Source organism: Malus sylvestris, chromosome 1 (assembly GCF_916048215.2).
Source record: "Malus sylvestris chromosome 1, drMalSylv7.2, whole genome shotgun sequence".
In the NCBI taxonomy this organism is placed as follows: domain Eukaryota; kingdom Viridiplantae; phylum Streptophyta; class Magnoliopsida; order Rosales; family Rosaceae; genus Malus; species Malus sylvestris.
Window position 1 is genome coordinate 2986426 of NC_062260.1, and position 72089 is coordinate 3058514.

Here is a 72089-nt window from a genome sequence, read left to right on the forward strand (position 1 = left end):
GACTGTAGTACTAACTGACATTTCACATTAAAATTTTAGGGTTAAACTCTGTTTACTACCCTTATGTTTCGTGGTTTTCAACATTTAGTACATCAAGTTTTTTTCGTCCCAGAGTCATACCTAAAGTGTTAATTTTGGGACAATCTTATACATCCGTTAGTCAAACTGTTAAGTCTGCAGTTAACTGATGATGTGGCGCCTATGTGAACAATGACTGGGCACCACATGTCATTATGGGGTCAACGTGGAAATTAAAAATTCAAAAAAAAAAAAAATCAAAAAAATCAAAAAACAAAACAAAACCCAGAACCGCTTCGTCTTCCCCACCCCCACCCAACGTCCATCCATCCCTCCATCCCTTCCACCCCTTGCCCACCCAAGCCACCCCTTCTCCCATCACCAACCCCATCCCCTAATCCCCAATTTTTCCCCCAGACCATCACCTCATCTTCTCGCTGCAACATCTCATTCGTCGGCATATAAACATCAAAATTCAAAATTTCACTTCCAATAACATCTCAATCGTCGACATACACAAAAATAACAAAATCGAATCTTTTTTTTTCACATTTGTCTCGTTTCCTGTAATTTATCATCCACCAAACTGAATTTTTTAAAAAGGTTAGAAATTTCAAATCCAAAAATCGAATAATTCATCTGAGCTAAAAGTAGGTTGCAGAAAACGAAGAGAGAAAGACTGACATGATGAGAGGCGAGATGATAGAGAAAGGAGGGAGGGGTCGATGGAGAGGGAAGAAGAATGGATCTAAGGGGTGGAGCAATCAGAAGCTTGCTCAGCTACTTTCGTGGCGTTCCACATGTTCTTCACGGCTCTAATTTATCTCTGTTTTTTTTTTTGCTGAAATTTTTGCTCTAATTTTGTGATTGGCATGTTGATGTTTGCAGCTAAGATCTCACATTCCCTTCCCGCTTGAACTAAGCCACGCTGAGCTGAGCTAGCCAAGCTCCTAAGGAGCCAAGCTGTTCCTGCCCCAATATCCAGAGAGCTCGCAGGTTCAAGACGACGCCGTTTGTAGCATCCATCTCACCTTTGTGCTGCTACCCCTCCCCCCCTCGTGTGTCACACCATGCATCTGCAATGCCTACATCCACCATGTTTTCCGGAGGGCAGTTACAAGAAAATCTTTTTGAAGATTTCCCGAACAAATCTCGACGATTCTTTAAGATTCCCCCGTGAATCTCATCGGGTTTTGGGCCCCCTCACCACCTCTTTTCGATTTCAAAGTTAAACAACCCCATGCATCTGGGAGCCACCATCAGCAAGGCGATATGAGCCTGGGATTGGATTTTTTGGGGTTTGGGGTTCTGCCGACGGAAGAGATGTTGCATCAGGAAGAGAGGATGAGGTGATGGTATGGGGGCAAAATTGGGGATTGGGGGATGGGGTTGGTGACGGGAGAAGGGGTGACTCAGGTGGGCAAGGGGTGGAGGGATGTCGGGTAGGGGTGGGGAAGACGAAAGGGTTCTGGGTTTTGTTTTTTTTAATTTTTTTATTAATTTTTTTAATTTTTTAATTTTTTTTATTTTTAATTTCCACGTGGACCCTTAATGACACGTGATGCCCAATCATTGTCCACATAGGCGCCACGTCAGCAGTTAACTGCAGACTTAACAGTTTGACTAACGAATGTATGAGACTGTTCCAAAATTAACACTTTAGGTATGACTCTGAGACGAAAAAAACTTTATGTACTAAATGTTGAAAACCACGAAACATGAGGGTAGTAAACAGAGTTTAACCCAAAATTTTAAGTTGAGTATAGAGATACAAAACATGATTTCAAATAAAATTTTCTTAACAAGAAGTATAATGTAATGAACAAAAAAGTAAAGCTGGAAGGTAATGACTCATTTGGAAGTACATTTAAAATAACTGAAAGCACTTGTGATAAAAATATTTTTGAAACCAATCTTTAGTAAAAATTCAAGCGAATCTTGGAAAAACATTTTAAGTGCTTCCGATAATAATCAAATATCTGGTATTTTTTCTAAAAAAATACTGAAAATAACTTTTGGAACAAAAAATCAATTTCGCCAAATGAATTTTTAATTATTTTAAAAATACTTTTAAACGAGCCCATTTGCCTGGCCGGGATCATCTTTCATGGATTTTTCTTTCACTTGCTATTACCTTGGGCCCCAATCCAATAACCCTGACAATTTCGGAGCCCCTAAAGCCATGTGCACCGCACGTGTCTTGAGGTTTTGCATCAACCTTCCCCTCTTGCCCTAAAACCCTCACTGCTCACTCTCCCACTCAGAGACTCAGAAAACCACCGACCTTGAAATTTCTTCTTCCACCTCCAAAATCCAACCATGAAATTATCTAACCCATTTCCCATTTTCTCCCCAAAACCCTAAACCCTAAATCCTAATTCTCATCCTACCAACCATGAGACCCATTTCTCCAAAAACCCTCTACCGCCTCTCTGCCTCTTTGCCATCCGATCCTCCTTTCCTCCTTCAGATTTCCCACCTCTCAACCTCTTCGCCATCCCACCATTCACACGCTCACTCTTCCTTCAGACGCCACGATGAGGAGGTTCGGAATGTCAGGGTTTCGGTTTGGTGGGATTTTGAGAACTGCAATTTGCCGGCCGGTGTAAATGTGTTCAAGGTAGCGAATGCAATCACTGCGGCGATCAGGGCCAATGGGATCAAAGGTCCTATCCAGATTACGGCTTTCGGGGATATGTTGCAGCTGTCAAGGTTCAACCAGGAGGCATTGTCGTCCACCGGGGTCAATCTCACCCACGTTCCTCACGGTTCGCTTCGTTCTTACATTTAACTGCTTATTATTTTATATGTTCAGTTGCATAGATATAATTGTATGTATGGTCAGGTATTTCTCTGAAAGATAAATTTTCATATATTGAGGAAGATAAATTGTGAACTGCTCTAAATCTGTAACTGTATCACGTGAGTGGAATAGGTTCGTTATGGAATGGTGATTGACTTGGTTAAGTTGATTAAGTGGGAATATGTGCGTGAAGATTTTTGAGTCTGGTGGCTGGCTAGCAAAACTGAGATAATCAAGTTTGTTGGTTATGGTTACCATTACCCTGGATTAAGTGAAAATTAACAAGGGGTAAAGTAGAGGAAGCTATAGTCATGAAACAAAATTCAATCATTTTAATGTTGTGGATTTTCATCTGATATCATACGTTAATTCAATCCCTTGAAATAAGTAAACAGTTATATATGGATTCAGTAAAACAAGATATATGTAACAGTTGCCTGAAGTGGCTTATGATGGGAACTTCTTTCAATATGTGGTAGAGTTCAAGAAGCTAGGACAGAAGGGTAGAGTTCAAGAGAAAATCGGTTACGGTGGTTTGGACATATGCAAAGAAGGCCTGCTGACGCTCCGGTTAGAAGATGTGATTACGGGACAGAGGTTCAGGGCCGAAGGGGTATAGGAAGACCTAGGAAAATTTTGGAAGAGACTCTAAGAAAAGACTTAGAGCACTTGGATCTAACGGAGGACATGACACAGGATCCAGCACAATGGCGTTCTAAGATTCATATAGCCGACCCCACTCAGTGACTTGGATTTTTCAAGTCTCCAACTGAGAAGTTTTCCTCACTCGGGAAATTAAGGGAATACTACCTCAACCTACATGCTCCACTCACAAAGTTTCAACATACAAGCTTCAACAAAAGAAAAATTCAAAGAACTTAGTGAAGAAGGTTTTGGTGTATTTAACACAATACGTTGAAATGAAGCAAAGCTTATTTATTGATATCTCCGATAAGTTACAAATATGTACATATACATGAGTCAAAATAAACAAACAAGAGGGAGTCTTCACAAAGGTTGCTTAGGAGAAGTCTCAGCAGTCGGTAGAGCTCCAGAAAGAGAAGGCACCGGAGGGGGATCGTTCGGAGCCTCAGTACTGGATAGAACCCTAGAAGGAGGAGGCATCGGAGATTGATCATTTGGAGCTTCATTACGTGGTACAGCCCCAGAAGACGAAGGCAATAAATACCTTTGGAACAAACCCACAAACCTCTGATGATCAAGTAAAATTTAACCATCAAATTCCTTCATCTGGTGAAGCTTCATCTTCATGTTTGTAGCATGGTCATGTGCGAGCTGGTGCAACTGTTTATTCTCATGTTTGAGCCCTCTAATCTCCTGTTTGAGACTCATCACTTCTGCCGCCAATGATTCAACTTGGCGGGTTCGAGCAAATAGACGTTGGGCCATATTAGACACAGAACCTGCACACTGAACACTGAGAGCCAGAGAATCCTTAACAGCCAACTCATCAAACCGTTTGGAAAATAGTCTGTTATCTTTGGGAGTGAGAAGGTTCCTGGTCACCACCGCAGCAATCATATCATTCTTCATCACGGAATCCCTAACGGTAAGAGGACCAGTAGGGGATAAGAAGGATGGGCGCCATATGTTGTCTGGAGAAGGCGTGGCTGCCTCTTCAACAAGGTTCAAGTCAAAACGATGGTCGGAAGGGCCAGACATTTTCAAAGGTGTTGAAGAGAGAAGAGGTCGGACAAATCAAGATCTTAGAAGTGCAAGAAGGGAGATTCTACTGGTGGAGATTCAAGTGTGCTTTGGAACTTAATGCCAGCCTCTATAAAAATCTGCACTCGACGGAGCTTCGGAAATCGAAGAGGCGTTTGCTTTCTCAAAAGTTGGGCTGCTCAGAGACCACGAGGGCTGATCTCAGAAATCGAAGACGCATTTGCTTTCTCAAAAGCTGGGCTGCTCAAAGACCATGAAGGCCGATCTCAGAAATCGAAGAGGCGCTTGCTTTCTCAAAAGCTGGGCTGCTCAGAAACCACGAGGGCCGATCTCAAAAATCAAAGAGGCACCCGCTTTTTCAACCTTGTCAGCACCTGTCACATGCACACTTAGCTTTGCGGAAATTAAGGGCATTCTGTCGAAGATTTCTGGTGAAGTAGAAAGCACGTGAATCTTACTGTTCAATCATCCACTTTCCACACGCAACATCAGCTCATGGGTACCACAGATAACTTTGCCAAAGATCTCTGACAAAGTTTAGACACGTGAAGCTTGCAGCTTCCACTACATCGCTATGACCAAGAAGGGTAAAAGAATAGCAAAGAAACAGCACTAACAAAGTTTAGACACATAAATTTTGAAGGTCTAGCTACCATATTATTACCCACAAGGGTAAAGGAACAGCACCACTGCTGGATAATTAGAAAGTCCCTGTGTGTCAATCTTTGTGTTTCGTGGCAAAGTAGACTAGCAAACATGCCCAACCTTTACTCACATTCGAGAAAACACTCCCAACAAGATTGCTTGCTCCAAAATCGAAGAGGCATCGTCCTCCGAATCTCGAGAGCCAGACTCCCAACATGATTACTTTCTTAAAAATCGAAGAGACACCGCTCTTCGAATCTCGAGAGCCAGACTCCCAGCTGGATTGCTTTCTCAAAAATCGAAGAAGCACCGTTCTTCGAATCTCGAGAGCCAGATCCTCGACAGGATTGCTTGTTAAAAAACCGAAGAGGCACCGCTTTCTCAACTTCGAGAGCCAGATCTCCTTGGATAAAGCTTGTCTGTAATCTTCACACACAACATCAGCTTTCCAGATACCACAGACCATTTTTTCAAAGTGCTCTGACAGAGTTAAAACACGTGAAGCTGGCAGCTCCCACTACTGTGCTATGACCAAGCAGGGTAAAGGAATAGCATTACTACTTGTTGTTAGGGAGACTCCTATATATGTCGACCTCCATCCTCAACGGACAGGCAGACTTGCAAAAATGCTCAACCCTTCCTCATATCTGAGAGGGCACTCCCAACGAAGCCTCTCGAAATACTCAGCTTTCTTTCCCCCCAATAATACCTCTGCAAACAAGCTACACCAGAACAAGAATATCTCATATCATCAGGGTTAAAAGCAAGAGTATCCCATATCATGCTTTTTCCCTATCTTTTCCTTTGGCCTTGTTCTTACCTGCAAGACAAAGAGAAAGAGAGCAATCAGTCAGCACTTGGAATCAAGCTTCCAGTCAGGAACTGACTGCCTGGAACCCCTTACCTGATTACTTACCTAGCATTGCTCTCGAGCACTCATCTTCAACATCTTATGCTTCCAGAAAAGATACCACATCTACCTGAGGAACAGATAGGGCAAATGAGAAGGATACAAGGAAGCATGTGGAGACAAGCGTAACAGAACACGTGCCGATACATCCACTACTTTGTCAACAACAAAAGTATCCCATATCAGCAGGGTCGAACGTACTTTAGATTTGATGGACTTGTTTTGACCCTCACATTCTTCAGTTGACCTTATACTCTGGAGGAAATCAGAAAACCATCCAGCCCAGTTCAAGAATAAGCCTGTGGAAAGTTACTTCTTCTAAAGCAAAAGTATCTCATATCATCTCTTCTCCTTTTTCTTCTCTTTATCCTTCATGCTGCCTGCAAGATAGGGAGAATGAGAACAATCAGCCGGAACTCGAAATCAAACTGCTGATTTGGGACTGATTGCTTGGAGCTCTGATTGCTTACCTTGTCTGTCACCTCTTTCAGCAGATCCCCTAGCTCGACGACTTGGGGGACTCCTACTACATGGTTTGTATCGGGCTTGACCAAGCCTGAAACTACAAGTAAGCTTCAAGTGAAATTGATACATTACCTTGTGCATCTCCACCAGTTAAAGATACCACTCCTGGATGGAGGAAGAGTACTTCCAGAGAAGATGCCACATTTACCTATGAGATAGATAAGGCAAGTGAAGAGGATACCACACTTTGGTACTTAGAAGTTTCGTGATTACGAGATCATTCTCCCACAATATTTTCTAATGTCATTTGTACTAAATCATTCACTTGTACTCACTAAAGGAGAGCTTGAACCTATGTACTTGTGTAAACCCTTCACATTTAATGAGAACTCCTCTACTCCGTTGACGTAGCCAATCTGGGTGAACCACGTACATCTTGTGTTTGCTTTCCTGTCTCTATCCATTTACATACTTATCCACACTAATGACCGGAGCAATCTAGCGAAGATCACAAACTTAATTTTTTCTGTTGTACCAAAGTCCTCACTGATTTTGTGCATCAACAATCCTTAAGTCCTTACCTTTTTACGTTGGTAATGGATGAGTTAACAGGACATATTCAAGATGATATTCCTTGGTGTATGCTTTTCGCAAACGATATAGTGTTGATAGATGAAACTCAGGAAGGGGTAAATGGGAAGCTTAACCTCTGGAGAGAAGTGTTAGAATCTAAAGGTCTTCGCCTAAGCCGATCAAAGACAGAATATATGAAGTGCAAGTTCAGTGCAAATGGAGGCCAAAATGGGTTAGGGGTGAGGATTGGAGATCAAGAAATACCAAAGAGCGACCGTTTTTGCTACCTAGGATCTATCTTGCAAAAGAACGAAGAATTAGATGGAGATCTCAACCATAGAATACAAGCTGGATGGATGAAGTGGAAGAGTGCATCCGGCGTGTTGTGTGACCGTCGTAAGCCACTGAAGCTCAAGGGAAAATTTTATAGGACGGCAATAAGGCCGGGGATGCCATATGGCACAGAATGTTGGGCGGTGAAGCATCAACACGTACACAAAATGGGTGTAGCGGAGATGAAGATGTTTCGTTGGATGTGTGGGCACACGAGAAAGGATAAGATTAGGAATGAGGATATCCGAGGTAAAGTAGGAGTAGTCGAAATTGAAGGAAAGATGAGAGAAAATCGGTTACGATGGTTTGGACATGTGCAAAGAAGGCCTACTGATGCTCCTGTTCGAAGATGTGACTACGGGACAGAGGTTCAAGGCCGAAGAGGTAGAGGAAGACCTAGGAAAACTTTGGAAGAGACCCTAAGAAAAGACTTAGAGTACTTGGATCTAACGGAGGACATGACACAAAACCGAGCGCAATGGCGTTCTAGGATTCATATAGCCGACCCCACTTAGTGAGAAAAGGCGTTGTTGCTGTTGTTGTTGTTGTAGAGGCCTTTGTTGTTGGAGCATTCTTTTAATTCTTCAATTGCACTATCTTGCACTTCATTCCATATCTATAGACTTCTTCCTTGAAGCTAAATACAACAGCATCCTTGGTCTTATATACTTCTTGCACTTCATAAATTTCCATTATATGCTATCCTAGTCCTGGCACCTACCATCTAAAATTGTTTTATTGAATAAATTATTTCCTGAAAGAGATATGTTCCTCATTTTGATTTTTTTGACATTTGTTTTGTGTTTTTTGTCTTATGTATGTATTGAAAATGTTTCCTATGATTTAGTATTCTTCTCTGAGTTGTAAATTGCTAGTGAAATTTCATGTCTTCTAAATATGATTCAGTCTTCAACTGATTGCAAAATTTTCCTAGTCATCTATGAAATCGGGTTTTGAATGTGTAATTTTTCGAAATTTGGTTTTCACTTTGAATCAATTCCATCAGTCTTGTCGGGAATGTTTATACTAGCCATTTGGTCCATAAGTTAAGCTGTGATGAGCCCCCGCCAACTCAAGCTATTAGTCGCACCCACTGATGCACCCATGCTGACGGTTCTTAAAAGCCACCAACCTATCCATGTACTCGTATGAAATTAGTTTCCCTGAAGTCATCTGGTTTGCACTCAGTATCTTTCTGTCTGATTAAGTGTCTTTATATGAGATGATTTTTCACAAAGTCCTCTCTCCACGTATTATGACGGTTCTGGAAAGTGGAAACTGTTCAGTGGTCATTAAATGAAGGACAGGAGCACATGCACAAAGAGTAAAGTAATTGTGAAATTATAAACAATGGAATTTGGATTTATGACTTACACTTAAGATTTTCAGTTATTGATGGTTGCAACATCCAAGTTCAATGATTAAAAATATCCCCAATTTCATTATTGGATGGAAGAAGTATATGGTGATTTGGACCCTAAATTAAATTTGAAGAGCCATTTTTTTCCTAGTGGATGTGTGACCTGGAAAAAAAACTACCAAAATGTGAAAATTTCTTTCAGCTATACCACATTTTCAATATGTTATTAACTAAAATAAAAATCTCATATGTAATTGACTAGGTGGCATGGAGTCTTTTGTATGGCTATCATATAGTTAGGTAAAATAAATTGAGGAAGTATTAAGTCCTGTGATAAAGATTCTGCATTGCATCTAATGCAGTAATATTAGCCTTTCGTAAAGGAATCCTGTTTAATGAAGTAAGATTCTGCATCTGTAGTTGCTTAAAAACTTTGTTCAGGGTCTGAGGTTGCTCTATATGATGTCTTTCAAGCGTTTCTGTTTGAATTCTAAACTTTTGCCTTTCATTCGTATGCAACTCTTTTGGACAGTTGGCTGACGTTATTACGACGAATGTACATCTAGGTTCCTTATACAGATCAGATTATGTAATCTTGCTGTCTTTTAGATCCATTTGATGATTGATCATTGTTGAATGGTTGAATGGGTTTGTGGAGTTTTGGAATTAGAATAACTAAGAACATGAACTTCTGAATCAGAAGCAGCCAATTTTGATAATGACATAATACTCTGTGAATATGCTGCCTGTAAGCGATTTATACTTGGGATTTGGAATGTAAATATGATTTGTAAATATATTGGATTATTGGAGAACATTTTGGATTTATGACTTCGACAAAAGTTTAAGGACTAAAGAAGGAAATCTTATTGAAATCAAAATCTGAAATAGATACAATTCATGCTGCTATTCTTATTAGTAAAGAAGGGATGTTATTTATTTATTTATTTATTTATTCATATTCAAACAAATTCCAGATGCTTTGGTACAGGTTACCAGTACTTTTCCATTCATATCCGATGACAAAAAATCTTATGCAAAACACATAAGTTTTTCACTCATAGTTTTCTGTGTTATGTATTTTCATCATTCTACTTTTATTTGTTGGGTTGGAACTAAGAGTATACAAGTTGGCATGAGTTATTTCCTATTGTTTGTTAGTGCTGTATTGGCTGATACTCAAATGCAGTGGCAACTGATCCATTTTGATTATGCCGTATTGGTTGCAATGGCTTATTGTAATGTGTATCTTAATCTAGCTTCTGTAGTACTACTACAGTTCATAATTACTGATTTTTCTGTGATAAATTTTCAATCTCAATTGGGTTCAACATGTGGTCTCCCATGCATGTGTCACACACACATTCAAATATACAACTTTATTGTATCCTAATAAGATTATATTGCAAATGGTTTTGTATGTGCAGGTGGAAAGAACAGTGCTGATAGGTCTCTTCTTGTAGATCTTATGTATTGGGTTTCGCAAAACCCCCCACCAGCACACCTTTTTTTAATTTCTGGTGACAGGGATTTTGCTAGCATTTTACACCGGTTAAGAATGAATAACTACAATATATTGCTAGCAAGTCCAGAAAATTCTCCTGGTGTCCTATGCAGTGCTGCAAGTATTATGTGGCCGTGGCATGCTTTGCTTACAGGTGAAACCCTTACTGGGAAGTATTTTAACCAACCACCTGATGGTCCCTATGGTTCTTGGTATGGCCATTACAAGGTTCCTCTTGAAGACCCATACTCGGTTATTGAGCAGCCGTTATTGTCACAGACTGAAAAGTTGTCTGAGCCTGGTTCAGATTCTAAGCCTCGTCCAATTCCTTTTGCAGTCAGGAAGCAAATTCATAAGATACTGAAGTCACACCCTAATGGAATTTCCATTACAGAACTTCGCATGGAGCTTGCACAATGTAATTTGCATATAGATAGAGACTTCTATGGATATAAAAAGTTTTCCCGCTTTCTTTTAGCAATTCCACATATTTTAAAGCTCAAGTCATTAGGTGATGGAAAATTTCTGGTACATGGTAGCCCAAAATCATCTGAACCATGTGAGTACAATATAGGTACATCTACAGAACCTGTTAGTGATATTGGAGACCGGGATCTCAATTCAGCTTCACAGTTAGATTGTGAGGACAGATCTATTAATGTAAGTGCCAACAGGAAGCTGTCTGGATTTACATCCCATGAACCAAATGCAGAAAAGCCTTGTGAAGAATCAGAACATCCTTCTAATAATTCTTTGAGAGATTCAGGTGTGAAGTCACAGTTGGCGCTTTCCCCTGAGAATGTGAAGTCTTTGACCAAGCCACAACAGTTTTCTCCCCATGCTGAGAAGTCAATATCCCCTCCTTCCTCAGAGAATATAAAGCCTTCTACCAAACCACAACAAATTTCTCCCCTTGATGAGAAGTCGCTCTCCCCTCCTTCCTCAAAGAATGTGAAGACTTCGGCACCCATTGACGAAGAGGTGGTTGAAGTGGCTACAGATCAAGATACTGAGCTTCATTTTTCTCTGGAAGTTGCACAAGATTCCTCATATGAGGTGGGTTATTTTAAGAGGATTTGGAGAAATTGGTTTGGCGGTAGAGTTATTGTTTCAGGGACTACAAGTCACAATGGTCCAGAAGAATTTTGCACTTCTGGTGATGACACTAAGAAGGAAGACCAAGACTCTCTGGTGAAACAGCATACTTCTGTTGATAATGCTGTGAAGGGAAATGATGAGAAAAAGCATGATGCTTCAAGTGAGGTTGTTGATCAAGCACTTCCAGCTTCATTTTCTTTATCCCACAATGAATCAGCTAAGGACAACAAAACTGCAACAACCTATCCAGTGTCTGGTAGCAAGTCTAAAACAAATCCAGGGATATTTGGTCTGATAGTAAATTGGTGTAAATTCGGGAGAAGTAGCCCATGCTCTGATAAACTGAGTGATCAATCCCGTGACAGACTGAACCTGATGGACAATCGCTCTCAAGTGAACAAGCTCTTTTCAACAGATTCTTTTTGGGCTGAAATGGAATCTTTTATGGACACACCTAAAGGATCAGTTGCTGTCTTCAAATCAAGGACCAGGTTGCATTTACTCCCATGTTTATTTTATTTTATTTGTTTGTATTGTTCTCTGCATATAGACAAAGATACTCATACAGATATACCTGCAGTTTCTCTTCATGTTTGCGTTTCTCTGTATCATAAAAATGCTTATGATTAGATTACAACTATCTCAAACTTCCTTTTGTTTTTCTTCCCTTCGCAGCAACAATTCCTTTATTTGCTAGATTGTTGCTTGAATATTTTTACTAACGTTTTAGGTCCTTAGGTTTTGTACACAAATACATTTATGTTTATGTATGTATACATATAGTGTTTTTTGCTAAACTTTGTGGCATGCTGTGCTGTCACCCAGTAAACCTAGACCACACTTTGACAAGAGTGCACCTAATCAATGGTCCAGATTTAGAGTCTGGCAAGAGCGAGTTTATATATATATATATATACACAGATTGCTTAAGGGGAGGGATCCCCATTTTTCTAAACAAATGGGGACACGCTCCCCACCGTTGGATTTAACTTTAATGAAATTGTGTGGTTGAGATTGTATGGCCTGTGTTTTAATCTCAACCACACAATTTCATTAAAACCAATCTAACGGTGGGGAGCGTGTCCCCATTTTTTTGAAAAAATGGGGATCCCTTTCCCTTAAGCAATCTGTATATATATATATATATATATACACATATAGGTATGTATATACATATAGGTATGTATATACATATAGGTATGTATATATATATGTATGTATATATATATATATATGTATATTTATGTATCTATATATATGTATATATTTGTGTATGTATCAAAATCCAAGCTTACGAAGTTTTGGATTTATACTTTTATATATATATATATGTATATGTATATGTATGTATGTATCTATATATATGTATATATTTGTGTATGTATCAAAATCCAAGCCTACGAAGTTTTGGATTTATACTTTTCTTTTGGCATGACAGTAACTAAACACTTTGTTTATATTAAAATAATTAAAGAAGAACACAAAGGATCCATATTCTTCATTTGAAATTTATGAACATTTCCTTGAGGTAGCAAATTTGAAGTTAGAGTTGAATGACTGCATCAGGTGGAATGGAAATTCTATGGGTGTACAAATCTTCCATGCGGACATACGATTTGATTAGTCCATTTCAAGTTTGCAAGAACTATGTGAAACTGAAGATAGGGTCTTTCTACCCCGAGATTGTTTTCAATGCATTTTTTTTTTTTTTGCACTGAATTAATATATACAGTTCTTGATGTTCTGTGCTTACACTTCCCTAATGGTGTCCTTGTGTATTCACTTGTCTCAGGGAACAAATGGCACTCAACCTTCAAAAGGAAGGACCTTTGTCTCTTAGATCTCTCTGCAAAGATGATCTTCTTCGCTTGGTCGACTTGTTAATGTCAGAAAAGAAGTGGGTTGAAGAATGCCCTTCCCAGATGTCACCTTTCAAACTTACTGATCATGGTGGAAAGAGTTCTTTGGATCAGTCTAATGGTTCAAATAGGTTGAGATCCATCTTTCTGGATCAACCATCACAACATGACATGCAGAGATCACGAGAGCATGACGGAGAGGAAAAATGTCGAAATATTCCGCTTAGTGGAGTTTCACTACCTACCATTAGGAAGACACCTCCTGACAGGTCTAAAAGTGAGATACTAGCCGACTGTCGAAAGCTTGTAAATGAGCTATTGAAAGAGCACCCAGCGGGATATAACATGGGCTTATTCAGAAAAGTGTTCTTTGATAGGTATGGCTACCACCTTGATTTGCATATGCTTGGGTATCAAAAGTTAGCAACCCTATTACAAGCCTTGCCTGGGGTGAAAGTAGAGTCGTCTCACATCCTTCCTTCTTTCACATACTCGGAACAAAAGCCTCAGAAAATGTTTGATATGAAAACTTCTGGTCTGAGTATCCAAAAACATACTGCCAGTCGTACAGCGGTTGATTCAGATGGTAATTTAACTGATGCGTCATGCAAGGATGATGGTAGCGACTCACCATGGGAAGAGCTGGGCCCTGTTGCCAACGGATCCAACAAAAATGAAGTGCAATTAGAGTCAAGGAGGAAGGCAATAGTATCAACGGGTTTTGATTATGAACCATCCCTTTCTGATGATTTTTCAGATTCAGAAGAAGAGACATCGCCTATAACTGAATCAGAAGGACAACGTGCTGCCAGAGTGAACAAAGAAGATAGCTCCTTATTGCAGATCCTTGACTCATGGTACAGCAATAAGGATGGCGAAAGTAGCAAGCACAAGTCAGAGAATGTTGATAGGACGGCTGATTCCACGAATGTCTCTAAGCTATCTGGATTCGGCATCACGAGTGGGACTTCTTTGGCAGACCATGCATGGAAGCAAAGACCTCAGAAGAGCTACTCTTTTGTTACAGACTCGTGTGGCGATAACAAGGACAAGTTAATTGATGGCATACTAGGTAGCTTGAAGAAACCAAGTGAGCCAAGGATGGAGAGCTAGATGGTTTAAATGATTGAGAGCGAGAGCAAGTCAATAAAACATATATAAGAGATCTACTAGGGCAGTGTCATTGGAACATTTGAGTACTCGAATTTTGGAGATTGGAGTTCAACGGATTTGATTTTTGAAGCGGCCGAGCCAATTTCAGGCTGCTCCGCGCTGGCGGTCAGAAGAGTTTGATTTATATTCCTAACCCAATTAGTTTGAACTACTCTTGCTTTTATCAAGTAAGAAATGGCTTTAGAAAGTTACAAGCATGAATGTCCACGCTTTGCTTTGCGGTGGGTTTTAAGAATACCGTTTAAGACAACAATATTAATATATAAATAAGTTTTATAAATCAATATTCACATGTCTGGTGTATGAGAAGGTAACTGAGCTACACATTACAGTGATCAAAAGATAAAATGCTCATTATTCGAAATATTTAGATAGACTATGAACATGTTACAAAATCTAGATTTTCCTACTTCACTGTTTTCGGCTCATCTTCACCTTCATTATGTTGAGGTTTACGGTTTCAGCTAGTTCCTACAAATTTTAGTCGTTAGTGTGGACATATAAGTAAAACTGAGATAGAGTTCATTTGTGATCCTAAAGGTGCCAATGAAATTTTTGTTTCCCTCTATTTTCATCTGTTCTATCATGCAATAAGACTAAAATGAGTGCATTCAAACCAACACATTTTTCAAACTTCAATCATATATCAAATATATCTCAGTGATACTAATTAGACAAAGTCGGGAAGTTCAAATAAATCACTTAAGGCAACAAAAAAAGTAAAAAACAAATGTGTATGTAGAAATTAAAATAGTAAAGAAGGTTACGACGATGATGTAATAATCTGCTGTGATTAATTTGACGAAGAAACAATAGAACATATAAGTAAACAAATGGGGAACACACAACCAAAGATAAGATGGGAGTTTTTATTTTTTTATTTATTTTTTATTTTTTATTTTTATAATAATGAAGGAGCATATATAGTCCATTTTTCATTTGCTCTATCAGATACAATGTGCGACAAAAGGAGTGCATTTAAATTAGAAAGAGTTGGGTTATGCATAATTGGACAAAGAAAAGGTCTTCATAGCAACAAAAAATGATGAACTGCTTTATAATTGGACAAAGAAAGAGGAAGACAAGAAGAAACAAAGAAAATGCCTGAAAATTTTGGCAAAGACATTTTCAGCAAGTGAAAGAAAATCAAAGGCATTTTCAAACAGAAAGTCAATATCAATATGCAGTGAAAAGAAAATAGTGCCTGAGCAAGGGAAAAAAAAAAAAATCATAAGACTGAGTAGCGACATAGAATTCATACAATGTAATATTTTCCTTTCAAATGAAAACCTATAGGAAAATAAAAAACCAAATGAAAGGGCATGTCAGAAAAATTGAGGGGGAAAATAGATTTAAAAAAGTAATTAAAAAAAACAAAGAGGACAAATGATGTTGTCCAATGTAGTTAATTTCTCTTAAGTATAAAGACAGTTGTATATACTTCTTGACCATATGAGAGAACATCAAATTCGAATGAACTAATAGAGGCATTAATCATGACTTGGGCATTCATAGCTATCGTTCTAAACTTGATGGCATACTGTAAAGTAACAGTTTATTTCCATTGGATAATTTGATTTCCCAAATTCAAAAGAAAATTAAAGAATACTAAACAATATTACACATCATCACAACATCCCGTCAGTCAAGAATCAAATCCAAAAGTAGAATTGGGTAAACAAATGAGAGATTAGAAAAATACCTCAAAAATGATGGCCTCGATAGCTAAAGAGGCGACAATAATCCACAAATAAACAACCAAAAGAAAATAGTTAGCCCAACTAAGAGGAAAATTATCGAACAAAACAAACAAAAAAAGAGAATCCAAAAGAAATTGCAAAAAAAAATTCTTAGGATAAAGAAACCCACTTGGCTATCCAGTAGAAAAGTATGAAGCATTGATTCAAAGATGCATCCATTAGGGTCGTACGATGTCCTATGTGTTAGGATTTTGGCTCATCAAATATGTCCTAGTTGGTTTAGGATTGATTTAGGAAACCTAGAGGTATACCGATTCTTGTCCTAGAGGGATTAGGAAAGAATTTCAGTTTCCTTATTCAATTTAGGTTTGGATTCCTATTTCTAGAAGTCTATTTGGAATTGGATAAGTGTAATTTCCTAATCCACTTAGAAATAGGAATTCAATCAGCCTTAGGACATGTAAGCCAACCCTATGTCTATAAATAGGGTGCGGCAAAGCTGATTTTTTAAAGAGAGAAAGAAAACAATCAGATAGCCAAGAGTTTTGAGATTAGTGAAGGAAATTTTGTGAAAAACATGTTCATTTGAGCAACATCTATGGCATGCAATTAACAATTAAAGGCGGAATCATGCTTGTATGCACTCAAAAACAAAACATTACCCATGAAATTCAAAGCCTAGTAGAAGGGTGAACCAAGACTCAACTCAAAACAAAGTGAGTTGAGAAACTTTATACCTTTGTTGATTCCTCTTTGCATAAGCAAATGCTAATCACCCAAGGAGAGGGCCTTTATTCTTGCTTCTTAGCTCCATGGATTTCTTGGATGAGGATGGTTGAAAGGATTCTCCAAGTTCCCAAAGTTGAGAACCTCTAAGTCTCCACACCAAGGTAGGACTTGAAGAAGAGATGAGTGACCTAGAGGAAATAAGATTGCTAGCTAAAATCCTCTAGGGTGGCCGGCCTCTTAGAGAGAAAAATGGAGCTTGTGTTCTCATCTTTTCTCTAAAAGAAACCCTAAGGATGAAATTGCTATAAAGTTGCCTTTATACCACCTCACAATGGAGTGGCAAACTTACAATTAAGCCAAGTTCACTACCCCTCTCTTTATGGCCGGTTTTCCCAAGCCTTTGGGCTGTTTTGGGCTTCTTGAATTTTGTTTGTTAAGTTGTCATACAACTTAAGCTAATGGGCTTGACGATTTGAAGCCCAATTTGGGCTTTAAGGCCCAAAACTAACTCAAGGTTTAAAACGAACTTATTCATTTGATTAATTAACATATTAATTAATTCTTGCCATAAACAATTAAACCATTTAATTGTCCTTACTCATCTCCGTTGTTTCTTCAATTTATACCTTACACGGTGTACAATGCATTAGGTTCCTTTTAGCGAAGCAGTGGGCGATTAGAACTCTTTCAAATCGATTATGAATTGAAACTTACTTTCAATTCTCCCTTTAGTGACTATACACGTTTAGGGATCCACAAACCATGAGTGACACCTAGCAGTATGTCATGGTTACCCAAGCTAATCAGAAGAGGTGAAGAACCTATTCAGTTTAGGATTACAATGCAATACGGTCTTTCTCTAATACAATACTTTTGACCACATTGTTTGGTTTGATAGTTTATTCATGTCTACTATCCAATGTGATTCTCTTACTTATATGATTACCTTGAATGTGATTTGGAATGACTTCCTAAATCTTATTCATACTCTGGCCAGAGATTCTTAATCATATCATAGAGTATTCTCCCTCAAATAGTTTGAAGGTTAGAGATCCCTTGTTGCGCATTCACTTGCCTCCATGGCTAAGTGGCTTAACCCCAACTATGCCGTGGACACCCTCTGACGGAGTGACTTTGACATAGTCAAAGATCAAGGACCTAACCACAAGACAACTATGATGCCTCAGGTCAAAGGACTACTTTGCATTATCCCAACCATGAGTTCTCATGTGACATGAGTATGAGAACTCCTTGTTGATCGTGTTCAATGGACTCATTCTCTATTGAGCACCTACATGCTTGTCTTGGTGTCAGTCACACCAATGACTCGAGACCAGTCACTCTCCCTAAGAGAAGACATAACACGTACTGATCTTAATGGACTGTCAATGCCCAATTGGAAATCCTATGATCAGGAACGTTTAGGATATGTATATGGAAGAGAATGGTCTCATGAATCTAACTTCTTTAGATCACATTCTCCCAATTATATATTCCTTGGACTTATCGTTTAAGCGTATAACATTTATATAAGATGGCTTCAAACAATAATCTTTGCCCTTTAAATTAAACTATATTAGTTTAACATGTGAAATGTCCGTAAAGTATCATCATATGATTGGTTTTAGGGCACATTTCCAACAATCTCCCACTTGCACTAGAGCCAATCAGCTTGGTCATCAATGATGATACCTCTTCTGTAGTCATTTCAAAAGTGGCTGAGTAGTAGGCCTAGACAATGGATATCTATATGTTATCCATAGAAGCAACCTTGAGAATAACGACGTCACCATTATACATGATTCTTAATCATGTATTTTAGTCTCTCATTTGAGTTCAGATCATGATGAGACCTTGATTCTCTGGCTTAAGCTATCGCCCCATTAGTGTCATAGTGTCAGTACACTAGAGACACTTTCTGGTTGGAACCGAATAGAGAGTTCATGAATGAACTTTCTCATCCAAACAACATTGTTGTAAGCTTCTATATGGCAATATTTTTGCATTCACAATGGAACACACTAAAGTCATTACTTTTAATGTTTCCATCCAAATATCTCTTAAGTCACAATAAAGAGATATCTGATTATCACTTCATTCATAATGAAGAAACATCCAATGATGGATTAGATTCATAATCTAATACATTTACGCTTCCATTATGTTACTCTAATTCTTCCTCATTCTTAAGGAATCCATCCTTTATTATTTCTCAAATACTTAAGGATTCACTTGGCAGTTGCCATGGTTCTGATCCTGGGCTTGCATTGATATCATCTTGTACGGATCTTGGTACAACTCATATGAACGTTTTTCATACAATATGAAATACGTAAGTCACCTTTCTGCGTATGCATAAAGGATTCTATTTATGCATTATGTTTCTTTAGGAGTCAAAAGGGTACGTTCCCTTTGAGAAGAGAAACTTCCTAGTCTCACTAAAGTTGTCCTTCTGATTGAAGTTTATCATCATATGAGAAACTTCCTAGCATATTTTGTCTATCATTAGGGCTTGATATAATTCAATTATATCCTGAAATCTATCATTATAGATTTCCATCCCATGTTTATAGACTATGTCTCCCATATACATTCTATCGTTAAAGAATGTTTAAAGTCATAACTTTAACGAAGAAGTATTCTTTTCATTTCCAAAATTAATATATCATATATGTACATATATATATATATATATATATATATATATATTCAAATTTAGGAACATGATTAACTCCCACTAATATTTTGTAAACCTAGTAAACAAACGATTTATTTACATCTTTATGAGAAATCAAATGATTTGATCTTTCTCTCATAAGACGCTTATAGCTCCCACTAGCTTGCTAAGATTCATGATGGATGGATCTCCACAACTTACATGTCTTGTGATTCATAGTTTTAGACATATATTATCAAGACTATCTTAATAATGGTTTCGGAAACCCATATTATGTCCAAACATTGAATCACCATTTAGTTGTAGCTAGCAATCTTTGAATTAATTGAAACCAAGACTATGTCAAAGATGGTTTCTTCCAAGTCAACCATTCTCTTTGATTGTAGTCACCTTAAGCTACCAATTAGCTATGAAGGTTTCATTATTTTGGGTCAAATGGTACTTTACCATTTCCTTGAGTATATGTCGTATATACACTTAATGTAGTCATAAGGATTTTCATTCTTATTTCTTTCGAATTAAGAGGTGTAACTCTATGACATAGTCATAAAGTTCAATTCATTCAACTGAGACAATTTATAAATCCATCTCGACTACCTTGGAGCTTGTGGTGTAGGAACTAGGTTGTTATATTTGTTGATTATCATCTTGTCTCTCAAAGAACCCATTCTTTTAGTTCTATCTCTCGTTCATTTGCACTTAGGCAAATCATATTGTAGGATTACAATGAACTACCCAACAAAACAACATTTGTTAGTTGGTTTATAGAAGAGATATCCAAAGGTTAATTTAAGGATATCCACAAGATAATTCTCAAACAAATATTGCTTATTAGCACACAACCCCAAATCTTAACACGATTAAGACTTATCTTTCTTTCCAACTACATCCTATGGAGTCATGAAAATTTTGGAAGATCTTATAATTGACAATCATATTGTCTTAGAAGTATATATCCTATATATGGATAATTGATAACATCCAACAAACTAAATCTTATTCAAGTTCATTCTTCTCCTAATGGAGAAATCCATTATCTTATGATGCTTCTTTCCTTGATATCTTTCAAGGAAACTGTTCCAAAGTGTTACCTTTCCTTGGATCAAATCTAAGGAGGTAAATACTTTAGACGTCTTACTCATCAACTTACATTCTTGAATTTTTTGAAACCTTTTGCAAAGTATTCGGACTTGTGTTTATTCAAAATAAATGATAGTCCAACTGAGAGCGATCTTCGGTGAATGTCATACAACATGAGTAGTATTATGTTGTGGACAAGTGCCACTAACATCTAAGTGAATTAACCTCAACAACTTTGTGATTCTTTCTTTCTTTCCAAAAGAATAAAGATTCAAACATTTTGCCTCTATACAATTTTAACAAGAAGGCATTGGATCCGGATCTAACGATCCAAAGCATCCATCTATGACCAACTCGTAATTTATGTTTTAGATGTATCACAACTCAGTTGGGATTAGTCACTACCTTGCAACCTTTTGGGTTATAAGCATCGTTATATTCTAAACAGTTAACACTACCATATCATCTCTACTATAGAGATAATCAATTAGATTACAATAATCTAATCATTCATTAATAAAGAACAATGTTTTGTCAAACAAAACATTTATCCATTTCTCATACGGAATTAAGTTCCTTTATTCAATTGGAATGTAAAGACAATCTTTGTTTTTCATTTTCTTTGGTAGTTCATATGAGGAAGCAAGTACTACCTGCTTTCACAGAGATCTACATTTGATTCATGTTCCGAATGTGAAGTACTTTTTCTTCTCTCATTAATCTTCTACTTCTTATTAGCCACACTTTTACAACGATTGTAAAACATAGTTACTAATTCGGAATCAAGCATTCAAGTAGAAGAACCAACTGTTTTGAACTACTCAAGAACAATTTACAACACCTTTGAAAGGTGTGTTCTTGACACTTGCAAGACATTTCTTGCAAATACCCCTTCCAATGTCCATCCTTTCATAAAGAAAGTTTGTTCCCTTGGAGTTATTTCGCCTTCTTCATTTGACTTCTCCTTTGACTACAATAGTCATGGTCCCTAAACTCCCACTATCTCTCTTGAAACTTATTTCAATTGTGTTATACACATCAAACGATTTGGAGAGTGTGTGGTTATTGTTCACTATATAGTTTACAATAAACTTAGTGAACCATTTGGATAGGGACACAAATGTGAAGTCCTTGCCTAGTTTCCGTCTCTAGAAGTGGTTTAACACTTCAACACTCAATGATTCAAAATCATCATAAGTCCATGTTGATGGACTATTTTTGTCAACCAACCATTATGTTCTAAACATAATTACAAACTTTCAAGAGTTGTTCAAGGCAACTCTCATTTCTTCATACAACAATTTGTAAGTGAAGAATCATGGCACATAAAGTGTCCATGCCCTTGTGCTTACTTCTCAAGTTCCTTGTTCATGTAACAAAGAAACAAGCACTAATGTTTGCGTTAGCTAAGGGTTGTTCAAAGCAACTCTTATTTCTTCATACAACAATTTGTAATTGAAGAATTATGACATTAAAAGTGTTGTCCTCTTTATGATAGATTTATCTAACATGTTCTTCCAATGATACATTATTAATAGGAAGATTGTGAGGATGAGACTACTTAGGTACATATACAAGCCATTATAGACAATCTATGGGATTGTAGTACCAAGTCCGGAAACTAAAGCTTTCGGCTTTTTCTTTGTCAAGTTTTGGATAGCGTTTGCAAATATATTGGTAAATAAATACATAACGAATATAAATTGATTGATTTTAAGCCATTTGATCCGAGTCTTTAAATCAAATAGCACCACCCACTATTTTTGGCAAATTCCATATCCCTCATCGGAATTTGAGAGTTTTGGAGGAAACTCTTAGTAGGGTATGGGAGACTCATCATTACCAAGCCCACTTCACAATGATATGATGTTGGCTAGCATCAATAATAATGAGAGAGTACGCTTACTCATTTGCATCTCTTTCAAGTACCCATCTTATTTGGCCTCTAGAGAATGAAGCCTCACAATGATATGATGTTGGCTCCATTGCACTTAGTTAAGTCATTCCCACCATGCAAGTTCGAGTAGGGGTTCAAGAACAACCTCACAATGATATGATGTTGATCATTCTCGTTGCCTACCTTCACAACATCATGTATGCATATAGAACTCCTCCTGAGTGTAAGCATGCACTTTGTACTCCCCCATGATAGGGTGAAGTCGGTGTACGAGTCACAAACGATCAGAGCCTACCACGGTGGAAGGCCACGAAAGAGTGTTCAAAGAACTCTCACGCTTATCAACTTAATAATGGTTTGGTTGAGGGTTTTAGGTCTCATCACATATAAGCATGCATTTTAATCTTATTAAAACAATTTGGTCCTATTACAACTATTGGTCCATGTGATTGATTTAGTTGTATATAATACTCCCACTATGCTTGTAAAACGGGTTTTAAAGCAAGAGTATATGGTACTACTAACATAAGGTTTGCATCCATTGATGGACTATATAGTTGCCTTAGGGCCTTAGGATGACTATGAACCTTTGATTCGATCCAACACGAGCCTAGTGTTGAATCTCGGTCTAGGGATGGTGATTGATTTTAGTTACGCGTTTAATCATATTATGGCGTCTTTTTCCTATTGGGCGTTGGACCCAACTACTCCAATTTCAAGCATATCAAATAAAACAAGAAAGGAGTACTTCAAAGTATAGAAGAGCTTATGCTCTTTTACAACATTTGATCAAAACAAATTACTTTAAAGTAAAGAAGAGCTTATGCTCTTTTACAATATTTGATCATATCAAATGACAACCAAAATCTAATCTACACATTCCCATGGTTCAAACAAATTTGAGACGTCCTTTCACGTAGCTCAATTATCGTAGGCTTAGGTTCATAATCACCCTTTCTTTAATTAATTAACGCTTTAACTAATTAAATTTGAATGCAACATTTTCATTTGGTTTTTGTTTCCATAGAATTGATTTAAATGGAGCTAAATGAAATGAAAATCCAATTCTCATTTAAAGATACAAAACTATTTTGTTCTCAACTAATTTGGGCCAAATGCAATAACCTCAACTTTTTGGGCTATATTGCAAAACACAAACTTTTGAGGTCACTTTGTAAGAACACAAAAGTCCACTACTTCATGTAATTACAACTAGAACCCAAAAATTTCATCAAATACAAAAACTTCATTAAAGGAGCAAAACAATTTGTCCTTTAGTGATTTTGGGCCTTTACGTAAAAACATAAACTTTCGGGTCAAAGTACAAATACACAAAAATATCAAAACTTTATGTAATTGCATAAAAGCCCCAAAAGTACCCTATTTTAATAGGGTGGCCGGTTGGTGAGAGTGATGGTGTCATAAAAACTTTTGAATTTTTCAACAAAGTGAAAGGTGATGGGTTGAAAAGGTAATGGGTTGGTTTGAAAAAGTAGGTTTCCATAAAACATGGTTCCTTGAAACAAGGAAAAGGTGTAAGTGATTGGTATGGGTATTTATTGAAAATTCAAACCATCCATCACAAACAAAAAACTTTATTCAACAACCAAAACTTTTGAATCAAAATACCCAACCTTTTTGTTCTTGCCAAAAACATAACAAGAACAATGAAGAACATCCATGAAAACCCATAAGAGCTCCATGAACATTTTTCACCCAAAGACACCCAAAAAACTCTCAAACTTAAGGGAAATAAGATATTAGCATACTAGGGTACTTAGGGGTTCCTAATGTCACTTTAAAACACTTTTAACAAGACGAACATGAACCCAAAAATCCACCCTTTGGATTTGGCCGAGTTTCCCCAAAAACATGGCACCAAATTTTAGCTCCAAAATTCATGCTCATATGAACTACATCTACAACATTTGAGATGACAAATTTTCTAACAAAATTTACATTCAAAGAAGCAAGAGTAAAGCTTGTAACAATTACAACATTCAAATCAAAGACTATGAACTACAAAACCCAAAAGGATTCACCAACTACTAGACCTAGGCTCTTGATACCATTTGAAGGAAATTTTGTGAAAAACATATTCATTTGAGCAACATCTATGGCATGCAATTAACAATTAAAGGCGGAATCATGCTTGTATGCACTCAAAAACAAAACATTACCCATGAAATTCAAAGTGGCGTTTGAATTCACCAAGGAGTGCACGGCATCATTCAACCAACTCAAGAAGTTGTTGACCACGGCACCCATCATTGCTCCACCGGATTGGAGCCTACCTTTCGAGCTTATGTGTGATGCGTTCGACTACGCTTTAGGGGCTGTTTTGGGACAAAGGAAGGACAAGAGGCCGCATGTCATCTACTATGCCTCCCGGACGTTGAATGATGCACAATTGAACTATTCCACTACGGAAAAAGAACTTCTTGCCGTTGTTTTTGCTTTAGATAAGTTTAGATCATATCTAATTGGTACTAAAGTAATTGTTTTCACTGACCATGCAGCGTTGAAGTATTTGCTCACCAAAAAGAAGGCCAAGCCCCGGTTAATTCGTTGGATGTTGCTACTACAAGAGTTCGACATAGAGATTCGTGACAAGAAGGGAAGTGAAAACGTGGTGGCTGACCACCAAAGCCGAATGGTGCATAATGAGGAGTCCCTACCCATTGTCGAGACATTCCCCGATGAACAATTGCTGTCTATAAAGGTTAGTGAGCCTTGGTATGCCGATTTGGTGAACTTTTTGGTGTCAAAACGAATTCCAAGCACTTTCACTAGGCACCAACGTGATAAACTTAGGCATGATGCACGGTTTTATGTGTGGGATGATCCATATTTGTGGAAATTTTGCCCGGATCAGATTGTACGTTGATGTGTGCATGATTCTGAATTTCGTTCAATTTTAAGTTTTTGTCACACATATGCATGTGGTGGTCACTTTGGCACACAAAGAACAGCACTTAAGGTGTTACAATGTGGGTTCTATTGGCCTAGTATATTTAAGGATGCTAGAACTTTTTGCTTAACATGTGATAAATGCCAAAGAACAGGAAATATAAGTGCAAGGGATCAAATGCCGCAGGTTTCCATCCTCAATGTTGAAATTTTTGACGTTTGGGGTATTGATTTTATGGGTCCCTTTCCTTCCTCGAATGGTTTCATGTATATTTTGCTTGCAGTTGATTATGTGTCAAAGTGGGTGAAAGCAAAAGCCACCCGGACTAATGATTCTAAAGTGGTTGCAAATTTCATTAGAACCAACATATTTGCAAGGTTTGGCATGCCACGAGTAATCATCAGTGATGGAGGGTCTCACTTTTGCAATCGGACCATTGAGGCGTTGTTAAGGAAGTACAATGTCAACCATAAGGTTTCAACACCTTATCATCCTCAAACCAATGGGCAAGCCGAGGTGTCTAATAGGGAGATCAAACAGATTCTAAAGAAGACCATTGGGCCAACAAGGAAGGATTGGAGCTCGCGTTTGGAGGATGCATTGTGGGCATATCGCACGGCATACAAAACACCCCTTGGCATGTCCCCATTTCGGCTCATCTATGGCAAACCATGCCATCTTCCCGTAGAATTGGAGCACAAGGCGCATTGGGCTGTCAAAACATTTAACATGGACCTTGATGCCGCGGGAATTCATAGAAAGCTCCAATTAAATGAACTTGAAGAGATTCGGCATGAGGCTTATGAAAACGCCCGAATTTACAAGGAGAAGACGAAGGTTCTCCATGACAAGATGATTCAAGGCAAATCATTCTCCATTGGGTAGAAAGTGTTACTCTTTAATTCCCGCCTTCGCTTGTTTCCTGGTAAGTTGCGTTCCAAATGGATTGGTCCTTTTGTGGTTACTAATGTTTTTTCTCATGGTGCAGTCCAAATACAAAGTTTGAAGACGCAACAAGAATTCAAGGTAAATGGGCATCATTTGAAGCCCTATTATGAGGCCTTTGAGGAGCAAGTCGTGGAGAATGTACCCCTCCATGCCATGGGCCTTGTTCAAGCTTAAATGGAGGTATCGTCCGGCTGGAAGACGTTAAAGCAAGCGCTTCTTGGGAGGCAACCCATGTATTCAAATGAGGAAGATTTTTGAATCGCTCCACAAGCAGTTTTGCGTTTCTAAAAACCTTCCATTTTCTGCATTTTCATTTTGCCTGATTGTCAATTTTTTTTAATATATTTGGTTGTTGCTTATTTAATTATTTTTGGGTTTGGATTTCTTTTCTTTTTTTTGAAACATTGACAGATATGCAAGGTATTTTTACATTCATAAAAAAAAAAAAAAGGAACATTAAGCAGAAAAATACAAGAGGAAGCCTTCACAAAGGCTGTTTGGGAGAAGTCTCAGTAGTCGGCGGAGCCTCAGCAGTCGGCGGGGCCACAGAAGGAGGAGGTATCGGAGGTTGATCATTTGGAGCTTCACTATGCGGTACAGCCCCAGAAGACGAAGGCAAATGCTATTGGAACAAACCCACAAACCTCCGATGATCAAGTAAAATCTGACCATCAGATTCCTGCATCTGGTCAATTTTCCTCTTCATGTTTGTGGCATAGTTGTGTGCGAGCTTGTGCAACTGTTTATTCTCATGCTTGAGCCCTCTAATCTCCTGTTTAAGACTCATCACTTCAACCGCCAACGATTCAACTTGACGGGTTCGAGCAAATAGGCGTTGGGCCATGTTGGACACAGAACCCGCACACTGCACACTAAGAGCCAGAGACTCCTTAATAGCCAACTCATCATACAGTTTGGAAAGCAGTCTGTTATCTTTAGGAGTGACAAGGTTCCGGGCCACCACTGCAGCGATCATGTCATTCTTCATCACCGAATCCTCAACGGTAAGAGGACCAGTAGGGATATGAAGGATGGGCGTCATATGTTGTCTGGAGAAGGCGGGACTGCCTCTTCACCAAGGTTCAAGTCAAAACGACGGTCGGAGGGGCCAGGCATTTTCAGAGGTGTTAAAGAAAGAAGAGGTCGGACAAGTCAAGATCGTAGAAGTACAAGAAGGGAGTTTTTACAAGCAGAAATTCGAGTGTGCTTTGAACATCCTACGTACCTCTATAAAAATCAGCACTCGATGGGATTTCAGAGATCGAAGAGGTGAGCTCAGAAATCGAAAAGGCTAACTCAAAAATCAAAGAGGCGCAAGCTTTCTCAAAAGTTGGGCTTGCTTAGAAACCACGGCCAATCTTTTTTTCCAGATTTGTCCGCACTTGTCACATGCAACCTCTGCACTCGACGGGATTTCAGAGATCGAAGAGGCAATTCTAGATATCGGAGAGGCATCTGCTTTTCTAGACGTGTCAGCATCTGTCACATGCAGAGTAAGCTTTGCGAAAATCACGAGCAATTTGTCGAAGCGCCGATTCCAACCATCTACTTTTCGAGACGTGTCAACATCTGTCACATGCAGAGTCAGCTTTATGGAAATCACGGGCAGTTTGTCGAGGTGCCGATTCCAGATATCGAAGAGGCACTCGCTTTTCCAGACATGTCAGCGCTAACCACATGCACACTCAGCCTTGCAGAAATTACGGGCAATCTGTCGAAGATCTCTTGTGAAGTAGAAAGCACGTGAAGTTTACTATTAAATCATCCAACGGTTGCTGACAAGAGTGAAAGAATAGTACCGGTTATTAATTCCTATAAATGTCACCCTTCACCCTCCATTGCAAGGCAGACATACATAGCCCTCATTCTTCTCCGAGAATGCCTTTCCAACAAACCCTCTCAAGTCACTTAATGTTCCTTATTCCTTGGGGTACCTTTGTAAACAACTCATCCAAAGCAAAAGTATTTCATATCATGAAGGTTGAAAGCAAGAGTATCTCATATCATGCTTTCTCCCTGTCCTTCTCCTTGTCATTCTCCTTGTCGTTGTTTTGGGACAAGGAGAAAGAAAGCAATCAGCTAGCACTTAGTATCAATCTTCCGATCTGGAACCAACTACCTGCAACCCCTTCCTGATTGCTTACCTAGCCTTGCTCTCGAGTACTCATCTTCATCATCTTATGCTTCCTCTTCGTCTACCACATCTGCTTGGGGAACAGATAAGGGAAGTGAAAATGATACCTCGAAGCATGTGGAGACAACGTGCTGATTCATCCTCAACTAGGGACAAGGAGAAAGAAAGCTAGAGGTGGGCACTTGGAAAGATTGAAGAAAGAAACAGACCACCACCTCTACCTCGTGACTACCTGCCATGCAGAAGAAACAAGCAGAGAAGAATGCAGACTATGCAACTCTCGCTCAGAATTCCAAACCAGTTCGAGATCAAAGCTGTGGAAAGTCAACAAGATCATCTATCTCCAAAACCAGATTTGCGTTCTTAAACTCTACTCTGTCTGATTTTTACTTTGCCATATTTGTCATGTTTATTCGTTTATTGTTTGTTTGCTTGTTTTTGTGTGAGTTTATGCTTAAAACATTGAGGACAATGTTTGATTTAAGTATGGGGGGGTAACCAAGTTGTTTTGCATAAAATTCGTAGGAGTTTATCACCCATTACTTCTAGTGTTGTTCCTTACTGTTTTTAAGTGTTTTTAAGCTGTTTTGGAGTGTTTTAGTGTGTTTTGACATAAAAATCCGAAAATCTCATAAAAATTTGAAAAATTGTTTTGAAAAAAAAAAAAGAAAAAAGAAAAAAACCCCAAAAAGATTTGTTTTTGTGTGTTTATTTGTGTCTTAGGGTACCTTCCAACACAATGATGAGGATTTGGTTTTTAATTACATGACTGTTAAAGAGAGTTATAAACATGGATGAAAATTTGATTTACTCTTTGGTGTATGCTTGGTTGTGGTTATAATTTATGAATTCACATGCAATCATAAAGGAAAAATCAGTTTTGTAACATGCTTGAAAGAAGGAACTCAAATGTTCGCTACAACCTTGTGAAACTTGAGCCTAAACGTTTATTTGGAGAGTTAATAAACTGTGCATCATTGTTTTCTAAAGTCGTTGCATGATCTCATTATTCTTTGCTTGGTTGCTACTTAGAAGGCGTTTCATCATTTAGTTCCAAATGCTAGAACTCATGCCTATTTCATTCAAAGCATGTTATTGATTTGCATAACACATATTCAAGATGAAGTTGTTTAGTGATCCAAGAGCCAAAAAGCCTATCCCATTCATTATATGTTTAAGTTTAACCCCGTTGAGCCTTGTTTAGCCTACGTTCTTTGTTAACCCACACTATCCTCACCTAGCCTAGATTAGGACCATCCATACCCTTGTTCTTGAAGCATAGTAAAGTATGACTCAAAATGAATTCCTTTTGATTAATGTATTGCAGAAAACAAGTGTGGGGGAAGTAATTCTTGTGTGTGTGTGTGCCAAAGTCCTTAATAAGGCACGGGTCGAAAAAAAAAAAAAGAAAAGTTGTGAAAATGTATGAAAAAGAGTTCGAAAGTGTTGTTTGTTGAAGAAAGGGTCCAAAACATTGAATTCGGCCCTAAGTGTTGCTTAAATCTTCCATTTGTGTTAAAAGTTGATTTCTGCATTCTAAAGTGAATTCTAAGTTTCGATTTCATTACTTTGCTTGCTATTGCTTTAAGAACGTTTGTTATCCCTATCTTTCCTTTGTTAACCATTACCCCAAGCCCCGTTACAACCCTTGACTTCTATCTTGAGTGTTATGTGTTTCAATTTGTGGAGTTTGGATTTGGTATGAGCATATGGTGTCACTGGTTCTCGCATCTAAGTAGTAGCATTCCATTCATGTGAGTGTTCGTTTTCATGTTTACATCAATCTTCTCACATATAACTAGTGTAGGGTGTGTAGTCAGAAAATGTGTGAAAATAGAGAGTATCTTGTAAGGAATTGAGCAAATTCTCTAAGACATGTTACTACATTCAAAACATCATTTTAATTGGTTAAATGTGAACTAGTAAGTGGTGACTGTGATTATCTATGTGCTCAAGTGTGAAGATAACTAAAATCTGTGGGAATAATGATTTTTAACATGTCATGTGCATTGGAAATCCCTGAGGCAAATGTTGGAAGGATTAGAATGTGTTTTGTTTACTTTGTTTTGTTTGTTTGTTTCGTTTTGTTTGAGGACTAGCAAACGCTAAGTGTGGGGGAATTTGATAGGAGCATATTTATGCGACTTAGTTAACATGTTTTCTTGCATTTACTTAGTTAGTTATTGCTTATAAGAGTGTTTTAAGCTATTTTCGTGTGTTTGTAGGTCCTAATAACAAAGTTGGAAAGAAAGTGCATTTTGGTGCAATTTGGAGCAATTTTGGGACAAAATGGATTGCATGCATATGGAGCAAGTGGGATGGACGTTTTTGGTGTTTTAAAAAGGGTTTCAACACATGCAAAAATCTGAATAATGAAGTTGAAGTGTGGAAGTGTGCAGATACATACACTTAAGGAACAATTTGAAAGGAAAAGAAGTGAAAGATGCCATTTGTTGGATTGCTTTACAAGATGTATTCACATTTTCAGCAACTACAAACATAATTGCAAGCTAAAATGATGCATAGCATGTGTGTAGAGGTGTAAAGTGGCCGAAAGTTGATGTTTGCAAGATGAAATGATGCAAAACATGTGTGTGAAAGTTGTCTAACAGCTAGTACATGTGGAAAAGGGATGGAATACAAGGCAAATGCATCAGAAATTGAAGAATGAAGGCACATGGACAGTTACAAAGGAGTTGAATTAGCAAAAGAGGAATGATTGCCTTTTGTTAAAGGCAAGACACAATGATAAAAGAGCATGTAAACTAGCTGTTTTTGCATCATTTTGGTCTTTGTTTGTATTGTTTATTGAAGCCACTTGAGTGATTCTTTGCTTTGGAGCTTCTATAAATAGGGAGTGAAGGGAAGAACACTACACGTTACACTACATCAAAAACACAATCAGCCACACCACCCATTCTCCATCCATTCTTTTAGCCAAACCCATCTACACATTCATACACTACGTCACAAACACATTTTCAGCCATTTTTCTCTCTTTTGCCACACCCCCCATCCATCCTAAACACCACCATACCATCTCCCATCCATTCCTCCATACAAATACCATCCAAACCTGTCCCCAAAACCTTGTGCTGCAGCAAAGAGGAAGGAGGAGAAGCCTTGGACGTGCATGCCATTCAAGTTAGGATCGTTGGAGCGTTTAGGTGTTTTCTTTCTTTTGATTTCAATGTTTAAATTCTATACTCTTTGTTTTGTACGTATGAGGAACTAAACCCCCCCTTGGCTAGGGGGGGATTCGAAACCATGTTTATGCTTGCTATATGATTTGATTACTTTCAATTGCGTTTCATAAGTTGTGAATTCAATTTACTTATCTACATGAATTAAAACTGATTTGTGTGTGTTGGTTGAGAGTGCATGCTTAATTTTCATGCATAAGTTTGATGCTAGGATATAAGGGAATTTCACCTAATCGTTATGAACTTATATTCAAAAGTAGTAAAGGTTGTTGATCACAATCGTGTTAAGTAAATTCTAGGCAGAAGTTTCATGCAATTCATAGTAACGAGTGCCTCGCCAATGCTTATGATTTTCATAGAACTTAATGATCTTTGCTTGTATCTTTGTTATGCAATTCATGCAGGGAACTTGTGAGGAATGCTTTGGGTTGTCGTATGCAATTCATCCAATTCGATAACTTTAGGAAAATCTGAGGGTTAATTAGTGCAATTCACGGTTAATTTGGGGCGTTGGGAATTCATGGTTTATTGAGAAGCAATTGGAAATCGTTTTCTATGCAAGTGTGACATGTGTGGAGAAGACCCCTTAGCTAGCTTTCCATCCATTCACTTTTATCAAATTCGTTTTAGAATCTGTTCAATTTACAAAGTTTGTTTTTGTTTTCAATTTTCGTCAAAACTCAATCCCCATTTATTTTGAAGTGTTAGATTAGTTAGAAATCAATTTAGTTTGTGTTTTTAAGTGTCTTGAGTCAAGTCATAACCCAATTTCGGCCAATTTAGTGTTAGGTGTTCAAAACTGCCCAGAAAGTGTTTTTAAGGCAGTTTTGAGTGTTTATTTGATGTTTTATAGTTTAGTTTTGCATTCTTTGAGTCTAGTTTAGTGTTTTTAAACTTTGTTTTTACGTTTTGAGTCAATTTCAAGTGATTTGGCAATCCCTCCTAATCCCCGGCCTAGAACGATCCCTATTTACATACTTTGCTACAATTGATAAAAAAGGGTTTAATTTGTGTGCTTATATATTTCGCATCACATAGTCAAAGATCAAGGACCTAACCACAAGACAACTATGATGCCTCAGGTCAAAGGACTACTTTGCATTATCCCAACCATGAGTTCTCATGTGACATGAGTATAAGAACTCCTTGTTGATCGTGTTCAGTAGACTCATTCTCTATTGAGCACCTACATGCTTGTCTTGGTATTAGTCACACCAATGACTCGAGACCAGTCACTTTCCCTAAGAGAAGACATAATACGTACTGATCTTAATGGACTGTCAATGCCCAATTGGCAATCCTATGATCAGGAACGTTTAGGATATGTATACGGAAGAGAATGGTCTCATGAATCTAACTTCTTTAAATCGCATTCTCCCAATTATATATTCCTTGGACTTATCGTTTAAGCGTACAACATTTATAGGAGATGGCTTCAAACAATAATCTTTGCCCTTTAAATTAAACTATATTAGTTTAACATGTGAAATGTCCGTAAAGTATCATTATATGATTGGTTTTAGGGCACATTTCCAACAATTAGTTCTAGGGTTTGCAAAAGTTCTATTATTAATCAAAGGAGCGGTGATCTCACCTAGAGAAATCACAACTGGACGTAGGCAAAAGTTTCGCAAAACCAGTATAATTCCTGTGTGTTTAGTTTTCTAATATTTGCTAGTTTAGTCTATTGCCGTTGGTTACATTAAAGAACAAGGTCTAGTGTACGGATTTTTTCAACAATAGGTATAAGAGCTAGGATCAAGGTGTTCTACGAAGTCAAAAAGGAAGATGAATGCGGATCAAGGACCTACGTTAAAGCCCTTTGACGGCAAGGATAACTTCACGAACTGGCAAAGAATGATGAAGAACGTACTGATACGGCAGGATTTGGATGATGCATTCGATGGTGAGAAGCTGAAAAACATGAGAGAGGCAGCATGGACTAAGGTTCTTAAGAAGACCAAGAGTTCCATTGAGATCCATCTCACAAGATCAGTTCGGTCACACATCACTGAAAAGATGACTGCCAAGAAGCATGGGAAAAGTTAGAGAATGTTTATATGGGCAAAACCGTGTCCAATAAACTTTTTTTTTTTCTAAAGGATGAACTATTCGAGCTTCAACTAGAAGAAGGAGGTGATATTGAAGATCACGTATGCAGGTTCCAGAATTGCATAGCTAATCTTCAGAAGGTCGAAGAAACCTACAAAGATGATGACATGGCTATCATCTTGCTGAGGTCTCTACCTTTGTCTTTGAAGCACTTTCGAACAAGTCTAATGTTTGGAAAAGAGTCCCTGAAGCTTGAAGATGTAATTCAAGCTCTTCAGTCATATGCTAAACTGGATGATATAACTGAAAGCTCTCAAGGCCTTTATGTCAAAGGCAAGGAGAGGGGGTGGGAAAAGACAAATGAAGAGAAAACCGGCAACAGAGGTAGGTCAAAATCCAAGAAGAAAAAGGAAAACAAGGAAGGTTGCTTTGAATGTGGTTCAGCCGATCATTGGAAGAGGAATTGCAAGATTTGGAAAGAGAAGAAAGCCAAGATGGAAGGAAGCTCAGGTTCAGCTAGTGCAGTCACCGAGCATGAGAGTGACGAGGAGCTTCTTTAAGTAACATCGTGTTCCAAGGCTTTTACCAATTGGATTTGGATACCGGATGCACTTTTCATATATATGCAGTAAGAGAATGGTTTGATACTTACAAAGAAGTCAGCAGCGGGGAAGTCTTAATAGGAGATGATTCTTCATGTCCTGTAAGAGGAATCGACACTATTTGAATCAGAATGTTCGATGGGATGATACAAGCTTTGGGGAACGTCAGGTATGTCCATAGACTAAGAAAGAATTTGATTTCCTTGGGTACTTTAGATGAGGCCGGTTATGAGTACAAGTCTAAAAAATGAAGACATAAGGTAACCAAATGATTGCTAGTGGTAATGCGGGGTGACCTACAACCCAATAAGTTGTATAAGTCAATTGGGACCACTATAGTTGGGGGGGAGCAGCTGTTTCTGTAAATCAGACTATAGAAGACAAGACTGAACTCTGGCATCATAGGCTCGGGCACATAAGCCAGAAAGGGTTGCAAGAATTACACGAGCAAGGCCTATTAGAAGGCGTGTCATATTGCAATCTGGACTTTTGTGAATACTGTGTTCTCGAAAAGCAAAGAAAAGTATCATTTGTAACTAGCAGTGCAGATAATCAAAGCAAGGAGCAACTCAGCTATATTCACTCAGATGTTTAGGGCCTTGCACCAACTAAATCAAATGGTGGAGCCAGGTATTTTGTTACTTTCATGGATGATTTTTCTAGGAAGGTTTGGGTTAATTTCATGAAGTAGAAATCTGAGGTTTTTGTAAAGTTCAAGGAATGGAAATTAGAAACCGAGAATCAAACTGGAAGAAAGATCAAGTACCTGAAAAGTGATAATGGAGGTGAATATACAAGTAATGAGTTTACCGATTATTGCAAGCAGAAAGGCATCATAAGGCACTTCACAGTAAAGAAGAATCCCCAACAAAATGGAGCTGCTGAGAGGATGAATCGAACTCTCATGGAGAGAGAGAGAGAGAGAGGAGCATGCGATTTCATGCAGGATTGCCTGATAGTTTTTCGGCAAAGGTTGTTAATCATGTGAGTTATTTGATTAACAGGTCACCATTTATAGTTCTCGGTTTTAAGAGTGTAGAAGAGGTATGGTCTGAGAAGTCAGTGGACTATTCCAAGCTCAGGGTGTTCGGCTGTAGTGCTTATGCACATATTCCAAGTGATGAAAGGTCCAACCTCAAACCAAAGTCTACACATTGCATATTCTTAGGTTTTGAGAAAGAAGTGGAGGGTTTCAAGATTTGGGATTTCAACAACAGGAAAAAGGTTGTCAGTCGAGATGTTGTCTTTGATGAGACAACCATGCCTCTTAATAAAGTCGAAAGCAGTAGAGAGAAGACGGACGATGTTGAAATTGAAGCAGCAAAGATTCCATTAATCAGTTCAAATGAAGAAGAAGCTCAGGTGGAGCAAATTGAGCAAGAGGCAGAATCTGATGGTTTTGAGGAAGAAGAAGAGCATCAGCATCGTTCACCAGTTAGGAATCAGGTGGAGCAAGAAACATGATAGATTGAAGGCACTCCATGCTGAAAATCAAATATAGAAGATGTTTATTTGATTGTTACGTGTATTATCATGTGTTCTAAGATGGGATGATCATATTGCTATTGCTATATGTGGATGACATGCTAATTTCTTGTCAAGATAAGTCTAGAATTCAAGACTTGAAAAACATGTTAAGCGAGGAGTTTGATATGAAGGATCTAGGTGCTGCACAAAAGATCCTTGGCATGGAAATTTAGAGAGATATGACCACTGGAAGGATCTGGATATCACAAGCCAAGTATATTCAGAAGGTTCTTAAGAAGTTCAAAATGCAAGAAGCAAAGGTTGTTTCGACTCCTTTGGCGGCTCACTTCAGGCTAAATGGGCAACAGTGTCCTACGTTCGAGGAAAAACAACAAGTAATGAAGAATGTGCCTTATGCTAATGCAGTGGGCTGCCTCATGTATGCAATGGTATGCACACGTCTCGACATAGCTCAAGCAATCAGTGTCATTTCTAGATACATGGCAAATCTAGGAAAGCAATAATGGGATGCAGTCAAGTGGATTTTGCATTATTTGAAGGGTTCTTGGTGACAAAGGATTATGTTTGAGAAGAAAAAACCAAATGCAGGAGTGTTAGGATATGTGGATGCAGATTATGCAGCATTGGCTGAAGCTAGAAAGGAAGCGATTTGGCGTAGTGGCTTGGTAAGTCAAATGGGAATCACTCAAGATTGTGTGAAGCTGAAGTGTGATAGTCAAAGTGCCATTCACTTGGCAAAGAATCAGGTTTTTTTCTGGAAGATCAAAGCACATTGAAGCGAGGTATCACATAATCAGAGATTGGCTAGAGTCTAAGGAAATTTGTATTGAAAAGATTCATACAGATGACAATGCTGCAGATTTCCTTACAAAGATAGTGTCGGCCAAGAAGTTCAAGCATTGCTTGAACTCGATCAATCTCGTTGTTTGGTTAAAATGGATCCTCATTTGAGGTGCAATGACACAAGAAGAAGATTGCTAAGGTGAAGACTCTTGACGATTTCCAGAGCTGCTTCAAGAAGGTTCAAAGATACTCTGGGGTGCAACGATCAAGACTTGGTTTGACTCACCAAGGTGGAGATTGTTAGAATTTTGGCTCGTCAAATATGTCTTAGTTGGTTTAGGATTGTTTTAGGAAACCTAGAGGTATACCGATTGATTAGGAAAAAATTTCAGTTTCCTTATTCAATTTAGGTTTGGATTTCTAGAAGTCTATTTGGAATTGGATAAGTGTAATTTCCTAATCCACTTAGAAATAGGAATTCAATCAGCCTTGGGACATGTAAGCCAACCCTATGTTTATAAATAGGTGCGGCAAGGCTGATTTTTTAAAGAGAGAAAGAAAACAGCCAAACAGCCAAGAGTTTTGAGATTAGTGTAGACATTGAAATTTCGATGAAATAAATATTGACAATTATATTAAAATTTCATCATCCATTCATTTCACCTACATCATACATTCATTTCACATACATCATACACTCATCTCACCTACAATATCCACTCAATTCACATACAACAATCTACCCAATCCACCTACAACATCCACCAAAACAAAAGGATGGTGGTAATCCATTCTCAAAGCCTATAAATAGGCCTCCCCATCAAAGGATCAATGGAGGATTTTACATACATTCTCTCTACTCCCAAATTGGAAGAGAATTCACATCACCCCAAAGCCTTGAAGCCTCGAAGCTCTAAAGCTCTCAAGCAAATCCTGAAGAATCAAGAAAGCTCTCTTCATTCTTCGTCAAAATCCTCCTTCAAGATCAAGCCCCAACGGCCCTTGAAGAAACTTCCACTAATTCAAGATCAAGCCCCGACGGCCCTTGAAGAAAGTGTTCATCATTCATCATCTGTTCATCCTAAAGATCAAGCCTTGATGGCCCTTTGGATCAACAACATCAAATCTACCCATTACAAAGATAGAATCAGAGGCTAAATTTGTAGAAGAGATTGTAACCCTTAAATCATTAATACAAATATTATTTTGTACACGTGTTCTTGTCTTATTCATCGCAGGAAATTCCCGTGTTTACAAATTTGGCACGCCCAGTGGGACATTCTCTACCTCTCATCTCTATATTTGAATCCGTAAAAAGCACAAATGGCATCAAAGAAGGCTCAAGTTGTTCTTGCAGCCAATGCAAGGAACAAAGAGCGTCATCACCGCAGGCGGTGTCACTTCGGGCGTCACAAATCGAAGCAAGGTAAGAGCTCTTTATGCCGCCTCTTCTACCGCTGCATCAACTCCGTTGAAAGAACAAGAGCACCTGAGGCACGAACTTGTGATCACCCTGGCCTCGCTAAGGGCGGCAAGGGAGAAAAGCCCTAGGAAGTGCTCTGGTTCCATGCTTTTCGATGCTGACTCAAGCGACAGCTCAGCCATGCAAGTCATGACTACTGGAGCGACATCAATTGATGAGCAACTGGCTCATATGAATGAAGCGATCGTAAAACTCACAATGACTGTGGAGGAGAAAGACCTGCAAATCGCCGCACTTGTCAACTAATTGGATGTGAAGCCCGACGTGAAAGTCGAGCAAGGGGATAATCCAGTAAAGAAGGAAAACGACGAGGATGAGGAACCTCCTGCGGAGAAAGTTAAAGAGAAGCTAAAGCTAGGCCAATCAGGGTGATTCATGAGATCTCTCTCTATCCAGCAGCTGCAGGAGATGATCGCCAGCACCATCAAGACACAGTATGAATGAAGCTCACATGACACTGTGCTGTACTCGAAGCCCTACTTCGAGAGGATTGACGCTTTAAAGATGTCGAGGGGTTATCAGCCACCAAAGTTCATGCAGTTCGATGGAAAGAGAAACCCGAAGCAACATGTCGCCCATTTCATTGAAACCTGCAACAATGCTGGAACAGAGGGAGACTACCTCGTCAAGCAATTCATGTGCTCGTTGAAAGGCAACGCCTTTGACTGGTATACCGACCTTGAGCCCGAATTTGTCAACAGTTAGGATCAGCAAGAGAGAGAGTTCCTCAACCGCTTCTACAACACTCACCGCACTATAAGCATGCTGGAGCTGACCAGTACAAAATAGTGGAAGGATGAACCTGTCGTCGACTACATCAACATATGGCGTTCGTTAAGTCTGGATTGCAAAGATCGGCTTTCTGAAACCTCCGCCATTGAGATGTGCGTTCAAGGCATGCACTTAGGGTTACATTACATCCTTCAAGGCATAAAACCAAGAGCGTTCGAAGAGCTGGCAACTCATTCCCACGACATGGAGCTAAGCATTGCCAATCATAGGAAGAAAGAGCCGATCATCGACTTCAAGAAGGATAAGGTGTTCTCCCCAAATGTAGACAAAACTGGGAAGAAGCCCCCCAAGGAAGCGTTCACCGTCAACACTGCGCCCATCAAGACCTCCTCTGCGCCTATCAAGATCTCCTCCAAAATCAAAGCAAAGGAGATAAAGAGAGGTGAGCCTATTCGCAGCCAAGATAGGTACAAAAGCACCTTGAGGGAATTGGAGCAGAAGGTGTACCCTTTTCCTGACTCAGACATGGATGCAATGTTAGACGACTTGCTGGAAAAGAAGGTAATCAAGCTACCCGAATGCAAGCCGCTTGAAGAGATGAATCGCGTAAACGATCCTAAATACTGCAAGTACCATTGAATCGTGAGCCATCATGTTGGTAAGTGCTTCGTCCTCAAAGAACTTATCATGAAGCTAGCGCAACAAGGGAAAATTGAGCTCGACCTTGAAGACACGGCAACAACACATACTACTACAATCACTTTTGGATCCTTCGATCCCGTACCTCTCCAAGCGACACTTGACCATTCCCGCCAATGCTCAAGCTGCACGGCACCTTCAGCACAACCATCATCGGGGGCAAGAGACCAAGATGCACATACCAATGATAAAGAAGGATGGACATTGGTGACCTACAAAAAAACAAGGAAACCAAAACCACAAGCCACAAGACCAAAGGTTGAACAAGTAAGAAAGCACCGTCGCCGCAACAGTAGGAAGCCCAAAAGAAACGTAAAAGCTGCTAAGACAACGTATGATGGGGAACCTATGGAGCAAGAGCCACGCATTCCTGTCTCTTTGCACGAATACTCCCGAAGAACTTCTTCTAACAATGCAATATCGCTGCATGTCACATGGTCGAAGTAGAAATGGAAGAACCTTCAAAAGGCAAAGCCATCGCCATCGAGGGAGAAATTGCCCTCACACCCAAAGAAGGCCTTCCAATACACTTTAGCATTGAGGAAGCACCATGATTGCCAAAGAAGATGCGAAGAGCACTAGCAGCGGTCTTGGCGAGTCCCAATGACCACGAAGCTCAAGAAAGCAAGGACGAAGGCTTGAAACTTCAACCACATGAGTATGCCACTTGTTGTGCTGCCCAGGACGCAATCAACTTCACTGATGAAGACTTACTGCTGGGATCAAAGCCTTACAACCGTCTTCTCTTCATCTCTGGGTACATAAGGGAGCACAAAGTCAACCGCATGCTTGTGAATGGTGGATCGGCCATAAACATCATGCTAAAGTCAACAATGACCACAATTGGCATCAAGGTGGATGAACTATCCCTAAGCCGTCTGTTAATCCAGGGTTTTAACCAAGGAGGACAAAGGGCGATAGGCATGATCCAAGTGGAAATGACCATTGGTGAACTCAAATCAAGCACAATATCCCACGTGATTGATGCAAGAACCTCCTAGCTTTCTCCTAGGAAGGCATTGGATCCACGAGAATGAAGTAGTGCCATCCACCCTTCACCAATGCTTAAAATTCTACCGAGAATGAGTGAAGGTGATCTATGGCGACACCAAACTATTCACCGAAGCCGAATGACATTTCGCAGACGTCAAGTTCTACATGGATGAAGACATGGTGCCCGAAGCTCTTCCAAAAGAGATCAAATCCATGGGCAAAGCAACACCTAAAAAGCAGGAGTGGCAAGCCATGCCCAATAAGCAAGAAGGAGAAGCTATGCTGTCTTCAAACAAGAATAATGATGAACTTGCTAAACCTGCAACAACCAAATGGAGTAGGACGCCCTCAAATGGACCAAACACACTCGTCTTCTGATACATCCCGATGTCGAGAAGGAAGAATGGTCAATCTCCGTTCAAAACTAGAGCAAGCAAAGCTGATGCATAACAGCATAGGGATAATGTAAAGTTGCTCAAGACGAATGCAGTTTTACCTCTGACACAGATAGGCGACGCTAAGGTTACAAGACTACCACAAGGCTTCATTAAAGCTCTACCAAAGGGGGTGGAACCAAGCTTTCTCCCAACCAAGAGGACCGAAGAAGGTTTTGATCCAAACGCTTACAAACTCATGTTGAAAGTGTTGGAAATGTGCCCTAAAACCAATCATATGATGATACTTTACGGACATTTCAAATGTTAAACTAATCTAGTTTAACATATAAAGGGCAAAGATTATTGTTTGAGCCGTCTCATATAAATGTTATATGCTTAAACGATAAAGTCCAAGGAATATGTGATTGGGAGAATGCAATCTAATGAAGTTAGATTAATGAGACCATTCTTTCGTAGACACATCCTAAATGTTCCTGATCATAGGATTACCAATTGGGCATTGACAGTCTGTTAAGATCAGTACGTACTGTGTCTTCTCTCAGGGAGAGTGACTAGTCTCGAGTCATTGGTGTGTGTGACATCAAGACAAGTACGTAGGTGCTCAATAAGAGAATGAGTTCACTGAACGTGATCAACGAAGAGTTCTTATATTCCATGTCACATGAGAACTCATGGTTGGGATAATGCAAAGTAGTCCTTTGACCTGAGGCATCACAGTTGTCTTGTGGTTAAGTCCTTAATCTTTGATTATGTCTAATTCACCCCCTCGGGGTGTCACAGCATCGTTGGGGTTAAGCCACTTAGCTATGGAGACAAGTGAATGCGCAACAAGGGATCTCTAACCTTCAAACAGTTGAGGGAGAATACTCTATGATATGATTTGGAATCTCTGGCCAGAGTATGAATGAGATTGTGGAATGTGTTCCAAATCACATTCAAGGAAATCATATAAGCAAACGATTCACATTGGATAGTAGACATGAACAAATAAACTATCATACCAAACAATGTGGTCAAGAGTATTAGATTAGAGAAAGACCGTATTGCATTTGTAATCCCGAACTGAATAGGTTCTCTATCCTCTTCTGATTAGCTTGGGTAACCATGACATGCTGCTAGGCGTCAACCATGGTTTGTGGAAGCCCTATACGTATATAACCACTAAAGGGAGAATTGAAAATTGTTTCAATTCACAATCGATGTAAAATGGTTTTAATCGCCCACTGCCTCGCTAAAAGGAACCTAATGGATCGCACACCATAAAAGGTGGAGATTGGAGATTAAACGGAAATGAGTAAGAATGATTAAATGGTTTAATCATTTATTTATGGCAAGGATTAATTAATATGTTAATTAATCAAACGAATAAGTTCGTTAAAGACTTCGGGATAGTTTTGGACCTTAAGGCCCAATGGGCTTCGAACGTCAAGCCCATTAACTTAAGTTGTATGACAATTTAATGAATAAAGATTCATTAAGGCCCAAAAGCCCAAAACTCCCTAAATGGCCGGCCATATTAGATGAATTAGGGTTTTGGTTGTTTAGGTTACTTAATGAAGTGACTATATAAATGACTTTATAGCCAAAATTCATTAAGGAAAAATTAAGGGTTTATTTTGGGGAAAAAATTGGTGAGAATTGTCTCTCCATTTTCTCTCTAAAGAGGCCAACACCTTGGAGGGTACATCTAGCAATCCTACTACTCCAAGGTCACTCATTTCTTCTACAATCAAACCTTGGTGAAGAGACTTAGAGGTTCCCTATTTTGGGAACTTGGAGAAACCTATTTTTCCATCCAAATCCATGGATCTAAGAAGCAAGGAATGAAGGCCCTATCTCTTTGGGTGATTAGCCTTTGCTTATGCAAAGAGGAATCTACAAAGGTAATAATTTCAACTCACTTTGTTTTGAGTTGATTATTGGTTCACCAATCTACTAGGCTTTGAATTTCATGGGTAATGTTTTGTTTTTGAATGCATACAAGCATGATTCCGCCTTTAATTTGTTAATTGCATGCTATAGATGTTATTCAAATGAACATGTTTTTCAAAATAATTCCTTCAAGTGGTATCAGAGCCTAGGTCTAGTAGTTGGTGAATCCTTTTGGGTTTTGTAGTTCATAAGTTTATGATTTAAAAGTTGTAATTGTTACAAGCTTTATTCTTGCTTCTTTGAATGTAAATTTTGTTTGAAAATTTGCCATCTCAAATGTTGTAGATGTAGTTCATATGAGGATGAATATTGGAGCTAAAATTTGGTGCCATGATTTTAGGGATTTTCGGCCAAATCCAAAGGGTGATTTTTTGGGTTCATGTTTGTCTTGTTAAAATGGTTTTAAGGTGACTTTTGGAACCCCTAAGTACCCTAGGATGTTAGCCTCATTTTGAATGATAAAAATTTGAGTTTTATTGTATGAAAACATTCATGGAGCTCTTATGGGTTTTCATGGATGTTCTTCATATGTTCTTGATGTTCTTGCCAAGAACACAAAGGTTTGTGTTTTGATTCAAAGTTTTGATTTATTTCATAAAGTTTATGATATATGTTTTTCAAATGATTTATCATGTATTTAAAGTGTTAAATATTTGTATAAATGATGATGGAAACATCAATCATCAAAACATATATTAATTTTATGAAAGTATTTAAAGTGTTAAATATTTGTATAAATGATGATGGAAACATCAATCATCAAAACATATATTATTTTTATGAAAGGTGAAAGCACTACTTGATTGTTTTTGACAAAACTAATAAATCAAAACACCCACCACTCCATTTTATCCCTAAAAACCGGCCACCCTAATAAAATAGGGTAATTTTGGGGCTTTTATGCAATTACATAAAGTTTTGATACTTTTGTGTATTTGTACTTTGACCCGAAAGTTTACGTTTTGACGTTAAGGCCTAAAAACGCTAAAGGACAAATTGTTTTGCTCCTTTAATGAAGTTTTTGAATTTATTTAAATTTTGGGTTCTAGTTGTATTTACATGAAGTAGTGACTTTTGTGTTTTTACAAAGTGACCCCAAAAGTTTATGTTTTCGCAATATGGCCCAAACAGTTGTGGTTATTGCATGATGGCCCAAATAGGATGAGAACAAAATTGTTTTGTCTCTTTAAATGAGAATTGGATTTTCATTTTGTTTAGCTCCACTTAAATCAATTTTATGGATACAAAAACCAAATGAAAATGTTGCATTCAATTAATTAGTTAAAGCGTTAATTAATTAAAGGATGATTATGAACCTAAGCCTAATATAATTGAGCTATGTGAAAGGCGTTTCAAATTTGTTTGAACCATGGGAATGTGTAGATTAGATTTTGGTTGTAATTTGATTTGATCAAATGTTGTAAAAGGGCATAAGTCCTTCTTTACTTTAAGGTAATTTGTTTTATGCAAATGTTGTAATGAGCATAAGCTCATCCTTTACTTTAAAGTATTTCTTTCTTGCTTTATATGATATGCATGAAAATGAAGTAATTGGGTCCAACGCCCCTAAGACAACACGCCTTAATGTGATTAAACGCGTAACTAAAATCAATCTCCATCCCTAGACCGAGATTCAACACAAGGCTCGTGTTGAATCTAAACAAAAGTTCATAGTCATCCTAAGGCCCTAAGGCAACTATATAGTCCATTAAATGAATGCAAACCTTATGTTAGTAGTAACATATACTCTTGCTTTAAAAACCGTTTTAAAAGCATAGTGGGAGTATTATGTACAACTAAAACAATCATATGGACCAATAGTTGTAATAGGACCAAAATTGTTTTAATAGAGATTAAAATGTATATTGATATATGATGAGACCTAAAACCCTCAACCAACCCAATATTAAGTTGAAAGCGTGAGAGTGCTTTGAACACTCTTTCGTGGCCTTCCACCGTGGTAGGCTCCAATCGTTTATGACTTGTACACCGCCTTCACCCTATAATGGGGAAGTACAAAGTGCATGCTTATACTCAGGAGGAGTCTATACGCATATGATGAGGTGAGTGTAGGCAACGAGTTTAGCCAACATGATATAATTCTGAGGCTATGCTTGAACCCCTACATGAACTAAGCATGGTGGGAATGACTTAACTAAGTGCAATGGAGCCAACATGATATAATTCTGAGGCAATCATTCTCTAGAGGCCAAATAAGATGGGTACTTGCATTAGTTGCAAATGAGTAAGCGTACTCTCTCATTATCATTAACGCTAGCCAACATGATATAATTCTGAGGTGGGCTTGGTAATAGTGAGCCTCCCATAACCTACTAAGAGTTTCATCCAAAACTCTCGAATTCCAATGAGGGATATGGAATTTGCCAAAAATAGTGGGTGATGCTATTTGATTTAAAGACCCGAATCAAATGGCTTAAAATCAATCAATTTATATTCGTTATGTATTTGTTTACCAATATATTTGCAAACGTTATCCAACACTTGACAAATAAAAGCCGAACGTTTAGTTTACGGACTTGGTACTACAAAACCATAGATTGTCTTTAATGGCTTGTAAATGTACCTAAGTAGTCTCATCCTCACAATCTTCCTATTGATAATGTATCATTAGAAGAATATGTTAGAATAGGTCTATCATAAAGAGGACAACACTTTTAATGTCATAATTCTTCAATTACAAATTGTTGTATGAAGAAATAAGAGTTGCTTTGAACAACCCTTAATCAATGCAAACACTTAGTGCTTGTTTCTTTGTTACATGAACAAGGAACTTGAGAAGAAAGCACAAAGGCTTGGACACTTAATGTGCCATGATTCTTCACTTCCAAATGTTGTATGAAGAAATGAGAGTTGCCATGAACAACTCTTGAAAGTTTGTAATTATGTTTAGAACATAATGGTTGATTGACAAAAATAGTCCATTAACATGGACTTATGATGATTTTGAATTATTGAGTGTTGAAGTGATTAAATCACTTAACGAGACGGAAACTAGGCAAGGACTTCACCTTTGTTTCCCTATCCTAATGGTTCACTAAGTTTATGGTAAACTATGTAGTGAACAATAACCACATACTCTCCAAATTGTTTGATGTGTATAACACAATTGAAAAAGGTTTCAAGAGAGATAGTGGGAGTTTAGGGACCATGACTAATGTAGTCAAAGGTGAAAGTCAAATAAAGAAGATAAATAACTCCAAGGGAACAAACTTTCTTTATGAAAGGATGGACATTGGAAGGGGTATTTGCAAGAAATGTCTTGCATGTGTCAAAGAACACACCTTTCGAAGGTGTTGTAAATTGTTCTTGAATAGTTCAAAACAGTTGGTTCTTCTACTTGAATGTATGATTCCGTATTAGTAACTATGTTTTACAAATCGTTGTAAAAGTGTGACTAATAAGAAGTAGAAGATATATGAGAGAAGAAAAGGTGCTTCACATACGGAACGTGAATAAGATATAGATCTCTGCGAAAGCAGATAGTACTTACTTCCTCATATGAACTACCAAAGAAATTGGATTATAGTAATCTAATTGATTGTCTCTATAGTAGAGATGATATGGTAGTGTTAACTGTTTAGAATATAATGATGCTTAAAACCCAAAAGGTTGCAAGGTAGTGACTAATCCCAACTAAATTGTGATACCTCTAAAACATAAGTTACGAGTTGGTGAAACAAGGATGCTTTGGATCGTTAGATCCGGATCCAATACCTTCTTGTTAAAATTGTATAGGGGCGAAATGTTCGAATCTTTATTCTTTTGGAAAGAAGAAAGAATCACAAAAGTTGTTGAGGTTAATTCACTTAGATGTTAGTGGCACTTGTCCACAACATAATACTACTCATGTTATATGACATTCACCAAAGATCACTCTCGGTTGGACTATAGTTTATTTTGAATAAACACAAGTCCGAATACTTTGCAAAAAGTTTCAAAGAATTCAAGAAATGTAAATAGATGAGTAAGATATCTAAAGTATTTACCTCTTTAGATTTGATCCAAGGAAAGGTAACACTTTAGATGAGTTTCCTTGAATGATATCAAGGAAAATAGCATCATAAGATAATGTATTTCTCCATTAGGAGAAGAACGAACTAAAATAAGATTTAGTTCGTTAGATGTTATCTATTACCCATATATAGGATATATACTTCTAAAACAATATGATTGACAATTAGAAGATCTTCCAAAATTTTCATAACTCCATAAGATGTAGTTGAAAAGAAAGACAAATCTTAAGCATGTTAAGATTTGGGGTTGTGTGCTAATAAGCAATATTTGTTTGATAACAATCTTGTGGGATATCCTTAAATTAACTTTTGGATATCGCTTCTATAACCAACTAACAAATGTTGTTTTGTTGGGTAGTTCATTGTAATCCTACAATGTGATTTGCCTAAAAGCAAATGAACGAGAGATAGAACTCAAAGAATGTGTTCTTTGAGAGACAAGAAAGTAATCAACAAATATAACAACCTAGTTCCTATACCTCAAGCTCCAAGGTAGTCGATAAGGATTTATAAACCGTCTCAGTTGAATGGTTTTGAACTTTATGACTATGTCATAGAGTTGCACCTCTTAATTCGAAAGAAGTAAGAATGAAAATCCTTATGACTACACTGAGTGCATATACGATATATACTCAAGGAAATGGTAAAGTACCATTTGACTCGAAATAATGAAACCTTCATAGCTAATTGGTAGCTTAAGGTGACTACAATCAAAGAAAATGATTGACTTTGAAGAAACCATCTTTGAGATAGTCTTAGTTTCAATTAATTCGAAGATTGCTAGCTACAACTAAATGGTGATTCAATGTTTGGACATTATTAAGATAGTCTTGATAATATATGTCTAAAACTATGAATCACAAGACATGTAAGTTGTAGAGATCCATCCATCATGGATCTTAGCAAGTTAGTGGGAGCTATTTGCATTTTATGAGAAAAAGGATCAAATCGTTTGATTTCTCATAAAGATGTAAATGAATCTTTTGTTTACTAGTTTTACAAAAGATTAGTGGGAGTTAATCATGTTCCTAAAAATTTAAATATATATGATATATTTATTTTGGAAATGAAAATAATACTTCTTCGTTAAAGTTATGACTTTAATACATTATATGAAGATAGAATGTATATGGGAGATATAGTCTATATACATGGGAATGAAATCTATATTGATAGATTTTAGTATATAATTGGATTGTATCAATCCCTAATAATAGACAAGAGATGCTGGGAAGTTTCTCATATGATGATAAACTTCAATCAAATGGACAATTCTAGTAAGACTAAGAAGTTGTTGACTCCCAAAGAAATAATGCGTAAATAGAATCCTTTATGCGTAAGCAGAAAGGTGATTTATGTATTTCATATTGTATGAAAAACATTGATATGAGTTGTACCTAGAACGGTACAAGACGATATCAATACAAGCCCAGGATCAGAACCATGGCAACTGTCAAGTGAGTCCTTAAGTATTTAAGAAATACTAAAGGATAAATTCCTCAAAGATCGAGGAAGAATTAGAGTAACGTAATGGAAGCGTAAATGTATTAGATTATGAATCTAATCCATCATTGGATGTTTCTTCATTACGAATGAAGAAATAAACAGATATCTCTTTATTATGACTAAAGAGATATTTGGATGGAAACATTAAAGTAATGACTTTAGTGTGTTCCATTATGAATGCAAGATATATTGCCATATAGAAGTTTACAACAATGTTGTTTGGATGGGAAAGTTCATTTATGAACTCTCTATTCGGTTCCAACCAGAAAGTGTATGACACTAATGGGGCGATAGCTTAAGCCTGGGAATCAAGGGCTCATCAAGATCCGAACACAAATGAGAGACTGAACCACATGATTGAGAATCATGTATAATGGTGACGTCGATATTCTCAACGTTGCTTCTATGGATAACATATAGATATCCATTGTCTAGGCCTACTTTTCAGCCATTTATGAAATGACTACAGAAGAGGTATCATCACTGATGACCAATGCTGATTGGCTCTAGTGCAAGTGGGAGATTGTTGGAAATGTGCCCTAAAACCAATCATATGATGATACTTTACGGACATTTCAAATGTTAAACTAATCTAGTTTAACATATAAAGGGCAAAGATTATTGTTTGAGCCGTCTCATATAAATGTTATATGCTTAAACGATAAAGTCCAAGGAATATGTGATTGGGAGAATGCAATCTAATGAAGTTAGATTAATGAGACCATTCTTTCGTAGACACATCCTAAATGTTCCTGATCATAGGATTACCAATTGGGCATTGACAGTCCGTTAAGATCAGTACGTACTGTGTCTTCTCTCAGGGAGAGTGACTAGTCTCGAGTCATTGGTGTGTGTGACATCAAGACAAGTACGTAGGTGCTCAATAAGAGAATGAGTTCACTGAACGTGATCAACGAAGAGTTCTTATATTCCATGTCACATGAGAACTCATGGTTGGGATAATGCAAAGTAATCCTTTGACCTGAGGCATCACAGTTGTCTTGTGGTTAAGTCCTTAATCTTTGATTATGTCTAATTCACCCCCTCGGGGTGTCACAGCATCGTTGGGGTTAAGCCACTTAGCTATGGAGACAAGTGAATGCGCAACAAGGAATCTCTAACCTTCAAACAGTTGAGGGAGAATACTCTATGATATGATTTGGAATCTCTGGCCAGAGTATGAATGAGATTGTGGAATGTGTTCCAAATCACATTCAAGGAAATCATATAAGCAAACGATTCACATTGGATAGTAGACATGAACAAATAAACTATCATACCAAACAATGTGGTCAAGAGTATTAGATTAGAGAAAGACCGTATTGCATTTGTAATCCCGAACTGAATAGGTTCTCTATCCTCTTCTGATTAGCTTGGGTAACCATGACATGCTGCTAGGCGTCAACCATGGTTTGTGGAAGCCCTATACGTGTATAACCACTAAAGGGAGAATTGAAAATTGTTTCAATTCACAATCGATGTAAAATGGTTTTAATCGCCCACTGCCTCGCTAAAAGGAACCTAATGGATCGCACACCATAAAAGGTGGAGATTGGAGATTAAACGGAAATGAGTAAGAATGATTAAATGGTTTAATCATTTATTTATGGCAAGGATTAATTAATATGTTAATTAATCAAACGAATAAGTTCGTTAAAGACTTCGGGATAGTTTTGGACCTTAAGGCCCAATGGGCTTCGAACGTCAAGCCCATTAACTTAAGTTGTATGACAATTTAATGAATAAAGATTCATTAAGGCCCAAAAGCCCAAAACTCCCTAAATGGCCGGCCATATTAGATGAATTAGGGTTTTGGTTGTTTAGGTTACTTAATGAAGTGACTATATAAATGACTTTATAGCCAAAATTCATTAAGGAAAAATTAAGGGTTTATTTTGGGGAAAAAATTGGTGAGAATTGTCTCTCCATTTTCTCTCTAAAGAGGCCAATACCTTGGAGGGTACATCTAGCAATCCTACTACTCCAAGGTCACTCATTTCTTCTACAATCAAACCTTGGTGAAGAGACTTAGAGGTTCCCTATTTTGGGAACTTGGAGAAACCTATTTTTCCATCCAAATCCATGGATCTAAGAAGCAAGGAATGAAGGCCCTATCTCTTTGGGTGATTAGCCTTTGCTTATGCAAAGAGGAATCTACAAAGGTAATAATTTCAACTCACTTTGTTTTGAGTTGATTATTGGTTCACCAATCTACTAGGCTTTGAATTTCATGGGTAATGTTTTGTTTTTGAATGCATACAAGCATGATTCCGCCTTTAATTTGTTAATTGCATGCTATAGATGTTATTCAAATGAACATGTTTTTCAAAATAATTCCTTCAGAAAGTTGGGTACGACTTTGCTTCTTCTTCGAATCCTAGAAAGAAGGTTTCAAACACCATCAACGATAAAGAATGTGACCTCACTGAGACTAAAAAAAAGTTAAAGAAGCATGGTTACGGAGTTGACAACAACAAAGCTGGACTTGGCTTCATACCAAATCCACTCGTGAAGATTTCAAGCAAAGCAAAAAATGCTAACACTTAACACATTAGTGTGAGCATTGAACAAGATCAAGAGGAGCCTAAAGCCGTCCCTCGGACGTTAGTCTTCGATAGGATGAACCGTTCAAGACCTAGAATGTAAGCACTTAATCGCATTGGTGGTCAAAACCAAACCTCCGTTTTTAAGAGGCTTAACATGCCAACATCCCAAAGCTCTAATTTTGAAAGGTTGTCAAAACCTAAGAAGCAATGCAACACGGCAACACGGCTAGCTCTCCTCCTCGTCAGTCAGCTTTGGAAAGACTTGAAGACAACAGGAAGTTTTTTAGAAATAGGGAGACAACGTTAAAGGAAGAAAAGCTCGACAGGCTAATAGAAAAAGGCGATATTCGAAGCTTGATTCCTTCAAGGATGAAGCGCCAAGCAACTTTGAAGGTTGAACACAAATGGACCACTGAAAGTAAGAAGGCGCACCATCATCCACATCGGCCAATCTTCACGCCAACAAATCCAAAAAGACAAAGAATATGAAATCTCTAAGGAAGACGTCACTTTTGGCTCTTTCGACTCAAAGTCTTCACCTCGACCGTTGGGGGCATACTCCAAGTTAAGTGAAGTTGAAGGATAGACTCATGTCACTTCGAAGAAACTGCACGAGAAGCATACGTCTTCTCCACAAGTGCACCAATCGAAAAGGGGGCAAAGCAGCTTTCGCCAACCTCCAAAGCAACGTGAAAATGTTGAAGATGAGGAAATTTCGACACAAAGATCGACCATGCGCGATCTCTTCTTTCTCAAAAAATTATTCAACTACTCGATCAAGGCTCCTTGCTATAAAGATTGTGAGGACCGCCTTTCTAGGCAGCAACCATCTCTTCCACAAGTTCACCAATGGGAAAGGGGGCAAAGCAGCTCCTGTCAACCTTCAGAACAATGTGAAAGTGTTGGAGATAATGAAACTTTGACACGACGATCATGCATCCCCATCCTGATGCGTGACCTCTTCCCAGAAGACTTCTTCAACTACTCAGTCAAGGCTCCTTGCTATGAAGATTGCGAGGAACGACTCTCCCGGATCGCTTGACAAACCAACAACGCTCCTGGCTCGCAAGAGCATAAACTGCACACGGTAACAAGACTCTTGGCCCGCAAGAGCATAAGCTGCGTACGGGACCAAAAAAAGGGCATTTTGAACTACGTTTTGACTTGATCTCTTCTTTGGAGAGGTACGTAGGCAGCTCGAACATTCAACTTCGAGTTTAGTCACATCAAAACAAAAAAAAAAGATTTTATTAAATGTTTGACTATTGAAGAGTCAATTTTATTACAGAAGGCAACAAATTTTGTACCAAAAAAAAAATTAAAAAAAATAAAAAAAATAAAAAAATGAATAAATCAAAAGATGGAAGCTCTTCTTCGCCCTTTTTCATTTTCTTCTAATCTAGGCCCAGGCCCAGTAGGAAGACCTCAAAGGCGGTGACAAAACACCCACCAGATCCAAATGGAATACACCACAAGCTCAAGGCCTTAAGAATTCCGAGAGACCAACCCGCCAAGCCCATGGCCGCGTCTATGTCCCCTCGCTGCAACTCTCTGGCTCACATGGTGACGGTCTACTTCCTTTCCAAAACCAGTAAGCCTAGCTACAAATCCAACCCAAGCAGCCATGTTTCAGAAGCCCACTAGACCTCAAGGCCCCAAAAGCTCTAACACAAGCCTCATATGAGTACAGACCCACCCAAGTCCGGACCCAGCCGAGTCAAACTCATCCACCACTATTTACCACCACCCACATTACTCACAGACTCACGGACTCATAAGCAGCAAGCAAAGCAAGGATGAAGGTGATAAAAAAGATCTAGGAGTCATTGGTGAATGAGAAGAAGGTGGTCTTCTCCTTTGAGTTTTTCCCCCTAAAGACTGAGGATGGCATCAAGAATCTCTTGGAGAGGATGGACCAGATGGTTGCCCACGACCTTGCCTTCTGCGATGCTCTACGAGCTGGTCAACCTCTGCGCCAGAATTGTCATCACAGGCACCATAAAATGCTGGCGGGTAGACAACATATCCGAATTGCCATCTGGGTCGGATCAATTCTCATCGATTTCATCTGGGTCGGGTTTCTCTGGCGGAATTTCCAAAGCCACCCTCCGGGTTCGATGTTGGGGCAAAGCAACCGCGTGACGGAAGGTGTTCTAACACATAAGAGATTGTTGCAATTTGTAGAAGACCCTGCTAATCAGCCTGCATCTGAAGTTCGCTCTATGCAAGTTTTATCCTGTCTTTAATGGAAATTCTGTTGACTAGGCCGATCGGGAGAAATCGCCTTGGTCCATCTGCTGCAACTCCGGCGATCGAGTTTGGACCAGATACATCAAGCTCATTTTCTCCTCCACCGCCAGCAACTTGATACTCGAGTCATTCGCTGCCCACAACAAGCACAGCAAAGTGTCGTCGCCGTCATTTCGAGTCTAAGATCAAATCTTGTTTCCCGATCACATGCTTCTCATTGTGCCTAACCGATTCCGCCACTCATACCGAGGACAAGACCTCACCACTAAACCCAACCCACAACTACCTCATGTCAAGCTTCATGCTCTTCGTCTTGAACCGATGCACTTGGTGTTTTGAATATGTGAAAATGTGCTTGATAACAACCAGAAGCCAGATTTCAAACCCATCATTCGTGTCGTCTCCAAGCCTCGAAATCTTTGCTACGCACGGTGGATTGGCGCACATGCAGAGACAGAGACCTTGTTTTCTTTTGGATTTGGATTTTGGTGAAGGTTGAGTAACTTTGAGGGGTTGAAATCCGTGTGGGTCACTGCTACGAGGTGCTGAAGGAGAATGAAGGTGGACCTGCTTGTCGTGCTACTTCTAGTTGATGTGAAGATGTGCCGTCGCGAGTTCAAATTGGGTAGCAGCTTAAAATCCAAATAGCGAGTTCAAGCAAACTGTGGGTTGCTGGGATCTTCTTCTTGTAGCCTTCTGTGACACATCCTCATCACCAACCCCAAAGGTCTTGAAGGGTAATTTTGCCCCACTGAGTTGAGTAAACAGAAGAGGACGACGACGTTGGTTTTGACCTTCGAGAAAGATAACTCACGGCGGGATCCTTTTTTGCGTTGCGATGCAGTCATAGCAAGTTCTCTATTTTGGGAATTAGAAATGTAGGCTTGGAGTGTCTCAGTGAACAAGCACTGTAAAGGCTGCGGAGCTCCAGAGGCAATTGTAAAGGCTGCGGAGGAGTACTCTTAGCAGCAACTAAGCTCATAAAAAAAAAAAAAAAAAAAAAAAACTCAAGGAACAAGTGACTTGGCCTTAATTGTTGTTGGTCTAGATAATTTCTGCAAAAATGGTCGATTTGGGCGAGCAATTCTGTTATGCAGAGGTCCTTGTGCTTAAGAAACAACTGTTTTCTGAGCCTCAGTGCACTAAGAGTGGAAGTTTACATAGTTCTGATAGATCAAATGTAAACCAAAAGGGAAGGTAGAAACACTAACTTCAACCTTTGTACAACCGCTCATCGTGAAGCTTCCAGGATTTGTGCGAGCAATGGCGGTGTTGGGAACTGCAGTGACCGCCGTCAAACGACTGGCCAGTCGTGAAGCTCGACACTTTGCACTACCTCAAGCTTGTCACTCTGGCCACTATGATCAAAATCGACAAAGAAACTTCAATAACCGCTGTCAAATGACTAGCCGGTCATAAAGCTTGATGCCTTACATTTTGCCTCAAGCTCCAGCTACTTTTGCACCTTCGCCATGGCTGCTGCTGCTTGTGAATGTGATTAACAAAACCAAAGTTTGTCAACTCACATCTGCTTGCCTTTGTTGCTGCCTGTGAATATGATTAGCAGGACCAAAATTTGTCAACTCACATCTTCTTACCTCTATTATTGCATGTGAATGTGATTAACAAAACCAAAGTTTGTCAACTCACACCTACTTGCCTCCTTACTTCATGCCTAGCTTCCCACTACTCCAAGCTCCTCTACAGTTCTCCCTGCACCATGTGGGGATATATAGAACGGTAAAGGAAGGTATTGGCCGACAAAAACAATAAAAAAAGAAATAAGAAAAAAAAGGGCTTCAGGAATGGTGCACTAGTCACCATCTAAAAGGAAATGGGTGCATCAGGCACCATCTAAAAAAAAAAGAAAAGGGAAGTAACACATCTTAGTCAGATATACGTTTTATTTGTATTTAGCACAACATACTGAATAAAATAAAGCATGTCCATTGATATCTCTAAGAAATTACAAGTGCGTAAAAAAAAAGGGAAAAAAGCAAAAGAGAAAAGACGGAGACTTCATAAAGGTTGCTCATGTGAAGCCTCAGCACTCGGTAGAACCCTATAAGAAGAAGACACTAAAGATTGATCATGTGGCGCCTCAATGCTTGGTCGAACGCTAGAAAGCAAAGGCAAAATGTGCCTCTGGAAGAAAGCCACAAACTTCTGATGGTCGCTTTCAATCCGACCTTAAGATGCCTGCAGATGATCAAGCTTTCTCTTCATGCTCGTCGAATGATCATTTGCAAGCATGCACAACTCTCAGTTCTTGCGCTTGAGACGTTTGATCTCTCGTCCAAGGCTTTCCACCTCGGCTGTCAATGATTCAACTTGGCGAGTTCGAGCAAGTAGGCGCTGGCCCATGTTGGACACAGAGCCCGCACATTGAACAATGAGAACCCGGCAGTCTTGAACAGCCAACTCATCAGACCGCCTTGAAAGTAGCTTATTATCTCTAGGAGTGAAAAGGTTCCTAGCTACAATGGTAGCCGTTGTTGCATCCCTCGTCACAGAGTCTTCAACTGTAAAAGGGTTGTTTGTACTATACTTGATCAATCCCGAAACTACTGAGCATCGGTCAACGTTATACCATTAAGGACCCAGAAGAGTTTCCCTCCAACCAGGAGGCCAATCACAGTGCGACACGTATCGACATCAGAAGCCAATCATAGCGCGACACATGTTAACATCAGAAGCCAATCACAACATGACACGTGTCAATGTCAGAATGAAACTAGAAACTCTCTTCTATAAATAGAGATCATTCTCTCACAATATTTCGGAATGTCATTTGTACTAAATCATTCACTAGTACTCACTAAAGGAGAGCTTGAACCTATGTACTTGTGTAAACCCTTCACAATTAATGAGAACTCCTCTACGTCGTGGACGTAGCCAATCCAGGTGAACCACGTACATCTTGTGTTTGCTTCCCTGTCTCTATTCATTTACATACTTATCCACACTAGTGACCGGAGCAATCTAGCGAAGGTCACAAACTTAACACTTTCTGTTGTACCAAAGTCCTCACTGACTTTGTGCATCAATATTTGGCGCCGTCTGTGGGAACGACACTTATTCCCACTCTCTTCAGCTTTGTCAAGCTGGTTTCCACCATTCGTACACTCTCTTTTGACCAGGCATCCCTCTCACCACGAGCATAACGGCTATAACGGCGAGAAATGTATACACGGGGGCTTAAGTCAATATCATGTTTGCTGAAGCTTTCAGGGCACTTAATGTAGTTGAACACTTGCTCAACCGCTCGATTTCCCCTCTAATAAGCTTCTCCAGTGATATGGTGCAACCTTTGGGGAGCATACACTTACCTTTCACCATTGGTACAGGCTCTTACACAGCTACTATTACCACTAACTTCCTGGTGGTTGATTGCCCAACCACATACAATGTCATTTTCGGACGCACATGCATCAATGATCTCAAGGCCATGGTATCCACACATATGTTGTTGATGAAATTTCCAACCCCCTACGGTAATGGTTACATCATAGGAGATCAACTTAGTGCACGATCCTATTACAACACTTCGGTCAAGCAACAGTACCAGCTTGTACCCCAGGAAACCCTTTCTATACATGACCAAGTCATAAAGACCAGCCCAGACGAAGCCAACTTGGATTTTCACGGTGGCAACAGTCAACCCGAAGATCTTTGAGATGACTCTTTCACCCAACAAGCACAACCCGCTAAAAAGTTGGAGAAGGTCTCTATCTCAAAAGATTATCCGGATCGTATGGTGAAGATTGGTACCACCTTGTCACCACCCATTCGGTTGGCATTTATCTCTTTTTTGCAAGAGAACACTGAGGTCTTTGCCTGGTCATATGAGGACATGCCAGGCATCTCTCCCGATATAATCTGTCATCGCTTAAGTATTGACCCCAAGACCAAGCCAGTGAGACAGAAGCGAAGATCTTATGACGTTGAACGGTTCGAGGGAATGAAGGCAGAAGTTGAAAAACTCAAAGGCATAGGCTTTGTCTGTGAAGTCAATTATCCAACGTGGGTAGCAAATGTTGTCCTAGTTAAGAAGAATCCGACCAAGGAAAATCTCCTGCTCTAAAAGGTCTTGTGGAGAATGTGTGTCGATTACACCAACCTAAACAAAGGATGCCCAAAGGATAGCTTTCCTCTTCCTCTTATAGATAGACTTATAGACTCTACGGCAGGGTGTGAACTCCTGAGCTTCATGGATGCTTACTCAGGATACAACCAAACCCTCATGAACCCTTCGGACCAAGAACACACAGCCTTCACTACTGACAGGGGACTATATTGCTATAAAGTCATGCCCTTCGGCCTAAAAAATGCAAGAGCGATTTATCAGAGACTGATCAATTCAATGGTTGTCGAATAAATTAGGAAGAGCATGGAAGTTTACGTTGATGATATGTTAGTCAAGAGCAAACATGCTGACCAACACATCACCAACATATCTGAAACTTTCACCATTCTGAAGAGGTATCAAATGAGGTTGAATCCCAACAAATGTGCCTTCGGCGTAGGCTCTGGCAAATTCTTAGGCTTCATGATAAGCCAATGAGGCATTGAGGCTAATCCCAAGAAGATCAAAGCAATCCTCGACATGAAGCAACCGGTAACTTCAAAAGACATCCAAAGCTTTACTGGCAAGGTGGCAGCCTTAACTAGGTTCATCTCTAAGGCCACAGACAGATGTGCTCCTTTCTTCAAAGCACTTAAGGGAAGTAAGAAGTACATTACATGGACTGATGAATGTGCTAAGGCATTCAAGAACCTCAAAGACTACATGAGTAAAGCCCATTTGCTCTCCAAACCTGAGGTTGGTGACACTCTCATCATCTATCTGTCGGTATCGGCTTCAGCAGTAAGTTCCGTTCTCATTCGAAAGGATTGTAATGTCGAACAACCTGTCTACTACGCTAGCAAGGCCTTACAAGATGCGGAGACACGATACTCCAACATTGAGAAATTGGCTCTAGCATTGGTCATGTCTGCTCGAAAATTTCGCCCTTACTTCCAAGCACACTCCATCATCGTGCTTACCAATCATCATCTTCGACAAATACTCCAAAGTCCTGACACTTCCGGGTGAATGATCAAATGGGCGATAACATTGGGTGAGTTTGACATCTCCTACCAACCAAAGCCAGCTGAGAAGGGCTAAGCAGTGGCAGACTTCATCGCCGACTTCACATATCCTGTTGACATTGTTTCTACGCCTAAAGAAGTGGTTTCATTACCCTCAAAAGCTCAGAAAAGAGAACCAACAGGCCCAACATGGAGTCTATATGTTGATGGCTCGTCCAACCAAGAGGGTTATGGAGATGGACTAGTCCTTACGACCCCTGACAAAATGGCGATGTAGTATGCTCTTCGTTTCAAATTCAAGGCATCGAACAATGAGGCTGAATATGAAGCCCTCCTAACAGGCTTACGTTTGGCCAAACACCTTGGGGTTAAACGAATTGATATCTTCAGTGACTCCCAATTTGTGGTTAACCAGGTCACCAACAACTTTGACGCTAAGGATAGCTCCATGGTAGCATATCTGGCACAAACACAATTATTGCTCAAGCACTTCCACTACCAGATCACCCAAATTCCTCGAGCGGCAAACAATCATGCAGATGCTTTGGCTCGCCTCACCTCAGCGGTGGAAGACAAGATTGGAAGAAAAATTCAGGTCGAATTGTTGGCAGCACCAAGCACCATGGCTGTGGAAATGTGCAACTTATAACAAGGAGATAGTTGGATTACCCCGATTTATAGATTCCTTGCACCCTTCCAAATGATAAAGTCCAAGCTAAGCAGATTCGATACAAGGCTACCCGTTACTTGATCACTAATGACCAACTCTACAAGCGAGGTTTTAACCTACCATACCTAAGATGCCTTACTCCCGCAGAGACGAAAACTGTCCTTCGGGAAATACATGAAGGAGTCTGCGGAGATCATGCTGGATCTCGATCCCTAGCACACAAGGCTTTTCGCCAAGGATATTACTAGCCAACACTCCACCAAGATGCCATCAGAATATCCCGCTCATGTGATAAGTGTTAACACTACGCAACTATTCCTCATTCCCTTCCCGAGCCGCTCACTCCTATGATCAGCCCTTGGCCCTTGGCCCAATAGGGACTTGATTTGATCGGCCCAATGCCTGCAGGGAAGGGCAAGGTTCGCTATGCAATCGTTGCAGTTGACTACTTCACAAAGTGGGCCGAAGTAGAACCCTTGGCAACCATTACTAAGGCAAAAATAAAAGACTTCGTATGGAAGAACATCCTTTGCAGATTAAGCATTCCCAATGCGATAGTCACTTACAACTGGCGACAGTTCGACAACAATAAGTTCAAGATTCTGCTCTAAGTTTAACATTAACTTATGTTTTGCCTCCCTAGCTCATCCCCAGTCTAATGGACAAGTTGAAGCCATCAACAAAATAATCAAGCGAACTTTGAAAACCAGCTTGGACAAGGCTAAAGGTTGTTGGCTAGAATTTGTACCCCAAGCTCTTTGGTCATACCGCACTTCGTATCGGACATCAACAGGAGAAACCCCATTCTCACTTGCCTTTGATACAGAGGCAGTTGTCCCAGTTGAGCTTGAGCAAGCCACATTCCGAGTCTAGAACTATGTGCAAAGCGAAAATGACAAACAACTTACCCTCAACTTAGATCTAGTCGAGGAACACTAAAACCAGGCTTACTTGAGGAATGTCGCCTACAAGCAGCGCATCTCCAACTACTATGACTCAAGGGTCAAACCTCGTTCTTTCAAAGTAGGGGACTGGGTATTGAAGAAAATATTACTTTGCGACAGAGTCCCGAGTGAAGAAACACTTAGTCCAAACTGGGATGGACCGTTTGAAGTTGTTGGCATCAGTCGCCTTGGCTCCTACAAGCTTAGAAGCTCCAATGGCAAGACCCTTGGCCATCTATGGAACGCTGATCAGTTGAAGTACTATTACAAGTAAACTCACATTGTACAAGTGTTAAGCTTCAGCCGTTCGGCATCCTATGTAACGAAGTCTATTTGGCATGAATTCAATAAAGAGGTGATTTAGACAACTCGATCCTAATCCTCTTACATTCCTAGCAATGAAACACTCGGGTTCAAAGCTTCAACATGAATGCTTCCAACATGAAACAAAGTTTAAGTATATGTAAACAAGACTATACAAATAAATGAACAGCTTCACAGTATATTCGTTCAATTATACATTCCAACACATTCATACATAAGCCAACTGTGCTTTGAAAGGGTTCAACATATTTTGTGTCATTCGACACTTGCTACAATGTACCTAGACACCTTGCCCTTATTCTCACCAACCAAGTGATGAAATGTGAAAAAGGAACTCATCTTCAAGCCACCAACCAGGTGATGAAATGTACAACCCGTACTCTCCTTCATGCCACCAACCAGGTGATGAAATGTACAACCCGTACTCTAATTACATTTGGTAACGTGCCATTTATGCCACCAACCAGGTGATGAAATGTACAACCCGTACTCTCCTTTATGCCACCAACCAGGTGATGAAATGTACAACCCATACTCTAATATCATTTGGCAACTTGCCACTCATGCCACCAACCAGGTGATGAAATGTACAACCCGTACTCTCCATCATGCCACCAACCAGGTGATGAAATATACAACTCATACTCTAATATCATTTGGCAACTTGCCATTCATGCCACCAACCAGGTAATGAAATTTACAACCCGTACTCTCATTCATGCCACCAACCAGGTGATGAAATGTACAACCCGTACTCTAATATTATTTGGCAACTTGCCATTCATGCCACCAACCAGGTGAAGAAGGAACTCATCTTCATGCCACCAACCAGGTGATGAAATGTACAACCTGTACTCTCCTTCATGCCACCAACCAGGTGATGAAATGTACAACCCGTACTCTAATATCATTTGGCAACTTGCTATTCATGCCACCAACTAGGGGAAGAAGGAACTCACCTACATACCACCAACCAAGTGATGAAAGTAACTCACCATTCATTCCACCTACCAGAAGATGAGTGGTACAACTTGTACATGTGAACTCCTGGCATTCACAAATAATTAAAAACCCTCAAACTTGACAACTCAACTAGGGCAGCACTTATGCCCAACAAGAGTTATAGTCACCAACAAAGTCTTATTGCAAGCCAACAACAACTTCAGTGCATAGCATACAAAGATCAAGCTATTCAGCCCTCTTGCATCTGCTTTAAAAATTGCCCCTCTGTAACAATGCAAACACTACAACTCGTAGAAAGCTTCACACACTCTTGATCAAGACAGTGTGAAGCAAAACCAATTTATGGTGCCAACAAGAGCTTCATTAATGGAGGGCAACCACAATTCTCAAAAGCTTCACACTCTTGATCAAGACAGTGTGAAGCAAAACTAATTATGGTGCCAACAAGAGCTTCATCAATGGAGGGCAACCATAATTCTCAAAAGCTTCACACCTTCTTGATCAAGAAAGTGTGAAGCAAAACCAATTTATGGTGCCAACAAGAGCTTCATCAAAGGAGTTCAACCATAATTCTCAAAAGCTTCACACACTCTTGATCAAGATAGTGTGAAGCAAAACCAATTTATGGTGCCACCAAGAGCTTCATCAATGGAGGGCAACCACAATTTTTAAAACCTGCACACACTCTTGATCAAGACAGTGTGAAGCAAAACCAATTTATGGTGCCAACAAGAGCTTCATCAAAGGAGTTCAACCATAATTCTCAAAAGCTTCACACACTCTTAATCAAGACAGTGTGAAGCAAAACCAATTTATGGTGCCAACAAGAGCTTCATCAATAGAGGGCAACCACAATTCTCAAAAGCTTCACACACTCTTGATCAAGACAGTGTGAAGTAAAACCAATTTATGGTGCCAACAACAAGAGCTTCATCAATGGAGGGCAACCACAGTTCTCAAAAGCTTCACACACTCTTGATCAAGACAGTGTGAAGCAAAACCAATTTATGGTGCCAACAAGAGCTTCATCAAAGGTGTTCAACCACAATTCTCAAAAACTTCACACACTCTTGATCAAGACAATGTGAAGCAAAACCAATTTATGGTGCCAACAACAAGAGCTTCATCAATGGAGGGCAACCACAATTCTCAAAAGCTTCACACACTCTTGATCAAGACAGTGTGAAGCAAAACCAATTTATGGTGCCAACAAGAGCTTCATCAAAGGTGTTCAACCACAATTCTCAAAAGCTTCACACACTCTTGATCAAGACAGTGTGAAGCAAAACCAATTTATGGTGCCAACAACAAGAGCTTCATCAATGGAGGGCAACCACAATTCTCAAAAGCTTTACACATTCTTGATCAAGACAGTGTGAAGCAAAACCAATTTATGGTGCCAACAAGAGCTCATCAAAGGTGTTCAACCACAATTCTCAAAAGCTTCACACACTCTTGATCAAGACAATGTGAAGTAAAACCAATTTATGGTGCCAACAAAAGCTTCACCAATAGAGGGCAACTACAATTCTCAGACCTTCGAAGCAAATTCAATTTATATGGTTCATCCAAACCTTCGACTGCTACAAGGTATGGCTTGCATCACAATCTCTTGCTTAACAGTGTGGAAGCAAAATTTGTGTCTCTCCCACATTTTCAAATTTTTGGTTTTCCAAAAAAAAAAAAGGGAAATTCAACAAAACTTCATCAATGGAGGACAACTACAAATTCTCAAAAGCTTCATACTATCTTGATCAAGATAGTGTGAAGCAAAATCAATTCATGGTACCCAACAAAAGCTTCAACTCCAAAGCTTCACCTACAAAGCTTCAACTCCAAAGCTTCACCTACAAAACTTCAACTCTAAAGCTTCACCAACAAAAGCTTCATCAATGTAGGACAACTACAAATTCTCAAAAGCTTCACACTATCTTGATCAAGATAGTGTGAAGCAAAATCAATTCATGGTACCCAACAAAAGCTTCAACTCCAAAGCTTCACCTACAAAGCTTCAACTCCAAAGCTTCACCTACAAAAGCTTCAACACAAAAGCTTCACCCACAAAAGCTTCAACACAAAAGCGTCACTTACAAAAGCTTCACCCACAAAAGCTTCACCCATAAAAGCTTCACCCACAAAAGCTTCCCCACAAAAGCTTCACCTACAAAGTTTCAACAGAAAAGCTTCACCTACAAAAGCTTCACCCACAAAAGCTTCACCTACAAAGCTTCAACACAAAAGCTTCACCTACAAAAGCTTCACACTATCTTGATCAAGATAGTGTGAAGCAAAATCAATTCATGGTGCCCAACAAAGCTTTAACCTCAAAGCTTCACCTACAAAGCTTCAACACCAAAGTTTCACCTACAAAGCTTTAAAATATATATATATATATTTTTTTTTTCGGAAATTCGAAAATTAAAAAATTCGAAAATTCGAAAAAAATAAATAAAAAAAAAATTCGAAAAAAAAAAATTGCCTAGGCCTCTTCTTCTTTGGGCCTAACAACTTTCATAACAAATATATATGAAGAAGGAGTTTTCGGCTACCACTTAGAAAGGAAATGCCTCATTCATCAACTCCCTTGACCGGAGACTTGGGGGACTCCTACCATATGCTACTGCACCTTGATACTCGGAAGTTTCACGACCACTCAATGACTTGGATTTTTCAAGTCTCCAAACGAGAAGTTTTCCTCGGGAAATTAAGGGAGCACTACCTCAACCTACATGCTTCACTCATAAAGCTTCAACATACAAGCTTCAACAAAAGGAAAAATTCAAAGAACTTAGTGAAGAAGGCCTTGGTGTATTTAACACAACACGTTGAAATGAAGCACAGTTTGTTTATTGATATCTACGATAAGTTACAAATATGTACATATACATGAATCAAAATAAACAAACAAGAATGAGCCTTCACAAAAGTTGCTCAGGAGAAGTCTCAGCAGTCGGCAAAGCCCCAGAAAGAGGAGGCACCAGAGGGTGATTATTCGAAGCCTCAGTACTAGGCAGAACCCTAGAAGGAGGAGGCACCGAAGGTTGATCATTTGGAGCTTTATTACGTGGTACAGCCCTAGAAGATGAAGGCAATAAATGCCTTTGGAACAAACCCACAAACCTCTGATGATCAAGTAAAATCTGACCATCAGATTCCTGCAGCTGGTCGAGCTTCTTGTTCATGTTTGTAGCATAGTCATGTGCGAGCCTGTGCAACTGTTTATTCTCATGCTTAAGCCCTCTGATCTCCTGTTTGAGACTTATCACTTCAGCCGCCAATGATTCAACTTGGCGGGTTCGAGGAAATAGGTGTTGGGCCATATTAGACACAGAACCTGCACACTGAACATTGAGAGCCAGAGAATCCTTAACAGCCAACTCATCAGACCCTTTGGAAAGTAGTATGTTATCTTTGGGAGTGAAAAGTTCCTAGCCACCACCGCAGTGGTCATATCATTCTTCATCACAGAGTCCCCAACGGTAAGAGGACCAGTAGGGGATAAGAAGGATGGGTGCCATATGTTGTCTTGAAAAGGCATGGTTGCCTCTTCAGCAAAGTTTAAGTCAAAACGACGGTCGGATGGGCTAGACATTCTCAGAAATGATGAAGGAGAAATGAGGTGCAATAAATCTCTGAAGTAAGGGGAAAACTCCTACAAGCAATAACTCTCTAAATGTACTCCTTGCACACAATTGGTGCCCTTATAAAAGAAAGGGCAACAGGGCCGTTGGTTCAAAAATCAAAGAGGCACCACTCTCCGGATTCTGAAGAGGCAACACTTTCCGGATTTTGAAGAAGCACCACTTTCCACACTCAACATTAGCTCCTCGGGTACCATAGATAACTTTGCCAAAGATCTTTGACAAAGTTTAGACACATAAATTTTGAAGGTCCAGCTACCCTTTTATTACCCACAAGGGTAAAAGAATAGCTCCATTGCTTGATAACTAGAAAGTCCCAATGTGTGTCGACCTCCGTGCTCTGTGGCAAGGCAGACTTGCAAAAATGCCCAACCTTTACTCACATTCGAGAAAACACTCCCAACAAGATTGCTTGCTCAAAAATCGAAGAGGAACCACTCTCCAAATCTCGAGAGCCAGACTCCAAACAGGATTACTTTCTCAAAAATCGAAGAGACAGTACTCTTCGAATCTCAAGAGTCAGACTCCCAACATGATTGCTTTCTCAAAAATCGAAGAGGCACCATTCTCTAAATCTCGAGAGCCAGATCCCCGACAGGATTGCTTGTTCGAAAACCGAAGAGGCACTGCTCTCCTAACTTCGAGAGCCAGATTTCCTTGGATAAAGCTTGTCTGCAATCTTCACACGCAATATCAGCTTTCCAGATACCACATACCACTTTTTCAAAGTGCTCTGACAAAGTTAAAACACGTGAAGCTTGCAGCTTCCACTACATTGCTATGACCAAGAAGGGTAAAAGAATAGCACTACTACTTGTTGTTAGGGAGACTCCTATATATGTCGACCACTATCCTCCACTACCAGGCAAACCTGCAAATAAAAAAAATGCTCAACTTTTCTTCACATTCGAGAGGGCACTCTCAGCAGAGTCTCTCGAAACATTCAGCTTCTTTTCTTCCCGATAATACCTCTACAAACAAGCCACACCAGAGCAAGAGTATCTCATATCATCAGGGTTAAAAGCAAGAGTATCCCATATCATTCTTTTTCCTTGTCTTTTCCTTTGGCCTTGTTCTTACCTGCAAGACAAGGAGAAAGAGAGCAATCAGTCAACACTTGGAATTAAGCTTCCAGTCAAGAACTGACTGCCTGGAACCCCTTGCCTGATTACTTACCTGGCATTGCTCTCGAGTACTCATCTTTAACATCTTATGCTTCCAGAGAAGATACCACATCTGCCTGAGGAACAGATAGGGCAAGTGAGAAGGATACAATGAAGCATGTGGAGACAAGCGTAACAGAACACGTGCCGATACATCCACTGCTTTGTCAACAGCAAAAGTATCCCATATCATCAGGGTCGAACGTACTCTAGATTTGATGGTCTTGTTTTGACCCTCAAATTCTTGAGTCGGCCTTATACTCTAGAGGAAACCAGAAAACCCTCCAGCCCAGTTCAAGAATAAGCTTGTGGAAAATTACTTCTTCAAAAGCAAAAGTATCTCATATCATCCCTTCTCCATTTACTTCTCCTTATCCTTGGTTCTATTTACAACACAAGGAGAAGGAGAACAATCAACCGGAAGCCGAAGTCGAACCTCCAATCCAGGTTGCTTGCTTGGAAGTCTGATTGCTTACCTTGTCTGTTACCTCCTTCGGTAAATCTCCTAGCTCGGCGACTTGGGGGGCTTCTACTATAGGGTTTGTATCGCACTTGACCAAGCCCGAAACTACAAGTAAGCTTCAAGTGAAATTGATACATTACCTTGTGCATCTTCATCGGTTAAAGATACCACCCCTGGATGGAGGAAAAGTACTTCCAGATAAGGTGCCACATCTACATATAAGACAGATAAGGCAAGTGAAAATGATACCACACTTCGGTACTTAGAAGTTTTGTGATTACTTAATGGCTTGGATCTTGCAAGTCCCCAACCGAGGAGCTTCTTTCACTCGGGAACTTAGGGGAGCACTGTTTGTACCATACTTCACCAATCCCGAAACTACTGAGCATCGGTCAACGTTATACCGTCAAGGACCCATAAGAGTTTCCCGCCAACCAGGAGGCCAATCACAGCGCGACACGTATCGACATTAGAAGCCAATCATAGCGTGACACGTGTTAACATCAGAAGCCAATCACAACACGAAACGTGTCAATGTCAAAATGAAACTAGAAACTCTCTTCTATAAATAGAGATCATTCTCTCACAATATTTCGGAATGTCTTTGTACTAAATCATTCAATAGTACTCACTAAAGGAGAGCTTGAACCTATGTACTTGTGTAAACCCTTCACAATTAATGAAAACTCATCTACTCCGTGAACGTAGCCAATCTGGGTGAACCACGTACATCTTGTGTTTGCTTCCCTGTCCCTATCCATTTACATACTTATCCACACTAGTGACCGTAACAATTTAGCGAAGGTCACAAACTTAACACTTTATGTTGTACCAACGTCCTCACTGATTTTATGCATCAACAAGGGCCATTAGAAGAAAAGAAGGACGGGCGCCATATATTACCCTGACGCTGTGCACCTGTATCACTCCCGAGACTCAAATCTAAACAAATGCTAGACGGGTATGCCATTTCCAAAAAATGGTAAAAGAAAAAGGTTGGAGAGAGTAAAATCTCAGAAATACAGCAAAGACAATTTTCAAGGGCGGACAATCTTCAAAGTGTGCATGTTGAATACGATTGACACCTCTTTAAAAGGAAAGGTAACACAACCACTTGTTCAAATATCGAAGAGACACCACTCTTCGAATTTCAAAGCTGGATTTTCCTGCATAAAGTCCGTCAACACTTTTCAGACACAATCTCAGCTTTTCGGCTATCACGTGCAACTTTGTCAAATATGACTGACATAGTTGAAAACGTGCGACTTTCGGCTATCACGTTCATTATTCCAACTACCACACTTTTGGCCGACAAACGTGGGTGACAAGGTCGCATCCGCACTGCCACTTGCTATATAATTTGACCTCCATCCTCTATAGCAAGGCACACATCCAAAACGCCTGACTCTTCTTCCTTGCCGAATGCACCTGCAACCAAACCCTTCAACATGCTCAGTTTTTTTTTCTTCCTCCCTAAAAAGACAAACGCCTGACTCCTCTCCCTTGCCAAGAATACATCTGCAACCAAACCTCTCAATATACTCAGTTTTCTTCCTCCCTGAAAATACAAACGCCTGACTCTTCTTCCTTGCCAAGAATACATCTACAACTAAATCTCTCAACATACTCAGTTTTCTTCCTCCCTGGAAACACCTCTTCAACCAAATCATACCACAGCGAAGGTATCTCGTATCACTAGGGTGGAAAGCAAGAGTATCTCATAGCATGCTTTCTCCCTATCCTTTTCTTTGTCCTCGTTCTTCTCTGCAGGGCAAGGAGAAAGAGAGCAATCAGCCGGCACTTGGAATCAACCTTCCGATTTGGAACCGACTGCCTGGAACCCCTTCCTTGATTGCTTACCTAGCACTGCTCTCAAAGTACTCATTGTTTCAACATCTTGTGCTTCCAAAGAAGATACCAGATGCCTGGAGAACATAAGAGGCAAGTGAAAATGATGCATCGAAGCATGTGGAGACAAGCGCAACAAATACATGTGTTGATCGTCTGCTACTTCTTCAAAAGCAAAAGTATCTCATATCATTAGGGTCGAAAGCAAAGGTATCTCATATCATGTTTTTCCCCAATCATTTTCTTTGCCCTTGCTCTTGCCTGCAAAACAAGGAGAAAGGAAGCAATAAGTCGGAACCTGAAATTAAACGTCCAATTGTGAATTGATTGCCCGGAACCTTTGCCTGGTTGCTTACCTAGCATTGGCCTCGAGTGCTCATCTTCAACTATCGACGGGTCTCAAATTTGATCAACGAATACTTCAGGACAGTTGATATGATGTTGGCTCTTTACACTAAAGCTGCTAAGCATGGATGAGTCGCTGAGAAGTGATGCTCTGACTGACCATTGAAAGGCAAAAGGTTGCACACCACTTCTACCAGGTGAAAGAAACAAGTAGAGAAGAATGCAGCATAATGAGCTAGAACAAATCATTATAGCAGGACACCCTTCTTGGCAAAACTGCATAATCCAGACGGATAAGTCTAAGTCAAATCCAAGCCCGCCATCATTGTTATAATAAAAAAGCTCGAGAAGCTTCAACAACCTTCCGCTGGCACTATCGCCGAAGAGCAAAGTCTCGACAACCTTTGAAGATCATACTGTTCACCAAACTACTTAGGGTTCATATGAAAATGATGTGAACTTCCTTGATCTTTCAAAGCAAATTTTTTGCAGCATCTGACCTTATCCCCTGACCTTCTTCAATATGAATTGGAAAAATTGAACAAATAAATAGACCATCACCTCTATCTCGTGCCTACCTACCATGTGTCCAAATCCTGAAACCGCTTGTGGTCATGTTTAAGTTCAAGATCAAGCCTCAACAGCCCTTGAAGAAATCACAAGTACAATTCAAAATCAAGTGTCCATCACCCTTGAATCAAATCCAGCTCCACATTAAAAAAGACTAAGCATAGACCTTCGGAGGAAACCAGAAAATCCTCCAACCTAGTTCAAGAATAAGCCTGTGGAAAGTCAACAATTGGAGGAATCCAGAAAATCCTCCAACCTAGTTCAAGATCAAAGCTGTGGAAAGTCACAACAAAATACGTGCCAATTCATCCACTGCCAAAGCCAAAGATCACCTACCATGTGAAGCTCCTTATGGTCCAAATTCAACCTTCAAGATCAAGCCTCGACGACCCTTGAAGAAATTTCAAACAAAATTCAAGAACAAGCCTCAACGACACTTGAAGAACTCCTAGTCCAATTTAAGATTAAGCCTCAACGGCCCTTGGATCGACATCTACATTAAGGGACTTCAAAACGCATCTTCTACACGTGACAAGCACATGTATACAACACGCCTTGAAGTGGGGGCATTTGTAGACATTGAAATTTTGGTGAAATAAATATTGACAATTGTATTAAAATTACAACCTCCATTCATTTCACCTACATATACATTCATTTCACATACATCATACACTCACCTCACCTACAATATCCACTCTATTCACCTACAACAATCTACCCAATCCACCTACAACATCCACCAAAACAAAAGGATGGTGGTAATTCATTCTCAAAGCCTATAAATAGGCCTCCCCATCAAAGGATCAAGGGAGGATTTTACATACATTCTCTCTACTCCCAAATTGGAAGAGAATTCACATCACACCAAAGCCTTGAAGCCTCGAAGCTCTAAAGCTCTTAAGCAAATCCTGAAGAATCAAGAAAGCTCTCTTCATTCTTCGTCAAAATCCTCCTTCAAGATCAAGCCCCAACGGCCCTTGAAGAAACTTCCACTAATTCAAGATCAAGCCCCGACGGCCCTTGAAGAAAGTGTTCATCATTCATCATCCGTTCATCCTAAAGATCAAGCCCCGACGGCCCTTTGGATCAACAACATCAAATCTACCCATTACAAAGATAGAATCAGAGGCTAAATTTGTAGAAGAGATTGTAACCCTTAAATCATTAATACAAATATTATTTTGTACACGTGTTCTTGTCTCATTCATCGCAGGAAATTCCCGTGTTTACAATTAGTTCTAGGGTTTGCAAAAGTTCTGTAATCTCTATTATTAATCAAAGGAGCGGTGATCTCTCTGCCTAGAGAAATCACAACTAGACGTAGGCAAAAGTTCTGCCGAACCAATATAATTCTTGTGTGTATCTAAATTTTCTAATATTTGATAGTTTAGTCTATTGTCGTTGGTTACATTAAAGAATAAGGTCTAGTGTGCGGGTTTTTTCAACACTATGAGATCAGTAGATGACATAATTAAAGGAACCCATTTCAACGCTTAAACCTAGCTTATCACTTCATTGAAATGACAAAGAAAATGCATATTATATCCATGCTTTCAGTCACTCATTAGATAAATGTGTTTCAATGCCATTGATGCCAATGATCGAGTTCATTACTATGCACATACAAATTGTTCATAAAAAAATTAAAGCATCTAAGTGCATTAAATGAAGATATATCTATATCTAAAGAGGAAGGCTTATCATGAGCTTCAGGAATCTGTAAAAGAAAGGTAAGTATATGAATTCTCAAAATAAAATTGAAAATGAAATTCTTATTTCTAGAAGAAATTGAAGACAAATTAAGATTAGATTATGAATTGAAAATATATTAAGAGGAAAGTCAACACTACTTTCTCATGAACTAAATTATCACGTAACAACGCTTCTTCTCACCTAGGATCAGTTCAATATTTTTAACAAACGTGCTGCAAATTTTTGCTTTTGATCATCTCGTTCCTTTTTTTAGCTCGCCTATTGTCATGATCATCTCAATAGTTGGTGCAAAGATGTGGGGTATTGTTGGAAATTTGAGTAGTTTGAGTAGAAATTTCCTTGTCCCACATTGGCCATTCCCAAAAGATTTTATCACTTTATAAGGCTTTGTCCTTTAAAGAAAGTGATTGGAGTAATAGGCCTGGAGACTAAAATTGGGCTCACCCTTGGGGTTGGGCTTTGGGGTGTATTAATTATTTGGTAATTAATATATAATTAATTATAATTAATATATAATTAATATATATTTAATTGTCAAAAGATGGGCCTTGGGCCTTGGGCTCTAATAATTAAATTATTTAATTAATTATTTTTCGGATTTACTTAATTATTTTTTAATTAAATTCGAATTAAATTAATTATTTATTTTTTATGAAAAGACTCATCCTTTCAGATGAAGTTTGAGAGTTCTTTCTGAACACAGAGCAAAGCACCCCTCTGAAGAGATGTCTCCCAACAGTCACACCCCATTCTCATACCTGTTGCAAACAGGCATCCATCTGCTATATATACATCCATCTGCATAGCATTTAAAACACAGAAAATAATCAACTTCATCTTCTACATTCCTAAACCTTCTTACTGAGAGAACCACACTAAATTCGCCAGAAGTTAAATTTTCCGGTGCTGGAATTTTAACTTGATCGTTTAATCCTGGTAAAGCAGACGTCCGTAGAACTACAAGCACAAAGTAGGGACGAAATTTCTGTTTCAAGGACATTGCGGTACGCAAGCCTCAATCTTCAAGTTGTCTGTTTTATAATTCATATTCTAGTTTATATTCTGTTAGTTTCTATTGCATTTATTATTTATAAGCATATATAAATTATCACAGATTGTTGACTTATATCCAATAGGTCCCGCAGTA

The 72089-nt window shown here is 39.2% G+C and overlaps 1 protein-coding gene across 1 annotated transcript; it reads left to right on the forward strand.

Moving 5' to 3' along the window:
* The first annotated feature begins 2243 nt into the window (after window positions 1-2243).
* On the forward strand, window positions 2244-14711 carry LOC126623204 (uncharacterized). Its single transcript, XM_050292005.1, has 3 exons — window positions 2244-2786; window positions 10221-11886; window positions 13188-14711. The coding sequence occupies exons 1-3, from the start codon at window positions 2414-2416 to the stop codon at window positions 14365-14367; spliced, it is 3219 nt and encodes a 1072-aa protein (XP_050147962.1). The 5' UTR covers window positions 2244-2413; the 3' UTR covers window positions 14368-14711.
* The last annotated feature ends 57378 nt before the right edge of the window (window positions 14712-72089 follow it).

What these genes read in the sequence shown, in the direction of transcription:
- LOC126623204 (XM_050292005.1), top strand. Translation starts at nt 2,414, where the DNA reads ATGAGACCCATTTCTCCAAAAACCCTCTACCGCCTCTCTGCCTCTTTG. An exon ending in TCTCACCCACGTTCCTCACG is followed by an intron (nt 2,787 to 10,220) that starts GTTCGCTTCGTT and finishes TTGTATGTGCAG; the next exon opens with GTGGAAAGAACAGTGCTGAT. An exon ending in GTCTTCAAATCAAGGACCAG is followed by an intron (nt 11,887 to 13,187) that starts GTTGCATTTACT and finishes CACTTGTCTCAG; the next exon opens with GGAACAAATGGCACTCAACC.